This window comes from Lichenostomus cassidix, chromosome 5, assembly GCF_008360975.1.
Source record: "Lichenostomus cassidix isolate B80296 chromosome 5, HeHo_3.0, whole genome shotgun sequence".
NCBI lineage: Eukaryota > Metazoa > Chordata > Aves > Passeriformes > Meliphagidae > Lichenostomus > Lichenostomus cassidix.
The window spans coordinates 53,307,714-53,374,704 of record NC_139486.1 but is presented as its reverse complement, the minus strand read 5'-3'; the positions used below and the strand labels follow the sequence as shown (position 1 = coordinate 53,374,704).

Genomic DNA, 66,991 nt, shown 5'->3' with positions numbered 1-66,991 from the left:
TTTCACATTGCCCTTTGAAAGTAACTAACCAGTTCTCACTACTAAACACTAACTTACAAAGTCTATAAAGTTAAGGTAAAAGTTATAAATTTATGTAGATGAAAGATCAAATTTTATATGTGCTTACACATTATGGTGGTATTCCTACATTTAAATTAAATCAGTGCAAATTTATTCCAGGAACAGAGAGAGACACATGGATCCTGACAGGATTGAGGCCTCTTGCAGGTGAAGCAGAAGAGGAAGAAAGGAAGAAAAAATAATGGCACTTAGAAATGTCACATGTGGCATTTCTGGATGTATGTAAGACTGCTCAGACTTTACAGGAAAAAAGACAGCATGTGTTATCCACCTTCACAGGGAAAATGCACACATCTGAGGCCCCATCCCCTTCACTGATGCCAGCAAGAATTTTGACATTGAGTTTAGTGAGAGTTGCATAGAGTCTGAAGGGACTGATGACATGAACATGACTGTCCCGTTCCCAGCTTTATGCACAATCCACAGTAAAAACAAGATATTTAAAGATACTTTTTTCAAGAAGGAATGCCTGCATGCCCACTAAATATTTTGACACTCATGCTGACGAATTTAGCAAGGAATGTTGCTATTAAATGTATTATTCTCAACAGCAAGATCCCAAGATCAGCATTGTACATTTTGTAATTATTATTAGCTATTGTGAGCAACTTTTATTTATCTCTTTCTCCCCTTGCCTTAGTTATGACTCATTTTCTCCTCATAAAAAAAAAAGTGTAGTTAAACAGTGGATTAAGTTTCTCCCTTTGCTGCTTGAGATGGTTTTTATCTATCAAACTCACTTCCTTTAGGAAAATAGAAGCATATGTGTTCTATTGTATGAATAGATATGCATGTGAGGATAACTAAAACATATGTGTAAAAGTGTGTTTTATCAGCTCCAGCTAAACTGTTCCAAATACCATTTGTCATCACTCTGGGGTTTTGTTACACTTGCTGTAATATGATTGTATTGCCATAAAAAATTCATCCCTGCTAGTTATGACCACTGGAAATATTAGTCTGTTAAACGGCAAGAAAACACAGCTATGATTACCCTCTGGGAAAACAAAACCAACAAAAATATTTATGCAATGACAAAAAAAACCCAAATCAAACAGAAACAAACAAAGCAACCCCTCTTCTTTGTTATAAACGAAAAGTACCTGATTTCTAAAATCCTATTTAATGATAATATTTGCCTGTCTCTACTTGTTTGATACACAGACAAACTCTTACACTGCTGTTTAAGTTTACAAGAGCTCAAGTTTGAATGTGCTACAGAGTTTGCAGTTCAAGCTCAGATTTTAAAAAAAAAAAAAAAAAAAAAAAAAATCAAGCCAAGAAATCCAACCACACAACATGCTCCACTCCACTCAACTCCCTCCCAACTAGTCTGGAAAGAACTGTGTCAGGAAAACTTGAGTGTAGTAGGATTCCTTATGCATCTGATGCTTTGCAGCACGCTTGCCAGACTGTTGAGCTCTTGGGTTCTGTTTCCTCTCTGGGTTCCATCATTGAAACCCAAATGCAGCCAACGGAAGTGTGCCAAGGCAAAGCTCGTTTGGCTCATTCATTAGTGTCCTGCTAAGTGGCACTGTCAGGAAGTCTGCATGGGGTGGGAGGACAGGAGGCAGCAGTGGCAGGGAGAGAGCTAAGCAAGAAATTCAGATGTGTTTATTTATCCCATTATTATAGGCTCCATTTACAAGTGCTTAGTTCACTAAAACTTAGTTTTAACTCTAAACCAGTAAATTCTACATGGAAGCTTTAAAAATTGTCTCTAACAAAAAAGGAAAAAAAAAATTTAATTTTATTGCAGTTTTTCAAAACTTTACCTTGTTTTTCTGAGTGTGTTGTTGGGGTTTTTTGTTTGTTTTGTTTTTGTTTGTTCGTTGAATTGTAAGAATTAAACAACTGCTGAATACCCAGCAAAAGGAAAATGAGAATCAACAACAGTCAGAGGACCAGAGGACCAGCCTTGCTTGACAGTTATGATTTTAAAAGTGACTTTGTTTGAGTATTCCAGTGGCCGTCACACAATGTACACAGAAGGTCACAGGAGCTTCTAAATGGATAAACTGATGTCTTTCATGTGACTTGTGGTACTTGGAAAGCAAAAATCTTCAGAATGTCTCAGCTGTAGTTCTACTTCTCTGCATAATTCAATTATATTGTGAGTTGCTATTGTCACAAATAGCTTATTCTCTGAGCATCTGTTTCTTCACCCACAGCAACTGCCTGCACATATTGTTCTATCTGTGCTGCCAGGTATTTGAGTGTTCTCATCATCTTAAGATCCTTGTCTGACAAATATCATCCTTGAGGGTTGGAACTTTATGATCTTTAAGGTTCCTTTCAACTCAAAACTATTCTATGATTAATGAGAATTCGAGACATTTTTCCCTGCAGAGAGCACAGTCAGCTTTACCAGACCTGCTGGTATTTTGGACTTGTAGTCCATTTCCTATACAGGAGATATTTTATTACACTAAATGGTAAATTAGAGGGACACAGATGAGCCCCCAGTCATGCCAGCACTTCTCTTGGTCTCTGAAAGCCTTCTCTGTTCATACATTTCAGTCTCCTAAGACAGAACTGCTGTAAGCTTCTTTTTGTAAAGTTTGAATAGGCTTGCCTGGCCTTAAGCTTTCATAGAAGCATTACCATTTTTCATTGTGCGCTGTCAGAACTTTTTGATCTTGGAAGTCACACCTCAGTATGTTTGAAAACAATTTCATTTGTATATAAACACCTTGAAAAATGCTTTTTACTGTGATCTACAACAATATATGACTCCCTGGATCATAACAGCTAAAAAGAAAACCTTCAACATGCCAGCTCTTTCTGCACATTCAGTAAAAAGGCACAGGAAAAAAAAAAAAGCCTGCAAAACCCAAAAATCAAAGCCAGACAAACAAAGCTCCCAAACATATTTCCACTGATTTTTAAGAGGTAACATGAGGCAAGACAATCTAAAACTAGCATATATATAACATTTGCTTTCAATTATTTTCATGCAAACATGAAATTTACAAGAACAAAATGAGTATGGCAGATCCCATTATAGAACAGGGCTCAATTTCTAGGCCTAAGACTCTAAAACTCAAGCCTTCAGCTTCCCCAAAACATCTGACCACCATAAAACAAAGCCAAAGGGAGCCAATTTCAGATCAACAACTAAATTGGTTCCACCATCTCTGTGGAGCTTTCATCCTTGGGGAGGCTTTTCCTCACTACCTCCATCACTCACATACATGAGGTTGGATTTCCTGTGTTTTGCCTGCCCACAGCAAACCAGACTCCCCCTCCCACCCTGCTGCTGATTTGCTGTCCCTTTCTTCTAAGCCTTCTGTGTCTGGAACACAAACTCATTTAAAAAGCTGCATTTCTTCAGCCACAATCAGCCTCATTGACTAGGCCTGACCTAATGAGGGGATAAACATGGTCCAGACTCACACTACAAGAGATGCCACCACACTCTGTTCCACACTGCTGGCTCAAATTTCTCACTAGTAGAAGCAGCCACCTGTCACTTCCTACCCTCCAGCACAGGCCTTGGCTCAAAGCCACCCTCATGTAAAGTCTTGCATTTGGAAACAGATTTAACAAACTGCTTAGCAGTTCATAAGCATAACAAGAAGGTGCAACATCTAAACAATCAGCACAGACTTTCATCCATTTCTAGTTTGTTTTCCTCACTTCATCTACTCAGTAGTAGGTCCGTATTTTTCAATGAATACACGGTTTTCTTGCAGCACTGCATATAACATTGTATGCAAGAATTCTACAAAGTTGACGGAAGCTTGTGAATATGGTAGGAAAAATCTTACTATTTTTGCAGTCATAGCAAGACATTGACACTGCTGCTTCTTGTATCCAGCTCAGCTCATGTCTGCATTTAAATTTTTAGGGGCTGCAGTAAGTTGTCATACAGTACACAGCATTCAAATCCCATGTAAGCTCTTTTCTCACTCAGACCATAAAGCATTTTGTATTCCTAATGTTGCCTCCAAAATATTGTCATTTTTCATTACACATAATGTTTTGGTTGCTTTGCTGCCACACAAAGCACACACTGTATAGAGCACAGAATCACAGACATATTTTAAGGTTGGAAAAGCCCCCAGGATTATCAGGTCCAACCTTTTACTGATCGCCACTGTGTCAACTAGACCAGTGCCACATCCAGCCTTTTCTTATACACCTCCAGGGATGGTGACTGTACTACCTCCCCGAGCAGCACATTTCAATACTTAACAACCCCTTTCTGTGAATAAATTCTTCCTGACGTCAAACCTGAGCCTCCCCTGGTGCAGTTTGAGGCCATTTCCTCTTGTCCTGTCACTGATTGCTTGGGAGGAGAGACTGACCCCGACCTGACTACACCCTTCTTTCAGGGAGTTGTGGAGAGTGATAAGATCTCCCCTGAGCCTCCTTTTCTCCAGGATTCACATCCCCAACTCCCTCAGCCATTTCTCATGGGATTCTGCAGACCCTTTGTCAGCTCCACTGCCCTTCTCTGGACTCTTTCCAGCCCCTCAATGTCTTTCTTACAGTGAGGGGCCAAGAGCTTGACACAGCACTTGAGGTGTGGCCTCACCAGTGCCCAGTACAGTGTGACAATCACTGCCATGGTCCTGCTGGCAGTGATTATTGGCCTTCCTTTTGAAAATACAGTCATAAAAGTAATTCATTATTTCTTAAAAATTATTGAATGAATGAAAGAAGCACAAAAGTCTTGCCTCCTTCCTTTATACAGTTGCTCTGTCCACACATCCCTAGTAAAGGAACTGATAGATAATTCACTATAACCATTGCCAATCTTTCCAAAAGAAATGGGAAATTCCTACCGATTTTGTTTCCAGATCAGAGGTAGAGCAACCTTGTAAAGCCCCTCTTATGAGATATACTGATCTTATCTGTTTGCTTTTAGAAAGTTTATTGTAGATAATTAGCTGCAAGAATTTGTGAAGATGCACTACACACAGTTGCTTTCAAATCCAGGAATTCAAGAAACATTGTTTATAAGTGTCCCTACAATTGTTCATAAGAAATTTCCTTCCATTGTGCTTTTTTTTTCTTTAGAGGTTCCAAATAAATTTGAGGAAATGAAGGATTTAAAATTCATTCCAACCTGTTCCACGATGTTTGAAGCATAAAGCAACCTTGACAAATTCCACCTATTTTATTTTAAACAGAATTTTTGGAACTAAATTCAGGTTGCCAAAACAAGAGCAGCACCTTGGATGTCATCCTTTTCTGTGTAATAGTGAACTTAAGTCTTCCTTGAAAACTCCTAAGGAAACATATGGATAATTTCACAGAGAAGTGTCACAAACCAAAGTCCTACAGAGGAAAGTAAAAATAAACAATATCCTCTTCTCTTCACTCATCCCATTAGAATAGCAACAGAACATAAACTAAGCAAGAGAGCAATTGGTCATCCTGACTGAAAAGTCAGCAAAGAATTGCAGCTTTACAATACTAAGGTAACAACACAAAATCACAAGACTCACTCTGATTTGCAGAAGGTAAAGTAAAACCTGCCATGTAAAAGTAGACAATGATGTGCAATTTCTACTTTTTTTTTTTTAAGAGTATACACAATAGAATCTCATTATGCTCGTCCAAAACTGCTTCATAGCCATTTGAGGGCAATGTGCTGAGGTGTGTGGTGGACAGAGGAGGAACAGCAAAGCACAGGATATTACATGAAGGATCTGTAGTGCTATGTGCTTGATTTTAATCAGTCAGGGTAGCATTGATGTCACAAGGTCATGCCTGAAATCATTACTTATTGCTTTGTAGATGTAGTATCTACCTCTGAAAGCGCCAGGAATAGATGCCTTTTGCAGCCTGCCAGGTGTAATTTAGGTCATCCACACGTAATTTCATGCATCTCAACTCCTTTCAGTAAGTGGATGATCCAATGCGTGACTTTGAATTCCTTTTCACCAAGAACACTCCAAACACTCACTGCAACAAGCACTGCCAGCAGGAGTGCTAAATGTGCTGCTGTTTACAGTGGTGTCACCACTGTACCCCAGGAGTCAAGAGCAATTCCTTAAACAAAGGCCATTCAAAACTTCCTTGCTGTTAATGATTAAGGTCAGTCCCTCATCATTCTCCCCTGTATCCCTTCTGGGTTACACTTTCTGCAGGAGAGACACAAGTTTGCATTAGGGGCCCTTTCCACACTGGCACTGCTGGGACAGCCCAGCTGTGAATTTTTTGTTGTTTAAAGCCCAGCCATCTCACAGTCTGAGTCAGCATTCAGAAAAGATGGTGTTGTCATTAGCACTTGGCCTAAACCAATTTTTAACTCTTCTATTCCCCAAGTCTTCCACACCATTCAAAATTTACTACACAAGTGCTTTCTCACTTCCATCGACCATCTTCCAACACACTCAACTATCATATTACCTTCACAGATGTTTATGCCTGTCTCTGACAGCCTGTATCACTCAGCTGCATGTTTAATAGCAATCTTTATTTTGGAAATATAGGAAAAAAAGCTTTGCTGATGTCACCTAAATGAAAAAATAGAGATCTTCAGCATTTTGAAACCAGTAATATTTCAGAATTTTTAAAAATACTGTTGGTTTGTTTGGCTTTTTTAAAATACTATTCTAGTTGGGAGTATACCTTCTGAATTTTTATTATACCTACATGGCAAACATTCCCATTCATCAAAGACAAAAACTGTGTATCAGAGATCAACATATCCTGCCTACTCATTTGGACCTGCCTCCAGCTGTTACACCAACGAGACACTTTAACAGTGGCACAAAGATCGGGCCTGTGCTGCTCCAGGAACTGGAGACATTGGAGAGCACTAAATTCCTGCCCAAATTCTGACCACAATCAAAATACTTACCAAACCCTGGCTCTGCTGGGTGCTGATAACAGAGCAGTTCCACCTCAGCTCCCTGCAGCACTTTCTAACCTCCATGGAATTCCACATCAGCTGGTATTGAATCCTGCAAGGATATGCACTCAGCACCACTCACAACTGCCTGTGGACCATGAGGCCATTTGCCTGAAGTAGTTAAAACTAATTTGTTTGGAGAGCTGCCAGGAATCTAAACTGACATTTCACTAACCCCACTGCTTATGTTAAAGGGGTAGCTCAGCATCTGAGAGGAGCTGAAATTTTAGCTAACCAGCATTCAAATATAGTTGATTTAGTTGAGAGGAGAAAGTATTTTTAAGAGGCCAACAATCTCTTTAGGAGTTGTTCTAGTTTGAAATCCACAGGGGTAGGCAAACATTTGTGTTACTCTAACAATACCTAAAATATTCACTTTTCTAAGAGTGAAAAGAAAATTTAAAGAAAGATGTTATCCTTTTAGCACTCCTGTTTAATATGTAAAATCACAAATATTTTGTTGAAATAAATGTTCTAACTAACAGTTTGTCAGAAAAAAAGGGTGAAAACTAGACAGAGATGTAACAACATTACTTCTCACCCTGAAGACAGTAGAGAAACGTTTGCTTTAAGAAAATTATACAAATTATTAGTGCATCCCAGTGGTTTCAGTAAATATCAGAAGTTCTTTAATGTGATTCGAGTGTCAGTAAGCTCCCTAAAGTAGCATTGTGTTTGATATTAAATAACAGACATTTGTTCCTCAGCTTGGAAGTCTGCAATTTTGTCACAAATGTGCTCTTAAAAAGCACTGCAGAATTGGATAAGCTAAAGGAAAATGCTGTACCCTACAAAATTCAACAGTTTACCATTTGAGCCAATAAAATTTTAGTTAATTTAAGCAACTAGATTGAAAAAAGGAACTGGAATTAATTCAAGTAATGATGACAGGCTACGACTTTGTTTATGTTAAAAAGAGAAAAAATTTCCTTAATAAAACTCACTGATTTGGAGAAGCCTCTGCTTTCTATAAATCTGTCCTCACATTCAATACAGCACCTTTAGAAAAAAAGGTTTAAAAGATGAAAGCAGTATTTGCTTTTGTAAATTCTTCCTGTTGCTACCTACCTCAGCTCTCCAATAAAGTGGTTGGTAATAAATAAAATCATACGACTGAGTAGCAAATACCATAGAAATCTTACTTGATAAAACCCCCACAAATCAACAATATGCTGCTTCAACAGCAGCTACATTGAGATTACTATGCCAGTCAATCTTGCCTTCCAGAAGTAACAGAAAAGACATTCATGGAACTTTTTTTGTGTTTGTGCTTGCATCTTACTATTAAAGCCGACAAGCAATTTTAAAAAACCCCCACCTTTTTAGTGACTTTAGAAACAAAATTTCTAAAGTTTTATAGTCTTACTAATACAAAATAACTATGCTGCAGCTCTGGGCACGCTCTACATCCAGCCTCACAAGTGGATATAAAAGTAGTTTGGAGAAAAAAACCAAATCTGATTGCAGTTTTTTACAGATGATCCAACAATGCAGACACATTACCATGGCCATATTAATTGTGTCTAACTTTGAATTTGGCTCCCTGAGGCAGAGATTGACCCAATGACCCCCAGAGTCCCTTTCATTGTAAACTATGCTGTGATTCTATGAATGGACAACACATGGCAATACCTTTTTTTAACAAATAATTTCAATTTACTATTATTCTATTTATAACTCAATAGTGCCCTCTGCTGATGTCTATCCTGCCTGATTATTTGCACAAAAAATTTTGCGAGGGTACGTTATGGGAATGTGCTAACACTTTCCCTGCAAATGAAGGAAGAAAAATTGCAGAATGTTCTTGTTGTCTCATATTCAATTAATAAAGGGCAGAGAATGTAAGTGATCAAGACCTCGAACACGTCAGTTTGGAAAATGTATATATATTTAAGGTCAAAGCAGGTCTCTTCTCCCTCTGACATTAAAATTTACAATACTTCACAGCAGCCTTCAGAACTACAGAACAATCCTACCTAGAACACATAAAAACCTCCCAAAAGAAATATCAGCCTTCCCTACTACAACAATAGCAGGTGCATGCGGGTTACTTGAAGGAAAACAAAAAGGATGTGATAGAGAAACCTCTCAAACCTGAAAGATCAGAATTAGCAACCATTCATTTTCAGCTGCCTGAGCCATAGTTTTACATACAAAAAACTGGACAAGTGATAAAGAACTTAGTAGACTTATGATAATCTCCAGTATAAAGAGGATTTTGGTGTAAGTTATTGTTACCCTCAGCAGGTTCTGCTTAGGAGGGCAACATCAAAACTGTCTTTATGACAGTTAAACTGAATGTATGTACAAAACAAACATTACAACACACGACAGAAAGGCAGCTTCTCCCAATACTTGTCAGGATTATGACTATTTTAGAAGTTTCCCAGTTGTGTGGGAATTAAATTTTATTAAAACTCCTATAAAGGTTTGCAAAAGGAGGTCAAAATTTACCTTTCAAAATTTTCACTCTACTTAAATTTAATTTCTAAGCAAAATTATTCATTCTTCCAATTCTTATGGTTTGAAGTGTTCTGAAGATGTGTTTTATTTTAGACACATCCTTGCCAAATCTGTTTGGTTTTTTTTTTCTTCTGTATTCCTACAGTCTCAATGGCCAGTAAGAGCTCATATTAAACTGACTGCATTCCCTAGCTAATCAGTAATAATAGCTTATTATCAATCACCATGATTGAAGTTTTCTGAGGGCAAGTTATACCAGTATTTTCATAATAGAGGTAAGATATAAGGAAAAATATTTGCAGAACCTCCACTGCCATTCACACGTGCATGAATTCAAAGGATGTCAGATATCCTTCAGAGTGTTTAAATGTCTTTCATAAACATCTGTTTACAAAGAAATGCTCCATTTACATGCCCATGGAAAATAAAAATTACACTAAAGAAAGGTAAACCCCCATCTTTTTCTATGTACTGCTGAATGAGACAGGAGAACAAGGGAAATTCAGGTTACGCTTTCTGAAAATTCCAACAGCAAAGTTAAGCAATGAAACTGATAACCCCAAAGCTTGAAAGGTTCCCATCACAACAGTTTCAGACAGACTATTATCAGCATTGTATTCCTTAGGTACAGCTTCTGCACAAAATGGCACCACTAAATTAAGAAAGAAATCTGTATTTTTAAGATTACATTAGAAAACACAACAATCGTTGACATTATTAAAAAATGACTCAATATTAGAAATACATCTTACTAAAAATGTGAGAATCTGGTTTGTTGCTTGAGTTGCGCTATATTTGATTAACACAAAGGAATTATGCCTAAACAATAATTAGTTATTAACTAGTTAAAGGTGTTTCTCTTAAAAGTTCTGTGTTTCCAGCACATTATGAATTACCATACATGGGCCCTGAAATTGCAAAATAATCTGCTCCCATGCAAATGAGAGCCCAGTGAGATAAGAAACAGAAGGAGCCACTTGTGGAAGTTGCACCTTCCTTCATTTGAATGGTCTGATCTGTATGCATGCATAGTCACTTGACTGATATAAATAAACTTTTACTCATACTTGCAGAGGCAACATATCCTGAGAGTTTCTTTACTGGATACAGAATCAACAGAATTCTTGACTGAGTTCCAGCAGTAGCTCTCTTAGTGGTAATGTAAGCCGGAAAAAACACAGCTTGACTTTATATTGGAGGCTGAGCTTGCAGATAGAAATGGTTTTATTTATAAACACACTGCAGCATGGATGGCAACTCCAGCAGCAAGGACTACAAGGAACTAACAGCACCTGACTCCTTCAGCAAATGAAATCAGCTCAGAGCTCCAGGAACACATCCATATGCATCTTGATGATTTAATTCCTCCCACTATTCAGTCTTACTCACTTTGAGGATGGTAGATATTGTTAGTGCAATCCCCAAAACTTCCAGACAGTTCACAATACAGCACTTCTAGTGTAGTAGCTTGCTACTGCTGTACCTAGATTCCCTTAACAACATGGGTTGAAAATACTAAATCCAGTATCATCCAGCATAACCACCCTGATTTATCAAGGAATACCAGTTTTATAAGATACTTTGAGAAGGAGGAAGGAATCCCTGAAAACTTAAAAATGTACTGTTTCTTTTTCTCTAAGTGTTAAATGCAACTTCCCAGAAGCAGGTAACACATACTCAGTAAAATTACTTATTTAAATGAATACTTCTTGCTGCTCACACACCATCATTATCCACTTGCCACATGGCTTAAGAAGTTGTGCAAGAGAATAGCTACTCAGAGGAATATGTGGAAATAGGTTCCAAATGATCTAGTGAACCATTCCTTAGAGTACCTCCTTGCATCTTAAAATAACTTTGCTTCTGCCTGACAACATTTATTGGTTCTCTTCCAGTCTGAGGCCTTAATTAAGAAGACAGCCAGGCTTGTGCTTAGTCAAGAATCAATGGCTCTACTTGCATGGATCAAGTTAATTGTAAACTTACGTGTTGATGGCAGATATGAAAACAGGCTTCAAGTATGGCATCCATCCACATCACTTCTCAAATCACTGAACAAACTGTCCCAGGCCTTCCAAGAAGAACGTGGATATAAACACATCAAGTGCTAGGCAGAAACACAGAACAGACATTTCTTAAATAAATTAATAGCTAGATACACATTGTGCTATTACACTGGAGTTTTAAAATAATCTGATTAATGTTTTTCATCTACAATGTAAGATGATAAAAAATAAAGTGGTTTGCATTATTAATAGGAAGATGTGTATTAAGAATTATATGGAAACAATGGCATTAAAGGCCAAGCTTTAAAAACGCACATTTTCTTCCTAAGATGAAATAAATTACAGATATTACAACTAGTAATTAGATCCAGTAGAATAATAGTTTCCATTTTGAGTGGTGAAGAAATTAAAATTATTATTTTTCTCTCCCATATAAAGAATTATTGTCTTTTCCCCCAGACCAAAAGTTATTAAAGTATCCAAGAAAAATTAATGACTTCTGTCTGAAAAGTAAGAAATTTTAATGAAACATTGTAGAGGAGCACAATTATAAGTAAATACACTGATGAGCACATAAAGTAAACCTTAATAAAGTCCCAGCACCTCTGATAATTAACACTGTGGTTATGAGTAAACAATAGTCAACCTATTGCTATGTATTCTAGCATTGCTTCTAATAAGGGCAAAGAAAACACGAAAACATCCATGAAATCCACGTTCACAAGTATAAAAACAGACAGAAGAGTTAGGTACTTCCAGTTTATTATTTCAAATGTAAACAAAATACATTGGCCAATTAAAAAAAAAAAAGATCTTAAAAGGTTGGGAAATAAGCATCTAATCACTCTAAGGGCTTACTCAGAAAACTGTTAAAAAGACAGATTATAATTCAACACATGATGCAAACTTCCAAGGCTGGGTCTCCTGTTTACACCTGAAATTTACCTATTCAGAACATCTACACAGGCAGGAAATCCAAAGACTTAATGAATTAAAACATAAATCATACCCAGGTTCTGCAATGACATTCATCCTTGTGCTCATGCAGACAGGCAATTTTGCTCTCCATGTTTTCAGGCACATTAAAAACAGGCTTCACATTTCCAGAAGATTTCTCTGCGATCCAAAACAGATCCATATCAACATTATTTGGTTTTAACTAGATCAGCAGGTATTTGCATTCACAGGCTATTAAACAGATCTTTCAGATCTCATTTGGCAGGATAGAACTCTGCCCGCAAAAAGTAAGGATGTTGATCTGTTTAAACATTGTGACTTTTAGTGCTTAAACAAAAGTATAAAGGGTTCTGTAAGAGAAAAAAAATAAAGGAGACATAGAGAACAAGTAAATTGAAGAGAAAGGATTTTGGATGTTAGATACATGAAAATCTATTTTTTTTTTCTATTTAATTCTTATGTATAGAAGTCAGTATATAGTTTATATTATAAATCACATTAATGAAAAGGATGTTAGAACAACCAGTCACCTCCAGGAAACAGAGAAAGATTTGTTGACATATTCCCAAAAGCTTTCTTCATCTTCTGATTCTCATGCTTCATCCTTCCTGAGAATTTCAGCACAAGTGTTTACTGTTATTTTTGGAACTGACTTCTGCACTCAAGTCCTTTCTTCTTTAACATGTTTTCCCTTCCTTAAGCATTCTGTTAAAAACCTGGGGTTTAGAGAGCATGCACAGATTTCAGAATGCAAAGAATTGTTTTATCAGGGATATAACACAAAGAGTATTTTAAAGAAGATATAAACATTTTCAGAAGTACCATTACAGTGCCAGGAGACACTGATTTCTGTATCTGTTCTGTAGTTTTTCTTCCAATTTTCACTACACAAGTAACATTCTATTGAACATAGAAAGTATTTTATTCTGAGCATTTTATGAAAAACAACAGTCATCATCAAATGCCAAATTTTATGGCCAAGTACCTGTCAAAAAACCCCAAAATATTTCATGTATACTACTTTTAACAAAAAGACTAGACGATGATGGAGATGCTAGATCTCAATATTCTTGGGTTAGCTACTAATATTTCTATTAAAACATTAATATGATTTAATGTGTTAGAAATGTACTGTTCATTTCAAAAACATGGTATCAGAACTCAGGAGTCCCCCTGGAAGAAAGCTTTGGCAAGGATAATCAGGGTAGTCTCCCTCCACCTCAAAGTTTTGTTTCTTTTTAAAAGTTTTGCTCTGATCAAGTGCAAGCTTTTGTTAACTAAGTGTTCCTAAAAGAGAGAGGATATAGAATGGCAAAATTCCTGGAGTTCATCATAAGTAATTTAAGAAAAAGATGTAACTCTGTTTAGAGTCCTAAAGATAGTAATTTTTCGTAGCAAACATTCTATACTAAACATCAGTGATACTTTCATTCTTTACATTTCAGCACGGCAATGTCATCTGATACCTCTACAGCCTTTTGTGTAATCCCCACTTGTCCTATTAATTGCTGACATGCATTTTAAACCTGTAATGCTGATGCATAATCCCTAAAAACAGCCTTCACCAGGAAGAGAAAGGGGAGGGGGGGAATAATCAGCCTTTGCCCAGTAACTCTGTATACGAGATAATCATTGAAATAAAATTGATCTTTGAGCAATTCAGTATTTATCAATCTCATCTTCCTGGAACAAGTAACATGTCTGACATGCTGGAAAACACAAGGCCAAAGATAAAAAGATGACTCAATAGGAAAATGCAAAGCTATAACAAGAGAAAATACTGAATTCCAGAGTGTAAATCCAAATCCTCTGCCAACAGAATGCTGGATAGTGACTGTGAATAAGAATCATCCTTGTGCTTGCCAGAAGGTGGCATTAATGATACTGTACTTGAAAGGACAGTTTTATATTTAGAAACTTGGGCAGGTTTTAAGCATTTAAAAAAATAACTTCATAGAATTGCACTTGTACTGCTAACTTTTTATGGCATTATTCATTTCCCACTAGCTCCACAGAGGACAGAGCAAAAGTCTCTTGCATCTTACAGCTGCCTCTCTAGAGTTTTCTAAGAGAAAGTCTATGAAGCAAAGCAAACCCAAGACTGGACTGTTTCTCTGATTAATTTTTTTAAACTATGCTTTTACACCGACTAAATGCAGGGCACAGGAGGTAGATGGCTATCTATGCAAAAGCCAACAAAAACCAACCAAATAATTCTGCAGATTTAGGTGACAATCTGACACAGTAGGACATAATTATGTTTATCAAATAAATAAGGCAAATGTAATCATGGGAAGAAGTACAAAGGAAAAGTAGTAACAAAAAGTTACTAATCCTGCCAGCATAAAATAGCACAACTTTTAGTACCTCTTTCTTGGTCTGCAAAAACACTACACCTTCCAGAGAAACATTAACATAACCCAGTTAGAACCATCCCTTTTTACAGCTCTACAGGTTTTGTTACATTTCATATAGTTTTGTAGGAAAAGCATACCTATAACATTGCTCAAAATCCATTCAACATGGTCTACTTCAGCATTCCTTACTAGCAGGACAGAAAATCCTAACTCCCTAAAGTACCAAGTTTGAAATGCATGGCTAATTCAGCAGCCTTTGGAACCAGCACAATATTAAACTATCTATCAATTAAAAAATTACACCCATTAAACCCCTTTTTAGCATTTTTTTAACCAACCAGCCCAGCATGTTACTAAACCTCCTCACTACCTTTTCAAGAGATATGTATTGTGTTGTGTTTAAACTACATTAATAAGCTCTGATGGCCTTGACCAGCCCTCCCAGGTGCATCCTGCCACTCCCCTGCCCAGAGCCCAGGTTTCTATCCTAAAAAATCACCTGTAAAGATGCTTCGCTGCTAAATTATCCTGCTCTGACCACCCAGCTGTTCCCAATTGGGGCTTGCTCATTTAAGGACATGAACCTCAACTAGAAATGGTAATTTGCTTGCAAAGAGTAGTGGCCAGATAGGTAGAGGTCATTTTTAATCATGTGATTATAGTAGCTTCATTAAGCTCAATTTTCATCCCTGAAAAAAGCTTATAATTACATGTGGTAATGAAGTTTTCAGGATTGTTTTTTTACTGTGTATATAATATACCACAAGTGAAAGTTCAATTTGGTATATCTTACTTTATATAAATAAATTTTTCTTGTTTAACAAGATCTCCTTAACGATCCAAGTTTAAAAGTAATAATTTAAATTTCCACAATAATAAAATCCAGTGAAATAAAAACAAAAGACAGCAGGATAAAACAAGCCTCATTTCTTGAAATGTCCCTAAGCACTCACAACGTGAAGAAAAGCAGCTCTTTTCACTAGAACAATAATTTACACACTAAAGAGATTCTGTGTATATGGAAAGAAATCTTCCTGATTTAAACAGTATAAAGTCAATAGTTTACATAGTATAGTAATAAAATTTTAAACTATTTAAAACTTTAAAGTTTCAGCATGGACTAAAATATCTAAAAAGTAGTTCATTTCTGAAAATCAGCCTATAAATCAGAAAAGCAGGTTTAGGAACTCTATTAATTAGCATCTGGCTCTGCATAACATTGGTTTTGGCATGTTTTTAGCACAAAAAATGCACACTGCCTCCAATAAATTTCAACATCACTTTGCTTTCCAGCCGTGTTTCTCAACAAATTGTATTTATGGAACAAATCTACTCAAAGAGTAGGAGAAATGTTTGTTACACTGCTTTGGAGCAGACAATTCTGTTCAGAATAATTAGTGCATAAAGAAAAATCTGAAGTTCACATTCAAAAAGTAATTAAAAATGCTACTTACTTCAGAGAACAGGTGACACTTCAAGTCAGCTAGTCATTACTACTATAATATTTAGTGACACAGTACTTCACAGTTTTAAAATAAAATTTGCTAATGAAATGCCTTATAGTTGTGACTAACAATTCATTCAAATTTTGTATTCTGTGGAGGATTTGCTATAGGACAAAATCAAGTTTGCTCTAGGGTTTAATAGGCTGTGTAAACAATGTCACATTTTTTTTTTTTTTCATGATCTCAGTAGAAACGTGCCAGAGGATCTTTCAGTTCTTACTACCCCTTTTTTGCCTTGGTACAGCTGCAAAAATGACCGAGATGGGCCATAGATTACTGTGCTTGCTGTGTTTAATCCAAATATTTGATGTGTCTGCCATCATGACTGGAAAAACAGAATTTAGGAGCCCATTTGTGTAATTCCTTCTTTCCTTCGCACCTCCGTGTGGCTCAATCCCTCACACAGACCATTCCAATGTTATCATTCAGTATTTGTCATTAAAAACACTCGCCTGGCTTGAAAACAGTCGGCCCAGTTGTCGCTGCAGAGCTGTAAATATACATTAAATACACAAGTATTACACCCGCTGAGCTAGCCGGATAATATCTATTTGGATTTACACATCGATTTCCCACAAAGACGCGGAAAATCCGCCCGCTTTAACGCGTTTATTCGGAAACGCTTTGACCATTTTGAGCTGTGGTGAGGGGAGGCGCCGCCTGAGGGAGCCCAGAGAGCACCCAGGTAGAGCTGCTGGCTTTGCCGGCGGGTGCGCGACACACAACACTCAGCTTCGCCTTCCAGTGCTTTATAGATGTATATATACACACTATGTATTTGCATGCAGGCATTCGCACGGACAGGTGAACGATGTGTGCTGAAAGGAGCGAGCACCGCCCTCAGCCCGCCCTCAGACGCCCTGAGGCGGGCCCGGCCCAGCCCGCCCCGTCCCGCCCCGCTGCCGAGCACGTCCGGGTCGGCGCTGCTGTGAGGGGAAGTGCGCGCGGCGGCCCCGGCCCGGCCAGCGGCTACGGCAGCGCTGTCGCCAACATGTCGCGGGGCTCCATCGAGATCCCGCTGCGGGACACGGACGAGGCGAGTGCGGAGGGCAGGGAGGGCGATCCGTGCCGGGGAGCGGGCGGGCGGCGCTGGTCGTGCCCCGGGCTCGGGGCGAGTGTCGCTGGCTGCCCTGAGCCAGGGGCACAGTGTGTGCCCAGCCGCATTCTCACCTCCCTTTACTGTGTCAGGCTTTTGTGGTGTTCCTCAGGCGGCATGGACACGGGCAGGGCAGCGGACCCGCTCCGTAAAGTTATTTCACCGTGGGTCTAGCAACTTAGGTAACTTTATTTAAGGTGTACTGTCACAGGCCGAGGTTAGAAAGATTCAGGAGAAGTATCTGGAAATGTGCAGGGTATAACAAAGTTCGGCGTTAAGTCATTCCGTGGCAGATACTAAATTAATGGTAAGGTATTGAAACATACTGCTTACAGGTTGAAGAATATTCTCATTCATACTCATATATGCACACATACACACATATATACATACATGTACACACAGACGTTCATATATGCACGTATATCTATGGAAACAAATTTCTGTATGGCTGCCATTGAGTTTTTAACTCACACAATTACTTTATTCTGTGGAGTTTACGTGTTGAAGGGCTTTTTCTTCTGTGACACAAATTTCTGTCGGAGGTGTCAACATGAATAGTGATCTTTGTTCTGCTGCTCAAGCTAGAAGTACTTGGATCCCGAGGTTCTGAATTAATCACTAGGGAATGCTATAAAATATCCCTCCACTCCTCTCTGCCCCTTTTTTACTTTCATGTTTATTTGCTGTGTTGGTCATATCTATTTCTCATCAATAACTCTTGTAGTTTGTGGATGAGGGCCATTACCTGTTAAACTTCCACAGGATGCACTGTGGAAGACAAACTCAAAACTAAAACGAACGACAGTAGCAGAAATGCTTTTGCTGGTACTCTAAAGTCTTGCATAGTCAAAACTATAAGCCTTTATAAACTGGATTGCTCTAATTCAGCCTACAGAGGAGTCCCAGCACTGGTAATCAGGGTACAACAACTGCACCTCTTCCTTGCTGTAAAATTAACTTGAAATGCAGATGACTAATTATTAGAGGCAGCATGACTGAGTAGAGTGAACTAGCAGTTAAATCGTGTTCCCAAATATCCCACCTGAGCAGTATCTATTCCTTTTTCCTTATATACTGTCAGAAGAGTAGATCAACATGGGAGAAGAGTACTCACAAAACAATGCTTGAACGATGAAAAGTAGTTGATGTCATTTACTGGTCATGACTACAATTGTGAAGATTCAGAAGTTTAGCTGTTTCAATAGTTTCATAATTTCCAAGGGCATAAAGATGACTTTACAAAATTTCAGGACTCTAAGTCTTAGGTATTGATTTTCTGATGATGTGGAAGATTTTGACTCTGAGCTAGGTCTCTGTATTATCTGTAGGAAAGGTTTTAGAAATTCACCAGTGTGCAGTGAAGTTGATTATTAGCTGATTCTGAGCCTGAGGTCTATAGTGAAAAAAACTGAATTAGGATCTCTCCCTCACTGGAATCCCAAACATTGGGTTGTCTTTTCTCTAAGGAGAGGCTGTTGGTTTTGTCTTGTACAGAATACAATACATGATCTCTTCTTTCTTTGTCCATAACCTGTTTAAACACAAATAATTATTTATGTTTTGTGCTCTGACATGTTCAGCTTCCTTTGAGCTCGATGACAATGTTTTTAATGCTCTGTGAAAAGATGATCTGTGTTGTTTGGTCCTAGGTTATTGAGCTTGACTTCGATCAGTTGCCTGAGGGTGATGAAGTTATAAGTATCCTGAAACAGGAACACACCCAGCTGCACATATGGATTGCCCTAGCGGTCAGTATAGATACAAACTGTATATTTAAATACTGTATTCACATAAATCAGAATTTACACTTTCTTACTTTTATGACCAGTGATAACTGAATTCCGAACAGGAACTTTATGGGGCCATTCAGTCATTGATGGTTCTGATTGACATATGCATATTAGGATTTTAATTTCATCTCTTTTTCCTGCCTGTTGAGACTTGCTTTCTACGTTTTTTTTCCCCTCAATCTGTAGTTTTCCTGGTTTGTGTCCTTTGACTACATGTTTCATAAAAAAGGAGGGGGCAGTATCTATACTGTGGAAAGTATGGTTTAATGTCACAAAGTCAAAGAAGTTCAGAGGAAGACCAGTGGACTACTCACTCATAAATAGATCAAAACTTGTGTTTTGAGGTGGTTAGGCACTGGCACAGGTTCCCCTTAGAAATTGTGGATACTCCATCCCTGGAAGTGTTCAAGGGCCTGTTGGATGGGCCTCTTGAGCAACCTGGCCTGGTGTAAGATGTCCCTGTCCATGGCCGAGGGTTTGGAATGAAATGATCTTCAAGGTCCGTTCCAACCCAGGCCATTCAGTGATTCTAGAAGGGAAGAATATTTGACATTACCAGAATACCTTTCTCTGATTATGCCTCCATTTATTTCTGATTTATCCCTATATCCTGGAAAAAGAATCTGTGTGACACCTAAAGCATCAACTTCATATGTTATGTACTGACTGCAGTGGCACTGTCTGTTCAAACTGTGTTTTATAGCTGGAATACTACAAGCAAGGCAAAACAGAAGACTTTGTGAAGCTGCTGGAAGCTGCACGCATCGATGGCAACCTGGACTACAGAGACCACGAGAAAGATCAGATGACATGTCTGGACACTCTGGCAGCCTACTATGTGCAGCAGGCTCGGAAGGAGAAGAACAAAGACAACAAGAAGGAGCTCATTACCCAGGCCACTCTGCTGTACACTATGGCTGACAAGATAATCATGTATGATCAGGTAAAACCAAAATCTGATCAGAAATCCATTTTTGTAAATTAGATATTATAGAGAAAATAAGTATTGATTCACTAAAGAGAAGATAGAAAATGCTCAGGCTTTAAAGTCTGTTAGTGTTGTACATGTGAATAAAACTTGTATCTGAAATGTGTGTGGTTCCACCAGGAATAATTGTTTCTAGCGTGGCACCCTGGGTAGAGCTACTTCAGTCAAATTTTTGGGCTTGGGAAGGAAGGAAGGATTGGTTGTTGCTCTCTTGCTTGATAATATGTGAGAGAAATTAATTTATTGTAAAAAGCATTATAAGGCATTTAATCTTTCATGTGTTCCAAACTTTATATTTACAGAGATAAATGTGTTGCAAATCCTTTTCCTTGTCTAGAATCACTTGTTGGGAAGAGCCTGCTTTTGTCTGCTTGAAGGTGATAAGATGGACCAAGCTGATGCACAATTCCACTTCGTGCTCAACCAGTCTCCAAATAATATTCCTGCCCTTCTTGGTATGAATTTATGGATATTTGTAAAAACCTGGTGGTTTTTACTCTCTGTGGTTGGGTTTTGGAATTAATTGTGTGCTTCAGAGGGTGCATAGAATGTGATGTGGTGACCTGAAACATATGACAGAGACTACTTTAAACTTTATAAGTATGTGGAAGAGCTAGGAAAAGTGCAGTGCTACTTAGATTCTTCTGAGACCCATGGGCATACATCCCAAATCCAGCTATTTATGCTGCCCTGATGATGGCAATGAAGCTGGACACTGTCAAAGGTGAAGTTACCACTGCTGAGGGCTCTAATTTCAGTTATTCACTGGTCTGAGTAAGTGTCTGTCCTCTGGACCAATAAAGAAGTAAGTTTCTGCAGAAAAATAGGAAAATACGAATTTAATGTGTTTTCATGTTTGCTTTTTTCATATACTTGACATCATCAAATGTAATAAAAAGTTGTCATTGTCTGAATTTTCTGTTAGTTTTTAACTGCAGCTTTTGAAAATGGACACAGCACAAGTTTACCAAATAATACTTGAGCTTGTGGTTTGTAACTGTTTTGGTTTTATTCCTGGTATGTTCTAACAGGTAAGGCGTGCATTTCTTTCAACAAGAAAGATTACAGAGGAGCCCTTGCTTACTACAAGAAAGCACTGCGTACCAATCCAGGCTGCCCAGGTAAGACACAAAGTATTTGCTACTGGAAGTATTTGCTCTGCTTGCAAACTAACTCAGGTCTTCCTAATTGAAATTCAAAGGGCACTTTTGTGGTATATATCTGTCAAAAGAAGCCATGCCCTCATTACAGAGGGATTTAGGCATTCATTGACTTTGAAGTATTTCTTAATTGTTAGAGAAGGAAATTGTATTTAGGAAAGTACTATCCTTTTTTTTTCTAAGTATTACCTTTTAAATAGGTATTAGAAAATGAGATTTTGCATGTAAGAGAAATTAAAGTTGTGTGGGGAAGGAGGGAACTGTTCAAGACTCTTGTAGAATTTCTCTGTGAGGTCTAGGAATAAGGCTTCAGAAATGGTGAATCAATAATGAAACAAGACCTAAAAAATAAAATTCTACCTATAGTGCACAATGTGAGCTTTTCTTGGTGTTGCATTATTTTCTTTGTGCCAAAATCTGGGAAAGTGATTGTTAATGGCTGAAAAATACGTGGGATTTAGATACATTAATTCAAGATATTTAAATTGGGGTCACAAATACTTAGAAGTCTCTTGAGAGATGTGACAGACTTTGCTATAACCTTTCTGAAAAAAGGTTTATTGCAAACCTTTTTTGTTTGACATGTGTTCTGTGGTCTGCTTTACCATAAGACTGATTGCTTACAAAAACCTTGCTTTTCAACAAACATCTTTCCTTTGCTCCCCTTTTTCTTACAGACACAGATTTGAAATAACTGTTCATAAATATCTCTGTACTAGATCCCAAGCACTCTGAAAGGGCAGTATGATGTGAATTTTCTGTTAGTAGTCCATCTGTACATGGTCATGGAAGCTGGAGGTTGATAAACAGCATGTGAATCAGTTGATCATTTGAGGAGAAATGCCAGCTAACTTATTTATTCATCTGTGTTTTCGGAAGGCCTGCTAGTTTTGGGTGAACTTAACCCACCTAAGAAATTTCCAGCCCTTCCATCTGGCAATTTTTTAATGCTGTTCTCTATTATTTTTTAATACATTCCCATAAAAGTAATTTTTATTTGTTTAGTATTGGAGTCTGTGGGAGATAGATCAATGTTCTGGGGTTTACGAAGAAATAAAGCCTTACGAATATATTCAAGTTATTTTTGTGGCCAAGCGTGGGCTGCTGCCTTGAAAAACAGCAAATTGTTAGTTGGCTTTACAGGCTTTAAGGAGCTATTAAAAATTCTGCTGTCACTCCAGGTTGTGAAAAAAAGGCATAAAGTTGAAACTTTGGGAATTCTGAATGGTGTCATGTTTTTCTCTAGCCGAGGTTCGATTAGGAATGGGGCACTGCTTCGTGAAACTGAACAAGCTGGAAAAAGCTCGCCTGGCCTTCAGCAGGGCTCTGGAGCTGAATTCCAAATGTGTTGGGGCCTTGGTTGGACTGGCTGTTCTGGAACTCAATAATAAGGAGGTGGGTCTGACTTAGCAAGAATCCATGCTCAGTTTACTTTCTTTTAGCTAAAAAAGCAAAATTTTTGTCTGTTAAAAGGTAGTCTAGTTTTGAAATGGGTAATAACTTTTATGGTTAAATGATTTTAAGTCTGTTCCAATGTTGGATGATATTATATGCATGTGCTTGTGATGTTAGCAGCACATTCTGAATAGCTTTCTTCTGTTGATAGATATCTTCAACTCAGTTGTTTATAGAGGTGTTAGGTACAGAAAAACAGTGCTAGGTTACCTATTTTAATTAAAATAATAAAAATCCATGATGAGATATGTGAAAGAAGGTCAAGGTAAAAGACGTATTCCCAGGAGATTAGTCCTAAGCTTAAGGAGCATAAGCTTTCAAATAAGTTTTAAAGTTCCATTCAGTCATGCATGCTGCATGGTAAACCAAAGAGAAGGCAAGAAATTTTAGCTGGGCTGCTAAAACTATGATAAAGTGGTGATCCTACCTTTCTACATGATGTATTGCTGGAAAAATATAGCTTAGTTGGGATCATAACTTCCTTAGCATCAGTTAACCATCTCAGATATTATCCGTGGAGGATGAGACTTTTGAGTGTTTAAAAAAAATTGTTACATAACTCTATGTTGCTAAACTTTCGTGTGTTGCTTTCTGTAGTTCCCTGGAAAGATTTTTTGTTAGCACAGAATGTCTGAAAATTTCTTGGTTTTCTATTTCTTGGGGAAAAAACCCATCTGTTAAGACTTCCATGAAGAATACAAAAAGAGTGGGCACAAGAGGTTTTTTTTGTAAAACTACAGAGAGAACCAAAAATACTCTAAAGCAAAATTTTAATGAATTCCATAGATGAGAAATTGATGAAATCTGGTATCTTTTTTTTTCTTTTCCTGACGATATTTTGACTAAGTCAAGGGATGAACCCACTCACCTGGAGCTTCAAAAACTTGTGATTAAAAGCTGAGCCACTCAAAGATGTTTTGTGTTCTTTCTAAGAAATGCATCATCTGTGCTTTACTTCAAACTGTTTTCCCAACTTTTACTGCAAGATGAGGATAACATTGAAGAGTTGACACAGGAAGGGGGAACACCCTGGGGAAAAGATTCTCTCTGATTATCAAACTAATTGGCATCTTTTCTGTGCTTAGATATTTCTAATATTTCTTCCTCCTAGAAGATGTTATGATGTCGAATCAGGGTTGAGATCACACTGTGTCTTTGTTGAGGTCTGTCTGATCTCTGGTTTTTGTAAAGGAAAGCACTTAGGAGCTTTGGGACCTCTCCCCATCTGTTGGATTTGATTGAAATTGGACATGAGACTCAAATTATTGGAGAACTTGGACAAATGTACAGTGTGATTATAATACACATTTACCTTTGAAAATTAAAGCAGGAATGATTCAGTATCACCTAATCCCGGTATATTGTTATGCTAGGTTTGGAAAGGTAGTACCTGTTCAAACTGGAATTGGGTTTTTAGGTGCCTTCACATTAGGTCTTAACCTGTTAAAACCTAGTGTCTTCAGTAAGATAGCTTTCTGTTCATCATAATTACAAAGTAAATCACAGATATTAGATGATTTCTAGATACCATTTTTTATTGTTTCTGTTCAGAAATAAGTACAGATTTAAGCTGATAGACTTGTGATACAGATCTCATGGGTGTCCTAAATAAAGAGCAATTACTTTATTAGTTGTGGATTTGAACTTGTAGGTAAGTCACATTTTTACCCATGGGAAGCTTTCTTTAAGGTGTAAAGTTTTTTTTAGAAAAGAGTAAGTTGATACAATTATATTCCTGTGTAAACATCTCAAACTTGTACTGTTTTTTAAAATAAGATCTAAAGTTGTTGTTTAGAATTTGAATATGAAAATACCTTCATTCCACTGTTGAATGAATTGGGTAAAACACTGTAACTTAAACAGACACTGGGGACACTGAACAGTAGAAGGAACAGAAGGAAAGATACTAGTCTGTGAGTGTGACATGTCAAAGGACATCAAGACTGAGTCTTTTGGGTTTTTTTGCTTTTTCTTTCCTAGAGAGTCCTGCTCTGCTCTTTTCCATCCCTGTGTGGTAGCTTCATTTCCTGTTTTCTGTCTGTATACTGCAGGAAAAAAAAGCTGATAGCTGAATTTGCTTTACTTCTGAGAGCTCAGTAGGGTGTTGTCAGAAATCCTGCAGCAGCCAAGACTGAAGAATAGTTTTGAAGATGGTAGTAAAATACAGTTATTGAGGTGTTGCTGATACCTTTCAATGTTTCATTCAGGCTGATTCCATCAAGAATGGTGTTCAACTCCTCTCTAGGGCTTACACAATTGATCCCAGTAATCCAATGGTGTTGAATCACTTGGCTAATCACTTCTTTTTCAAGAAGGTAAGACATCTGTGAAATTTTACCATTAAATACTTGATAGTCTCTGAAGAGGAAGAATGCCAGTGTTAGATTCAAACTCATTTCATCAGTTGCCTAATACCTGTTGATCTAGATGGACAAGTGTGAGGTTTTTGATCTGAATTTTGTATAAACCTTTCTTAAGAAAACCAGGAAAAGGTGCACGTATTTCTTAAGTCAAGGTCACCTTTGTGTCCTGAAGGGGTTTTGGGTTTTTGGTGTTTGGGATTTTTTTTTTTTTTTGGTTGGTTGGTTGGTTAGTTGTGTTTGGGGTTTCTGTTGGTTTTTTTTTCCCCTCCTCACTCTTCTATGCTTTAAAATATAAAACAGAGAAAAGAGTAGTAATGGCTAAAACTTAATCTGTTTTAACTTAGTCAGTGCTGTGATAGAAGCTTTGTTATATTTTCTAGCTCTCCATGTTAAAATCATAAATCACTTGACTGTAAATAAAGTGAAGAGTTTCAAATTTTATTTAACTTCCTTTTTTATTTTCAGGACTATGGTAAAGTACAACACTTGGCTCTTCATGCTTTCCATAACACAGAAGTGGAAGCAATGCAGGCAGAGAGCTGCTATCAGCTGGCGAGGTCTTTTCATGTCCAGGTAGGGCAGTTTTGCAAAGTCCCCTTTGAGGTCACACTTAAATCTGTGTTATAAAAGTTCGTGCAAAGGTTGCCTTTAAAAACACTGACTGTTCTTCATTTAATTCCTTTTAATTAGGAAGATTATGATCAAGCTTTCCAGTATTATTACCAGGCCACTCAGTTTGCCTCATCTTCTTTTGTACTTCCGTTTTTTGGATTGGGTCAAATGTACATTTATCGAGGGGACAAAGAGAATGCTTCACAATGCTTTGAAAAAGTTTTGAAAGCCTATCCTAACAATTATGAGACTATGAAAATCCTTGGATCTCTTTATGCAGCTTCAGAAGACCAGGAGAAACGGGATATTGCAAAGGTGAGTTTTCCTTCTGCCAGCATCATATGTTTCCATGCAAGAGTAGAACTCAAAAATCAACTTGAAATCAGACTGTTTCTTAAATTGAGTAAAACTTGGGATTAGTTGGCTGTAAATACAGAATATTTCATATGGGCTGTCATGAGATATCCTCCTGTGTGTGAAGAGTCACAAATTCTGGATTGAACTGAGACTATACTGAGCTCTAACTAAAGCATTTCCAGGAATTTAGAGAAGCCCCAGCCTCATGTTTGTATTTGGTACTAAGAAAAGGGCAGAATTCTTCCCATACATGTTAAAATTCTCTGAAGATGATAAGTTAGCTTGTGATTTCCTGAAGACAGCAAATCAGCTGCTGATTCCGAGAAAACACTTGTCTTGGCTTATCTGGAAGGACAGTTATGCTTTTCTTAAATGAAAGGTGCTTTAAATCTAATGTTGGGTAAAAAAATGCAAAAAATACTTCACATCACTTCTCTAGTTTCTCATATTGGTGTAATAGTTTTTATTTCTGAGACTTGAAGCAGGTGTTCTTTTCTATAGAAAAACAGAATAATGAAGGAGGGAAACTAATGCAGATTTATTACTGGGCAGATGTTTAGGATGTTTGCTTCTGCAGTATGGTATATCTTTTTAGTGTTAAGGTTAATGCCTTCACTCTTGATTTTATTTCCATTTTTTTGAACAGGCTGCGTGTCTTCAAAATGCCATAATTATTTTCTGCTGTTTTTCAGGGGCATTTAAAGAAAGTCACAGAACAATATCCTGATGATGTAGAGGCGTGGATTGAGCTAGCCCAAATTCTAGAACAGACTGATATACAGGTATTATTGATACACATTTGGTGAATTATATATGTGCCTTTCATAAGAGCATGTAGAGCTCATTCTTGTTTTCCTTTCCTTCCTTTCCTTCCTTTTCTTCATCCACTTTCTGTTTCTTTTCAAAGGGTGCTCTGTCAGCCTATGGAACAGCCACACGCATCCTGCAGGAGAAAGTGCAGGCTGATGTCCCTCCAGAGATACTGAATAATGTGGGTGCTCTGCACTTCAGGCTGGGAAACCTAGGAGAAGCAAAGGTATGCAGTTACTCAGTTTGAATGGAGTTCTTTGATCACACAGAAGTTTTTCTTTGAGGATATTCTGGAGTGCTTCATTCCTCTTTTCTTTCTACACTTCAGAAATACTTCTTGGCGTCGCTGGATCGTGCGAAAGCAGAGGCTGAGCACGATGAGCATTACTACAATGCCATCTCTGTGACAACATCCTACAACCTTGCCAGGCTCTATGAGGCCATGTGTGAATTTCACGAAGCGGAAAAGCTCTATAAAAACATTTTGAGAGAACATCCAAATTATGTTGATTGTAAGAAATGTTTGGTATTCCACAGTCATCCTTATAATACCAAAAATCTTCTGTTTGACAGTGTCTTCTGCTCTCCTTATGTCTGTGTTCCCTTGTTTTCGCAGTAGTTTTGGGGCTGACCTGTGGTATTTGCCCAAGCTCCTGCACACATCATGCCCCAGCCTCATCTGTAGCCTTCTCTCTGCTTGTTTTCCATTGTCACCTGCTGATACCCTTCCCAAAGCTTGTGGAGGTAGAAGAGCTACTTAAAGTGGAGGGAGGAGAATTAGGCTCCTTATTTATTTGAGGATCCTTATTTCTTTGAGGTTTTTCGGTTGTCTTTAACTTATAAAGCCAATTTAATACATGTACAATACTTTAACTATTAGAAACCTGCAGTTTCTGTATGACCATTGTGGATGGAATTTCCTCTTCATATTGTATTTCTCATTGTGAATAGAATATGAAAGGTGTCTTAATGTTTGCTGCCCTTAGCTGGTCAAGGAAAAAAATAGCTTTTGAAATTCATTCAGGGACAAAATTTTCTTTGTTCAAGATGATTGATTTTTATTTTTTTTTCTATTTTTATTTCCAGGCTACTTGCGTTTGGGAGCTATGGCCAGGGATAAAGGGAATTTTTATGAGGCTTCTGATTGGTTTAAAGAAGCACTTCAAATAAATCAGGTTTGTAACCCTGTAAGACTTTAACATTAAAACACTTGAAATAATAAGTTAAAATTTAATTTTCTTTTTTTTGTGTTTTTATTTTGTTTGTTCACATAAACTAGGGCAAGAAGAGAGAATTGCCAGATCTGCTTCTGTGTGTTTTGTTTGTTTGGGGTTCTTTTTAATATGGGATTATATTTAAGAAGAGTAATACTCTATACTTGGAAAAGTAACCTTGCAAAGAAAAAGAAAGCTTTTGTAACTTACAGTGAATTTTTATTTAGGACCATCCAGATGCTTGGTCTCTGATTGGCAATCTTCATTTGGCTAAACAAGAGTGGGGTCCAGGACAGAAGAAATTTGAAAGAATATTGAAGCAGCCCTCCACACAAAATGATACTTATTCCATGCTGGCTCTTGGAAACGTCTGGTTGCAGACTCTCCATCAACCCACAAGAGACAGAGAAAAGGTAATGGGCACCTCTCTGCCCTGTGTGGGGGTTTGTTTAGTTATTTTCTGTATGTTGTTAGCTATTCAGAGCCTCTTCTTGATGTCTGTTTGGCATCTTCCAGTTCGTAATACCTCTGGGTAGATCTTTTAATACCCAACTGTAGAAGTGAGTGATGAATTGAGGCATTTGTTTCTGCAGGAGAAACGTCACCAAGACCGTGCATTAGCCATCTACAAGCAAGTCCTCAGAAATGACCCAAAGAATTTGTATGCAGCTAATGGCATAGGTGAATATTAGACTCTAGTTTTCCTTCAGAGGTGATTGTGTTCTTAAATTTCATATTTTAATATAGAATTCTTTTTTCAGAGCCTAAACACTGTAGAGTGGAGCTCAGGAAATGGCAGCTATGTCAGTTTTGGCTGGGGCACTTGATTGAGGCAGTATTTGATGCTCTGTGGTAGGAGTGCACAGTGCATGAACCTGGAAGCTCACACTGTACATGTTCCTCTCCCCTCAGGAGCTGTGCTGGCGCATAAAGGATATTTCCGTGAAGCTCGTGATGTTTTTGCCCAAGTGAGAGAGGCAACAGCAGATATCAGTGATGTGTGGCTGAATTTGGCACATATCTACGTAGAGCAGAAACAGTACATCAGTGCTGTGCAGATGGTAACATCTCCACATTGAACTACATCATGATGACTTCTAGATGTTTCTCTGTTGTCAGGGCAGCTGGGAAAGTTTCTGAGCAGTGCTTTAACAAGTTCTAGGCCTATTTCTAACGAGCTGTTGGCTGTCAAGTCTAGATTTAAAAACAAGCTGCCAAATGTGGATGAGGAGTTACAAATACCTACCAACTTTTACACTTTTTTTGGTAGCAGGGTTAGAATTTTGGTTGTGGAAAAAATTATTAGAGGGATCTCAGTCAGCGTAATTGCTGTATGTGGTTTACATTCTGATGTTTCCAAAGTAAGTAAATACAATTTCCTGGTGGTTTTTGTTGGGATTTTTTTTTTGTTTTTAATAGCAACAATTCCTATTTTTGTTCTTGTAAATGATCACATGAATAACCACCAGAGTTGTCCTAAAAGCTGACTGTGCCATAATTTCACTCACCACAGTTAAAATCACAAGGTAATTCATGTTGGAAGAAATCTTTGGAGGTCAGCTAGTTTGACCTGCTCGAGCAAGTAAACTTTCAAGTGTTAACCTATTCTGACTAAATTGACCCAATTAGTTGACTAAAAGCGTACAAGTAAGCTTAAAAAACCAGCACATGTTGAGCAGGACAGAAGCTAAGGACAAACTTGCATCATTTAAGACTGAGTCCTTGTTGAGGCTCAAAAAATACTTAATTCAGAGCTATTCTGAAGCTTTTTGTGATGCTTAATGAAGTGTTCCTGGGCCTTTCTTACATGATCAGGAGCTCAGTAGTCACTGTCCTCCAGTGAACTATTGTTAGCAAGCTTTGGCAATACAATCACATTCACTCTGTTGTGCTTGCATGGGGTCTTTTGGTTTTTTACCATTTTGTCTATTTTTATTGACAAAAAACCTAATGAAAATCTAATTTTAGCAATTGTTTATGCAGTGAATTACTGTGGAAAAGTGGGTGTCACTTTCACCTATCGATTTGGGAGAAAAATATTTTCCTCATTTGCTAATTGATTTAAGAAAAGGTGTTATTAGAAATATGTTTATTTACTGAAGTGTTTTATTATTCCCTGGATTCTGCTATGCAGTCACAGTGTGAAATACATGATATTGAACTCAAAGGGAGACAAATTGAATTTACTAGCCCAGCTTACTGCAGCCACAATAATTATCCGACTGAGTTCTCTACCCTAAAGCATACAAATCTGAGGCAGGCTTGAGCTAAACACAAAATCTGTGATGCTAAAGGTGAGTGAAAACTGGGTGCTCACAACACAGTGAGTTCCAAGAGTAACAACCTCAGGTGTTACAGTTCAGGGCAGTTTTTCTGTACTTGAGCTGGAAAAAAACTTAGTTTGCTATTTTGGAGGCTTAGAGAGGGTGAATGATTCCTTGACACAAGAGTATGCCAAACAGAAGGTGCTTGTTACTGAACATGCTAAGTTTGTTAACTGTTTAAACCTTTAATTCTAGACCCACAAAACTTAGAGTAATGAGTCATCTTTCACACTTTAGAGAAACTAATATCCCTTGGCATGCCAAGTTCCTCTGTTGAGTGGACAGAACAAATTTGATGTTATCTGGAAAGCCTGGATTTTTTTTTTTTTAACAAATTACATCAGGTATATGGAATTACTGTATTAGATGTACTTCAATTGGTAAAATTTCTTGTATGAATGAAGAAAATAGATCTTTTATTCCCTTCATACTGTGGGGAATATTTTAGTGGTCTTAAAATGAGTAATGTTGGTTGGACTTTGTTCCAGTAGATGGTACTTAAAAGGTATTCTTTTGTATTTAGGACCTGCAGAGCCTTCTGGGCTGCTGCCAGTTTCTAGGAAAAACAGGTACTTGCTATGGAATAGGAGAGAGAATGTTCTGATCAGTGAAAAGGAGGCATCCATGTAGCATAACAAACTTCTTTGAAAAACAAAAGGCATAGTAGCAGTCGTGCTTTTTAGGAAAAGAAACATTTACTGGAGTTCGCTAACCAAAATAACAAACCACTGTGACTTCTGACTTTGATTTTTTTTTTTTCATTTCAGTATGAAAACTGCCTCAGAAAGTTCTATAAGCATCAAAATACTGAAGTGTTGTTGTATTTGGCCCGGGCACTGTTCAAATGTGGCAAATTACAGGAATGCAAACAAACTTTGTTAAAGGTATGGATATAGGACATCATGTATCTCAACATAAAATTACTATTAGTTGATGTGTGTTTGTGTTTCTTTAAATTTGGTGGTCTGGGGTTGAAATTATGGTGCTTATATCGCTGTATGTCATTTCTGTATCATCTTGTAGCTTATCTTAAAAACATGCTTTTTTCCAGGCCAGGCATGTGGCTCCAAGTGATACAGTCCTCATGTTTAATGTGGCTTTAGTGCTACAAAGACTTGCTACCTCTGTCTTGAAAGATGAAAAAAGCAATCTGAAGGAAGTGCTTAATGCTGTGAAAGAACTGGAGCTTGCCCACAGGTGAAGATCATTTATTTCAATTCATTATAATCTATTTTGTTGTCACCTTACAGTATATTTGCAGTATTAGGCACAAATCTGGTTAGAAGAGCAATCATCTGCTACAAAACACTGTGTAGTTCTAGGGTTTATAGCAGAAAAACAAAAGACTGGGCCTGACAAAACTATGTGTTCAGACTTTGCTCCAGAGCCAGTTTTGATTGACCAGGTGCCAATATGTGTTTCTCAGAGGGTTTTGTTATTGCTGTGACCAAGATGCTTTTCTTCCCAGAAATGCACAGTTGAAAAAATGTTGACAATTATTCTACAACTTAAATACCATTTTATTACTTCTTTCAAAGCAAACTGTAAGGCTTAAAAGCAAATCTGTTTATCTTACGTAAGCATAATTAATGACTGGCAGTCCCTCACAACTAATTTCGCCCTCCTTTAGCAAGTAAAGCCTAAGTACTGTCACAGCGTAAGAACAGAAGCATTTTCTTAAATGTGTGTTTGAGATTTTTTAGTCCTCTTAAAAAAAAATAGTATAACATTTTGTGCAGACTCCACTGTTATTAATCTGATCCAGTCATCACCGTCCTTGAACAGAGCTTTCAGCCAGTTATTCTGCTCTTAGGTATTGCTGGTGCAGCTGGTGCATGCTTTGGGCATTCCTAGCTCTGCTGTTATGTTGAGGGTACAAGTTCTAATTTAAATTTAATAAGAAGCTTGTTATTTATTGTCATGAAGAAGTTGCATGAATTTATTTTTGCCTGTTGACTAAAATTCTTGGAAAATACTCTCCCATAGTCTAGAACTTGAGCAAGGAACTATTTTATTCATACACACAAGAATTTGAGTCTAGCACAAAACCACTTCATTTAAAATATCTCTGAGGGTATATGGGAAGAAACTGTGGCAACCTTGAAAGTTAGAAAGTAATTTTCTTTTAAATTGGAGAAACTTTTCAAAGCACTGATCGTCATAGCTTACTGATCTGCTTGGAAGTTAGTTGTATTCACAAGGGCCTGTGCACTAGGTCAAGGAGGCTGTTCTGAAAGGATTTTTGAAAAACAAGTTTTCCTTCCTTATGCTGAATTCAAGCATGTAATCTGTGACAGATAAGGAATCAATTTGTTGGGGTTAGCAATGTACTTATTGGTAGAAGCCAGAAAATGAAATCTCAGAACTCTTTAGAATTTTTCCTCTCCAGAGTGGTTTTAGAATGTTTTAAATTTGGAGAACTCTGAATGCACTTTTACTAAAAGATGCTGCCACAGAAGAAATTGGTGAGATTTCCTCATCTGTTGAGTTTTAGAGGTTTGTAATTCAGGAGTAAATTCTTTTGTTTTAAGGCAAAATTGCAATAAATACATAAGTAATGCCGTATTTGCTTACTGTAGTTTCATGTTATTTCTTCCAGGTACTTCAGTTACTTGAGTAAAGTAGGTGATAAGATGAGATTTGACTTGGCACTTGCTGCTACAGAAGCCAGGTAAAAAAAATAAATAAACCCAAAACCAAATCCTTCATTCAGATACTAAGTGGAATATTTTTGTCCTGGTTTTTTTCCTATTAAAACTAGATTCCAAAATTTCAACTGTCAGTTTGTTAGAGCAGTAGAAACACAAGTGCAGGGTCATTCCTTACTACTGTTTCATTCTTGTGTTTCACTTGTGCACATTTGTGTAAGATTTCCATAGCCCTATACAAATACCATGTGTTGGCCATCCTGCACTGTACACCTGAAATGGGTATCACTAAAGCACTTTGTGCAGAGGAGAAAATTTTAATATTAAAAGAAATGTCATTTTGACATCGGCTAAGAGGGTGTTGAAAGCACCTTGCTCTAATGTTTCATGTGATGCGAACATTTTTCTTTAACCTTAACTCTTACACTATTGGGTTTTGTATGCTAGAATTTTGCCATACCTTTCTGATTAGGTTTGCTAGGGTGTTGTGATTAAATACAAATTCTTATTAACCATACTTCTGAAACTGTCCAGATTAGTTGGTACGATTCCTTTTATGTTCGTGTGTGGGTTTTCTATATATGAATTGGCTAAATTTGAAGTGTGAAGCAATGTGTTCTGAAATGATAAATGGCAAGATAAATTAGCTTACTAGAAGTGCTTTAATTTACTCAAAAATCTGCACTACATTTTGCAGGCAATGCTCTGACTTACTGAGCCAGGCCCAGTACCACGTGGCTCGAGCACGCAAGCAGGATGAGGAAGAGAGGGAGCTGCGTGCGAAGCAGGAGCAGGAAAAGGAGCTGCTTCGCCAGAAACTGCTGAAAGAACAGGTTTCATTCTTCTAAATTCTGTGTATTGCATTTTATAAATGGGCACCCTGACAATATATATGCTCCTTTTGTTCTGAGGTGGTACCTGGTAGCTGTTTTTCTTAGTCATAGTAAGCGCTAGCAGAAAATATTACAGCCAACAGGTGATACTCTGTCTTCCTTATAGCCTCAGAAAGAGATTTTTTTAGTTGTATAGTAAAATAAAATAGATGTGCCAGAAGTTGTGCCATCAGACTTTCACCTGTTCTGGCATGGGCTCATAGAAATACAATATTTTTTGCCATGTGCACCTTCTGTTGTGACACAGACCATCAAAAAGCAATTTTCCAGTCTCCTGACAGCAAATAATTTCTGTGCCTGCTATTGTAATCACCGTGATGCTGCAAATACAATGGTAATGGTTGGCTTCCTTGATGTTTCAGGAAGAGAAGCGCCTGAGAGAAAAAGAAGAGCAGAAGAAACTTCTGGAACAAAGAGCTCAATATGTGGAGAAGACCAAGAATATTCTGATGTTCACTGGTGAAGTAGAAGGATCAAAGGAGAAAAAGCGTGGTGGCGGTGGAGGCAGGGTAGAAGATAATTTTTTTTTTTTTTTTCTTTTAAACCTCCTAAATTTTCCCCCTTTGATATATGGTCTCTTGCAGGAGTACAGGTTTTTAATTTCAAGCTCCTAGGCTCCACTGAGTAAAATTGCACAGGTTTGATGCTAAAATGGCAGAACTGGGAGCTAATGCGTAAAAATTCTGAACCTGGTGGCATCACTAAAATCTGTTCAATTGTTAAAAACAACAGAAGATTATGTTATTATCTGCCAATTTGGAATCAGTTTCTTAATGATATCCATCTTCTCCCAACTTTTCCATGGTGTCTAGAAGGCCTGTATTTTCTTATCTTCCAAAACACGTTAAGATAAATTTCTGTTCTGAAGTGTTTCCTGGTGGCTAAGTGGAAGGTGAATAATACGCTGGGTTATCTGTGTTTCTTACAGCGTTCCAAAAAGGGAGCAGGGGAGTTTGATGAGTTTGTCAATGATGACAGTGATGAAGATCTGCCCATCTCTAGAAAGAAAAAGAAAAGGAAGGGCAGTGGCAGTGAACAAGATGGGGAAGAAGAGGAGGGTGAGAGAAAGAAGAAGAAGAGGAGGAGGTAGCTGATACTTTAATTAATTATTAATTAATGTTAATTTAATATTAGCCTCCCCTGAGAAATAGTAGGACTTTTAAGTAAATTCTCTGCAGTCTTTTGGAACAGTTTTAAAATGTACTCTTATCAAGAGGTCACATGATTATTTTCTACTTAAACACACACACTGTAAGACTTAAACAACCTCTCTGCAGAAGTAGGAGTAACCACTTGATGAAGGGGACATTTCTTGAGACTGGTATTTTTGAATGTTTTAAGGTTTTTTTGCAATGTTTTGCTTTGTGCCTTATAAAATGTGTTTCTGTTCAAGACCCCAGAAGGCAGAAGAGGGGAGTGATGATGAAGAACACGAAAATGGCCCACGACCTAAAAAACGACGTCCGCCCAAAGCAGAGAAGAAGAAGGCTGTAAGTTAAACCCTGAAAGACTCCATCACTTTCTAAATATGTGTTTGGAGTTCAGCATTACCCTGGTCAAGAGAGATTTATTAGTGTTGAAAATTGCTGCAAAACCTCTTGAAGCCAACTGGCCCTAGAGCTTATTTTTATCCTCCTCCCCTATTGCTCCTATTGCTATTGCTGCTTTAGGGGTGAAAAGGATATTTCCAAAGCCATCTAGAATTAAGTGATAGTAAATGGAAAAATTTTTAAAAGTGTATTTGGTTTTCTGAATGTGTTTCTACATTTGGGCCCTGTGCCACATGAACAAGCAGCCCTTTGTTTTCCCCCTGTACAGCCCAAACCAGAACGTCTGCCTCCTTCAATGAAAGGAAAGATCAAATCAAAAGCCATCATTTCATCAAGTGATGATTCTTCTGATGAGGACAAACTCAAAATTGCCGATGATGGGTAAGAACCTTAATTAACTTTGTATGAACTTAAAAGTTTCAATGCGTGCCTTCAAGAGAAAATGCTGTGTTAATGAGATTATGCAAAGATAATGAAAAGTCTTTCATTGTACTCACAACATCCCTTCCCAGTGCAAATTAATTCCACTCATTCTTCTAACGCTGGCATCACTCAAATCCTGGGTGTCCTGCTTTATTTAAAAGCTAAGGGGAGCACCTTTTAATACCTTTTTTCCCCCTGCTGTTCCCTACAGACACGCTAGAAACAGCAACAGCGATTCCGATGAAGGGGAGCAGCAGCACAGCAAACGCATCGTTTCCGACAGCGATTCTGATACCAGGAACAAGTCTGGCAGCGAGGCAGGCAGTCCCAGGAGGTCCAGTGCCCGTGCCTCCGAGGAGGAGTCCGACAGCGACAGGTCCCCGAGGAAGAGGCGGCGCTCGGAGTCGGAGCAGTCCGACAACGAGTCCGTGCAGTCGGGGAGGAGTCGCGGCTCCGGCGGCTCCGAGAACGAGTCGCGCCCAGCCTCGCGCAGCGCCGAGTCCGACAGAGACTCCGAGAGAGCCTCTGAGCACGGGGGCTCTGCCAGAGCCTCTGGGAACGAGTCTGAGCCAGAGGCATCCAATGATGAGGGCTCCGAAGGGGGCTCGGATGACAGTGATTAGAGCAGAGTTACAGACCGGCTTTTAAAAGCGTTCATGTAAATATATTTCACTTCTAGGGGGAAATAGAATTTTTATATTTGCAAACTGTGATTTAAAGAACCTTAATGTTTTAGTAAACTGTTGTGAGACCTTCTTGTGATTCTTTCTATTAGTTACTAATGGATGTTTCTCTAAGTTGGCTTATGGTGTATTTTTAATTTCAAACCACTGTAGGTGCACAGAATCTCTGTCCTGCAGTCAGCACACCGAGGACGGAATGCATGTAAAAACTATGGAACATAAAATCTCCTTAGGTGGTTCAGTGTGGCTGAAACTCTGCTCTGTGATTATACATGCATAGATGGATCTTAAAATCCTAGCAGAAGGGACAAAGAGCTGTGGATATTTATCTTTTTCCTCACTCAGAGTAAAGGTCAGTAGGGAGGTTTGTCTTACTTTTTATTAAAGAACAAATGTGCCACGATGCAACTCTTATGTTTTCAAGAGTTTGTTCTTTTGCTTCTGTTTTTGTGTTAAATCAGTTGAAAAGATGCAGATCTTAGAGAAATTTTATAAACTAGTGATGCCGATGTAGATGAAATATTTAAATTGGCTGGTAAAGACATTGAGAGAATTCTGTATTACTTGAGAAACTTAAAGCTGCAAGTGTCACAATAAAATGTTCTTGCTTATTTGCTTGAAGTGATTTATTTTGTCCCTTAGAAGGTATAAGCAGAAAACCTGAAAATGTTAAATTTAACATTGGAATCTGTTTTGGGGACGTGGTCCTAGCTGTATTGTAAGTACATGGCTTTTTGGAACTAAGTCCTTTTACATAATGGGGTCAGGAGTAACAAGGAAAAATTGCTGTGCTGTAGACTACATCTGATATCTCTCTGTGGTTCTGAAAAAAATCAGTATTTTGTACCAGTCCAAGGAAACCCTTTTCTTTTTTCACTGGTCATCAAGGCCTATGTCAAGCCATTATGTAGGTCTGGATAGTGTGTTACTACCAGTTTTAATAGACTGTACAGCCTAAACTGTCTTGCTTTGTTTTTTAGGCGGTCCAGATTGTCACTACTGATAGTTCACTCAAAGCACTAACTGAAAGTGAAGTTTCCCATGCTGCTATTTCTGGTTTGCTGTGAGCATGAGCTGTTCTCATTGTGGATGGGTGTTTTCATGTGTTTATGGGCTGTTGGTAGCCATAGCAGACAGCAGAATGTACAACACTCACAATGTCTCTGTGGCTCAGTTTGGTACCAAGTTTTTATCTGTGCTCTTACCTAAAACTTGCATGTTTGGTAGCATCAGAACAGCTCTCATGTTTGTTGGGTCAGAACAAAGCTGAATCATGACCCAGAACCACAAAGAAGTAGTGCACAGGTGAGCTGGGAATGCTTGATATCACACAGCTTCATTTATGAGGGTATGGAGAAGTGTGAGGAAATTGGTGCAATTAAGGAAAACTAAGCCATGCAAAGCTAATCAAATGGAGCATGGACAGCCATGGCAGGTGTGAGAGTAGCCAGCTCTTAACAATGGGAAGGAAAAGGATGTACAGCATTTACTATGGGATTTTAGAAACTTTTTTCTGCCTCAGATACATCTCTGCTGTCACAGCTTTCTCCATCATGTTACTAATTCTGTCTTCCTTGTGAAAAGTGTGGAGGTCTTGTTTGATGTTGTATGTACAGGAAATATACTTTATGTAGGCTCAAGTTAGCTCTAGATGAAGTGCTGAGCAGATCTCCAGACCTAACATCCAGTTGGAGAGAAATGCTTTAATTAAGTGTAAAATAATAGGGGTTTTCATAAATCCCTTGTGTGAGGTATTTTTTGTGCTTCCCATCCCACAGAAGGGAGCTGTGTAAGGAGAGGTTATGACTTAATACAGCTTGAACTGTGTGATGTACAAGAGGCCAATCAACAGGGACAGAAAGGGGACAAGGGATGCTTTTACTTCACTATTTCTCTGCTTTTATGGAGCAAAAGAGGAATCAAAAACCAGAAGTCAGATGTTCTTTTTTCTTCTCTTTGAGGAGGAGAGTTAATGGGAGGATTAAGGTTATATAAAAAGTCATGTGTTGTGTAATTGGAGAGAAAGCTGTGTTTTAGCTTAATTCATATTTTCTGATGCTTGTTTTTTGAAAGTGCCATGGTGGAATAACATTGCCGTAATTCTCTCTTGGCAGCATTCCTTGCCTTCTGAAGTAGGTGGTTGGCTGCAGCTATTAAATTCCTTTATTTTTAGCAATAATCTATTCCTGGATAAAATACAGCAAGTTAGCAGTGTAACACTGCCTTGCTAGAGAAGTGGTTTATTCCTGGTTTCTGTTTTGCATCCACAGTTGCATGATGTGGATTGCATCCATTCAATCCACAGTTCCATGGCTGTAGGAGGTGTTTCCTGTTGAGCTCTGTTGCAGCTTTAGCACTTTGCTCTCCTCACATGTGAGCAGCACATCTTCTCCAGAATACAACAGGAAAGGGTCATGTAGAATTTGCTGTTAGCAAGCAGTCAATTTTTATAAAAATAAAATTACCTCATTCTTGAAAGTTACAGATTTGGTCTTTCACAGAACATTACAAATGTAACTTGACAAAAAACTAAAGCTCCTGGGTTGGTTTTTTTTTTTTTTTTTTTTTTTGGCAGAGGTGAGAGAGGGAAGTTGGTTGGGGTGTGTGTTTTTTAGTTTTTTGGGTTTTTATTTTAATCCACCTACTCAATTTTCTCTTTCAGAAGCTTTTCCAGGTGACTACTTGGTGGGAAGGAGTAGCTGTTACTGCTGAATAACAAAGCATCTGTGTGTAAATCGATCATTTTTGTAAATGTACACTTCTGCTAATTTAACTCTGAAAAGCACAGTACTCTATCCACATAGAAGCAAGGAATATATCTGAGAATGTGCTGCCAAGGAAGGATTTGGATGAGGCTAGGCAAGACCTATGGTAGGACCAAGACAGCTGAAATTGTATCAGTTCTTTATACAAGGATGTGCCATTTCCTAGGAATAAGTTGCTTTCCACATTAAATATTTCACTGCTTAGAGCAGTGTTTGCTGTAGCAGAGTTTTGAACTTACATTGGGGGTTAATTAATGCTGTTGACAGCTTCTATTAAGACTTGCAGGCTTTCTGGAACAAGTTTCCTCCCTACTTTTTTCCTACCTACTTTGTTTTGCAGTTTTTTTACCCCTGTGATGTAGTGCTGTGATGACACTCTTGTTTAGTGTAGTTACTTTACAGACAATAAATCAGGACTTCAGAGATTACATGGGAAAATTCCTGCAGCTGGAGCAGCAGTCAGCAAGGACAAATTCAGTATTAATAGGAGTAACAAAACAAGTTGGCAAAATGGATGTGAGAAAGGGTATGTAACTGAGTGCTCATTAGTCTCAGAGCTAATAGTACTTACTCCTAATAATAGTATCTTGTTATTTATCTAAACACTAATTGCTCTAGAGAAGAGGATTTGGAGATAGAATCTAAGGGAATACCAAATATGGGAAAACTTAGGACAGAAATTCGAAGTATACTGAAAATGTGTAGTCTTTCCATCTTGGGTGTGAATTTAGACCCACATCTGCTCAAGCTTTGTACTTTTATGCTAGAAATACTTGGAACTTCAGAATATTTTAGTCTTGGCTGCACCTATAGAAGGTACAATTGTGTGGTCATGCAGTTTGTAATGTCTTTTTTCCCTTTGGTTGATAACTATTGGAGAGATTAACAATGCTCATCATAGCTATGTTGTTAAGTGCCTCTGGGTTGGTTTCCTCCTCTTTAATTCTTCCTTTGCCCTGAGGCAAAAACTTCTTTCTCTGCAGCCTCCAGAGCTTGGGACTGGCAAAATATTTGGCCTGCAAACTGTGTCCTATTGGCACCCTTGATTGAGTTTACCTGTCTCTTACAGCTCCATTTGCAATGAGAAATGCTAAAGAGTCCCAATTGCTGCTGCTAAAGATGCGTCATCCTTATCCTGCATGTGTCCCTGTGTCTTTCTTTTTGGAGATGCTCCTCACATTGCTGTGCTGTTGCCTGAGCTCCAGAAATGCTGTTTGGCTCAACAGCATACAAGAGTTTCATGCCTTCTCACCCAGTCTTTGCAGATTAAAATACAAATACCCAGCTGTAGCTGAAGAAAGAGGTTTTTTTGGCACCTGAGAGTGAGTGTTAGTGGCAGTGACTTCATGGGTGTTTCCTGTTGCCTTGGAAGCCTCCAAGCAATGCTCTGGCTCTTCAAATGTTTTTGAACGCTTTAGAGTTAGCACATGAATCTGCTCTCTTGCCTCTCTGATATGCAAATCCCATATCCCCTAACAGCTAGAGCATTCTTGGACATATTCAGGAATATCTAAAACATTTTGGACACTTTGAGGAATATTGTGGGCCCACTCTGTGTTTTAGGGCCTCCTGTCAAAGGTGCAGTTGAGTTGGTTGCACAATCTATCTTCAGTGATGGATAGGTCTCAGCAGAATGTTCCAGACTGTATTTGCTAATTCAGAAGTGACTTGCTGGTTTAGGACACAGAGGTAGTAGTAGAGAGCTCATCTTTTCTGGCTGCTCATTCTGGAGGACGGAGGAGGTTGTAATTTAGAAAGAATCTCATGCAGTTCTGTTTTCCCTCTGTCTGGTTCCACAAATCTATTAGAGAAAACTGATTTTGGAGTCTTCTCACCTTTGCACCTGAAGGTTCTTCCTGTACAGACACTGCTGAACCAACAGACTCCTTTAAGCAGAGCTAATACTGATAAATGCTAATAAATACCACTCTTGCTTTGAGCTGGTGAATGCTGACTACCAATTTTGAAGATACCTCAGAGAACATGAAACATCTCTTCATCCATCTCTGTTCTTTAGAGACAGGTAATGGCTTTGTTCCAACTTTCAGTAGAGTTTGAACTGCTCTAAACTGTCTGTATGTGTTATGCTGTGCTAAATTATTCTAGTAAATGCTCCATTCTCATGGGAATCTGTCTAACCAAAAGGTAACATTCTTTTTTCTTGTGGGAAGCTGTCCCAGACCAGCTGGAGAGGAAGAATTATTGTCAGCAGCTATTTACAAGTACTAAAAAGGAGAAAGGATTTAGGTTTCATTTGGGTTTGCAGGAACAAAACGTGTTCATGCACAAATTCAAGTTAGTGATGTTAGTCAAAGTGTTCATGCAGATCATTTCATCTTCATGCAGCTGTTTTGTGGCCATTGCATCAGGGGAATTGGCATGGACTGCAGGAGCCTGAACCTGTAACTCTTGCAGTGTTCCTCATTTCCTTCTGCAGTCTGGGCTGCTCGAGGTTTGTCCAGGCATTAGCCAAGTTATGGCTAATTAGGTGTAGCCATATAAACAGAATGGCATTACTGGGAGGGGGAAGGAGGGAAAGAAAATGCAATGATGTGTCAGATCAGTGCTTAAATAGATACTATTTATAGTCTTGATCCTTAATTAACTTGGGTCTCTTTCTATATTTCCATCTTCTGTGTTGGTATGCTTTTGCTCTGCACTTGCTTATCTGTAATTAGTGCCCCAAGAGACACTTGCCTTGCCCATGAGTGTTTCAATTTCTGTTGCCTTTAAACAGGGCAGGGAAAGCATGTTTTTTTCAGTGCATATGCAAGAACTATTGATTTATCCAACTGTAAAACCAGAGAGTGGAAATTGTAACAGTAAAATCAAGTGAAGTATACATTAAAAATAGAAAAATGTAACATAGAAAACACAAGGATCTAAATGGATTTGTCCAGTCCAATCAGACTGTGCTGTGATCCTAGAAGAACCCAAGACTCTCCTCAGCTGGCTGCAGTGCAAGCTCTACATAAGTGAGAGGTTGGTGGTATCTCTAATATTTACATAGAAATGATTCTCAGTAAGAAACAATTGCAAGTTTTAAATTGTTCTCCATCCTGGCCTAAATTGCCTCCAAACAGCAGCAGTTACCTTCACTTGTACTTTTGCAGAATGCCCTGTTGCTGTATTCCAGCTGAAGTGATGTTGTATTTCTTACGATTTTCCTACATTTTATCTTTGATGTTGCTTTTTAGAAATGTGTAAGAAAACACAGTAGGCAAGGGAGTGGGTGAAGATACGGGATCCAGACTGTATATCAGGACTGAATTTCATGTAGCACATTCTGACACTGATGTGTTGAGGAGCAATCAGTCTTTTTACCCCTTTCAGTTTGTGGGACTTAAATAGAATTGAAGCTGCTTTGAGGCAGGATGTTTTCTTACTGAGCTGTACCGAATTTTTGCCTGATCTGCAAGGTCTTTGGAGCATCAATTGCACCTTGATTTAAAAAATTACAGACATTGTTGCTTGATTAGAAATAGAACCACAGGCTCTTTCTCCTCCTTCATAATATGAAGTCTAGTGAAAAAGATCTGGGTTTGTTTTTGAATGGTTTAATTTAAATAAAGAAGACTATAAACACATAATTTTGTTATTAGACAGGTTGAAGTGCTGGCCAAGAGTATGACTTGCAAACAAATTAGGGCCAGAATTGTCTTACAGAGCTAAACCTTTATTGCTAAAAGCTGACTGACTGTCCTTGTTGATCCCCACACTGAAGAGCTGGGGTTTGGCCAGGCATGCCTTGATTCAATTCCTGTCCAAATTAAACTGCTATGAAGCTGCTTTGCTTTTACAGAGTGCTTTCTGTAGGCAATTAATCAATATCTCCTGGAGAGCTTCAGCAGAGGCTGTGGTTGTAGTTGCTCAATCACTAAGGTTGCCAAATAATCACATGCATTTGTTTTGTTTGGGAAAACTTCATGTGATGATTTGTTTAAAAAAGACAAACCCAAAACAGCCACAGACCAATCACTGGGGGTGGGAGTTGGGGTTGAGTGTGGGATGTAGAACCAAAAAGCCATGAAGAGCTCTCTCAAAATCTACATGGTTTGTGGATTATGGGGAAATGCTTCACTAGACAAACCTGCAGGCTCACAGATGACACAGTCAGAGAATCAGAACTGCTTTAGGTGCAGTCCAGTGATTGTATCTCCCTAGACATGGTCCTAGCCTAATATTTAGCATGCTTCCTCCTGCCTTCCACTTTGGTTTAATTTAACACCCAGTTGTGATGGTGTTTGTTGCTGTGAACTCCCTGCTCAGTTGTCTCAACTGTTAATTGCTACAGATGCAGACATTGCTTCTATTAATAGTTAAAGGGATGCATTTCTCTTTTTGAGCATTAGGAAATCTGCCATGGCTAAAATGAGCCAGTGTTACAACTTTGGGGTATATGAGAAAAGCTACAGCAAGGCTGGTTATTCCATAGCCAATAATAGCTTTTCCTGAAGCAGAAATCCTTCTGATTTGCATCTCTCTGATGGAGATGGCCATTTTGATCGACACATGGAATATAATTTCTTGTGGATGCTCTAAGTAGCTCGTGGAACCAGAAAACAAAGTCAATTTAAAAATCAACAGTGTGGGCAGAATTCAGCTGAGGGTATGGGCAGAGAAGGGCAGTGGAAACCAACCATGTTGTGCTTTTTCCCTTCCTGTGAACTGCTCTGCCTCAAGAGGCAACAAGTGCTGCTTTAGCCCCTGGTAGTAAATATGCTAAATCCACACCTAATCTTGGGAATAATGTTTAGAAACTTGTTATTTGGTGATTAAAAAAAAAATAAATTGTTTTTTAACAAAAGCGATCCGTAACAGTAATCTGACAACTGAAATGCTACTCCATAACTTCAGATTGACCTATGAAGCTGAGAGATGTAAAAAGGAATGCTCTTGTCACTTTAGTTAAAGGAATTACAGCCATGATTAGTGTCAAGTGGAAAAGGATTATTTTGAAAGCAAGCTGGGACTGCACAGAATAAGGGAGAGTTATCTTGGAGGACAGTCATGTAGAACATGAAAAGGATCAGCTAAAAATCCAGCTGAGAGAATCAGGGGAGGACAAATCTAAATTTAAAGCAAAGCAAGATTCTTAAATATAAAGGTATACTGATAAATCTAGTGAATTTTGTCAGATTACAGGACCTCTTTACCTACTGTCTGCTTCACAGGGGTTACTTCTGGTTAATGCTGTTATCCCTGAGCAGCAGAGTATCAAGTTCTGTATTGAGTATTGCCACCTTGTCTGATCCTGATTCTTGTTTTACCTGCTGCTTTCTCTAAACTTCACGTGCAAGAACGATGAAAACTAACATTCCTCAGTGTTTTGGGGTTTTGTTTTGTTTTATGATCTTTGGGGGTTTTTTTGTTTGTTTGTTTGGCTGTTTGTTGTTTTAAGTGTTCAGCCTTTGTGGCTGCAGTGAAAAGACTGGATGTCTGAAGGGAAGTGCCCCAGGGATACAAAACAGGAAAAGCAAGGAAAAACAAACCAGAATTTACTATGTGTCAAGATTTCTAATTCAAACATTCTGGATTTAGGTTTTGGTGGACTCATCTCACATCCTTGAATGGTTAGGGTGGAAAATGAGGAGGGAGCTAGCACATGTCCATGGTGATGTGTGGAGCAGCAAGTGTGTATTTATTTTCCTTTGTGGTGGTTCTAAATTTCATAACAGTTGTCTCCCTTGGGCTCAGAGAGAGCTGCTTCAGCAGTTCTGGGCTGCAGTCGCTGAAGAGGCTGTAGGGAAGTGAGGAACTGACACTCTTGAAGGGCAAAGAGAATGGGAAGAAATGTGGGTTAGAGATGCAGTGTTTTGGACAAACTCCTGAAGTCTCCAGAAGCAGAAAAACCAAGAGGGGAAAAAGCAAAAAGACAAAATAAATCTGTATATAATGATTACCAATTTGATAAAATGAGCATTTGAATGGTAGTATTAAAAAAATAATTATTTCAGAGAGCTTGAGGAACATTATGCTCAAGATTTTCCTTATGTGTATTGCTGGTTTTGTTTTTTTCCCATACAGCTCTATTTCCTGCATTAGATCCTATAGGTCACATATCTAAATTTGAAATTCTAGTTAAATGGGTTACTGTAAGTGCTGTGTGGAAAAAATTCCCATGTTGATTTCCAAATATCTTTCCCAAAGATGAATCAATCTAATACTGTCATCAGAGGGAAAAAAAAAAAAAAAGAAGGAAAGGAAATTTCAGACTGGATCAATCCCATTCTTAAATTTTCCTCTGGCAACATTGGCATGTGTAATTTCAGTACAATAGGGCCAGGTGGATTAGGTGAATTTTATTTATCTTCAGACATCTAAAAATTAGCAGTCTAGACACCTCGTAGAGAGAGACCATGGCCTGGCATCCCCAGAGGGCAAATCACCCCATCCCCAGGTAATTATGTAAGGTGGGTGGAATGAGTCACTCTGAGGAGGAACCTGTTCTGTCTGTTGCCCGAGGAGTGTATGAATGCCTAGACACCCAGCATTTGGATAGGTAAGTAAGAAGAATCCCACCCAGCACCACAGGAGCTCAGATGTTTTTTTTGTTAGTCACTGGAATTAGTTTCTAATTTAGATGTAATATTCCCCTCTCCCTAGACCAATCCAGTAGGATCAAGTTTACATGAACCTTTATCACACTGAGGAACTGAAAAGGAGATTTTCAAGAACAGGCATGAATACTGCTGGCATCCATCTACCATCCCTTCTTATTTGTGCTTTTATGACATTTTTTGGTTACATTTAGGATTTTTTTTTTTTTGCCCAAATAGTACTTTAGGTCTGCTATTCCATAAATGCCAACAGCAGGCTTTATTCAGAGTGTCAGCTAAACTAAGGATTACTTCTTGTGGAGCTGTGGAAGTGCCCAGCAAACAGCATGTGGGAACTGGGAGCTCCTGGAGGTGCTGGGGTGAGTACAGACAGACAGCACTGGGTTTATGGTGTTGTAGTGCAGGGTGATTCTTCCCCTGTGGTTCACATGCTGGGATTCACAGGTCTCAGGCTGAGCTGTTCCAGGGCCTGCTCCAGGTTCTGTGGGAAGCCCATCTTCCTAGGATTTAGTGTCTCACTTTTCAACTGCAGGTTGTGGGTTTTACTGTATAGGTAACAGGTGTAGTACCAGGTGTAGTACCAGGTGTAGATTCAACTCAGTCTATAGTGTCTTTTATGTTCCTTATTTAAAGGTGAAATCCAAATCTTAAATGATGTCAGAAATAACAGGATTACCTGCATTTATATTGTTTGATCCAAGGAGCAGCCTGTTTCTAAAGAGGGGAAGGAAGTGTTTGAATCAATGACATTTCCCCTTACAAACCAGTTTAAGTGTATAGAGTCTTTGAGGAGATTATGTAAAATATGAAATTATTCCTGAATTGAGTTTTCCTTCCATCCTTCGTGACGGTTACTACGGAATTTGGCAAGAATTCCACAAGGATTGCTGATAGCATATTCTGTATTTATAACTGATGTCTTTTATCAGAGCCATTCCAGCCCCTGGACTGCTACAATCAGTGCACTGCCACTGACTCCAGCAGGCTCTGCAGGTTTCACCTGTTGCAGGTACGTGCTGGGGTTTTACTGCATTATGGTCCCTACCTGCATTGTAAATCTACTGAGGTATTTATCTAATTGAATTTATGAAGGGCCTTTCATCATAGCTAAATACTTCATGGTCTTGAAAATTAAATTTCATCAATTCTATAGATGGAAAACTATGGGAAATTGGAGGTCACCATGGAAACATTCACTGGAGCAGGAAATGAAAACTGCTGTGTTGATCAAGTGAGTAATCAGTTATGTACAGCCTTAAAGAAGTGCAGTGCACCTACCCTGCCTCTCCTTGCTGTGTCGTGCTGGTCCTCTTCCCAGCACCCTGGCTGGGGCTCTCTTGACTTTAAAAATGTTCTTTGTATGAACTGAGAGAGCCCTGCCCTTCTCAGCTCGGCTCACAGGGCTGTTTGAGGTTAACACGGCAGCTGAACCCCAGGCCAGTTCCTGTTTTGTTGTCAATATTGGGAAGGGGGATTAGGACTAATGCTTCTACTGTTACTCAGAAATATTAACTCATCAAGCAACCTAAGCTTAAAATAATTGAGTAACTGAATGGCACTTCTCCAAGAGGAACAAAAGGAATAAAAATAAGTGGGGATATACATAACATGTATGTGTGTATACATGTACATACAAAAAACCCCAAGGCTTTAATCCTTCCCCTGCTTCACGCCTCTGGGACGGAACTGGGAAGTAACAGAACTGGGCTGGTGCACTGCCTGGTGCCTTGTTTGTTACTCTGCTGTGGAGGCAGCTGTCTCTGAAATCTGAAAGAGCATGTAATCATTTATTAAAGGGTTACACAAAATCCCTAAAGAAATGCAGATCAAGCCTTCACCTGTCTTTCAGTTTTAAGTCTATGTACTTCTCAAATTCCACTTTGCCCTACCAAAAAGAGAAGCATCCATTTTCTAACAGACCAAACTCTATAAACTCTTCCACACACTTTATCAAACCAGTTAAAGCTCCCTTTTCCTTTCACAAACTAAAGTGTTTTTGCATAGCTTCTTAGATAATAAAATTCTGAGAATACTTCACACAGCAGATCCTTCAGGCACTTCTACTGCTAACATAAACAAAAACTAAATGCAAGATTGATGTTGTTCTAAACTGCAAAATATTTGAAGATAAAAATCCCCCTCAGCTGGCTGCTTTCCTCACTCTAGCCATGTATCTATGCCAAGTGTAACTGTTGCCATGGCTGCTTCGTCAACTCATTAAAAATAACAGTTCGCTGGTCTCCAGCTACCCTCCCTTAAAGGGAAGGGATGTGGGCTCCCTAAATCAAATCCAGACAACCTTGTGTCCCTGCACAGTACCACTTTAAAGATACATTATTCAAGGAACTCCTACCTAAAGTCTGAGTCTGTCCCTGACCCTCAGAGGGAAAGGCCTGAATCTGTTTGAGAGAATTCTTGGTCTTTTAGAAGTGAAGCTTATTCTGGAATGCCAGGATATGAGTAGAAGCAGGGAGATGCTGTAACTGGCTTGTATCTTGCTGAACAACAAATGAAGCTTTCTCTGAAGTAATGGCAAGCTTTTTTGGGGTATCTTGTGCTCAGTGTAGAACTAGCCTGCCGTAAAAACCCTCAAAGCCATATTGATACAGTCCCTTTTAAATTCCTGTTACACTCTCATGTCTGCAACTGTAGCTGTGCAGCTTTTCCCTCTCCTGTTAGAGCACACAGCTCAGCTGCTGTTTGTTTTGCAGATACAACGTATCGATATGTAATTGTTCCAGGCTTTAGCTGTGCTGTAGGATCTTGCCCCCTGAACTGATCCTGTATCTGCCTGACGGGCAAGAGGACTTGCCATGTGCTCTGGTTCTGTGGCCAACAGCACTCGAGATAAAAAGAAGCAATGAGTAAGTTACAAGACGCAGCAATTCTTGCAAGGTGAGAGAAAAAGCTTCACACCAGTGCAGCTGATGACTGAGCCCACTGTCTTTGTGTGACACTTTGACCCATTCTGCCACTGGTCTCACACTCTGGTCATTGCCCATATTCATTCAAATAATTTTATGCAGGGCATGCACTCTAGTTATTTATCAGCTTCAAAGTATCAACCTCCTCCCAAACTTACTCCAGGTTTGGGGAATGCTTGTGACATCAGTGGTGCCAGGTACCCCAAGCCCCTGCACACACAGCACACCAGGGCAAGGGATGGACCTGAGCAGCATTTGAAGCAAACACTGCAGCAACCACTTAGTTAAGTGGAGGTTTCTCAGGTACCTGTAAGCACAAACTTCCCCCACCTTCACAGTGTTGCACCGGCTCCCTGGGAATTAATTTTTGAGAACAGCATGAATTAGCAAGAGTTTCTTTTTTTAAATAAGTCTCTGCAGCTGCTTGCCTGGATTGCAACATAAGCTGTGATAATTCATGGTTCAGATGTGTTCTAAAAATTTGTACCAACTGCTCAGGAGTGTGCTGAAATGATGAAATTGGATTCACTCCCTGCTCTGGGGAAAAACCCTCCAAGTCCAAAAAGCATTCACATGGATGCTTCCATCTGCTAAAAAAGCAGGTCAGATAAGTCACTCTCAAAAATTTTGCTCCTTTTCCTACACACCATAAGGTTTCTTTCTGCACTTACCGTAACTGCACAGACCTTATGAAGATGTTTTGACTTTCAGGAACTTTCAGGTGGTTCAGAACACCCCTCCTGGGGGAGAGGCTGAAGTTGGGGTTATTGAGCCTGTGTAAGGTTCTCTTACAAGAGAGCTGGAAGGAGGACTTCTGTCAAGGATAGGTATTGACAGGAGAAGGGGGAATGGCTTCAAACTGAGTTTAGGTGAGATAAAAGGAAGAAATTCTTTACCATGAAGGTGCTGTATGCTCAACAGGTTACCCAGACAACCTGTGGATGCCTCATCCCTAGAAATGTTCAAGGCCAGGCTCATTGTAATTTTGAACAAGCTGGTCTCATGGGAGGTGTCCCTGCCTATCACAGGGGGCTTAGAACCAGATGACCTTCCCAGCATTCCATGATCAGAACACATTCCTGGAACTCTCACATTTCATTCCTAAGCACCACTGAAGCTTGGACACGAGATGGTGTGACAAGGCAGCAGCTGTTCAACTGTGACACAAGGAGCAGGTAAGAATGCACAAGGACAGATCCTTTTCAAAAACCAACCCACACCTGACAGGGTGAGGGCTCCTGAATGGTAAGTGCACTCTAATTCAGGATTTTAAACAGTCAACCAAGATGCTCTAGTTCAGGTAGGGAATGTATGTAATAGGCAGTTTCTTCCAATGCTCCTCACAGTAGTTACACCTAACATTTAACAAAATCAATATTAATAAAAGCCATTATCATTTATCAGTTAAAGTGGTTTAATTTTGACTGACTTTACTAAGTAGAATTGAGCACTGTTTACATTTTCAGTACAATGCCACTCACAGTCAACAGAAACAGAAGTGAGATAAACCCAACAGGCATCCCCTGCACCAATTAGCCACAAGCACTGCACTTGAGCACTTAAAAACTTCAGCAGCAGTTAAAGATCATGAATATGCTACCACCTCTCCTCATCTATGGAGAGACCACTTTGATGTGCACACTGCAGTAAGCACCATTTTTACACCAGTTTGAAGAACCCAGACCTGTTTATACTGCAGGTGATTTTTCCATGTCATGTGGTGGTAAATCCACATTTTAGTGGCATTTTCTACTGTTTATTTATGCTATGTTCTATTCTGCATTTTCAGTTGTTCTTTCTATAGTTTTCTCTACCAGAGTTTCTAATGCAGTGATTAGTTAGAAACAAGCCAGGCAGCAAAGCCTCCATGCACAGGTACATAAGGTTGTAGTAACGATGTGTTAGACTGGGCAAAAATACAAGGCTTAGTTACTCTGTTCAAGCAGCCCACAGCTGCCAGCTCAGCCTTCTCCAAAACCTGGCAGAAAATCTTGATGGCACATTCTGGATCTGTTCTCATTTTGACTGGCTATTCTTTTACTTGCACATCCTTCTACCTTTTTCTTTCAGCTCTGGTATAAATTGAGCTGAACACCACTGTCATTCAGAACCTGTAGTTGTTCCTCATCTTCCCTCTGCAGTGCTTGGGAGCAAAGTGCATAATGTGCTTCATGTGTAGGTTGCCAGACAGACAAAAAGCACTATCATAGCACCACATACCACTGAACCAACCACCAGTACCAGCAAACTTAAAAGAGAAACTAACAAGCTTGGAGAAACACACTACTATTAATGCAACAATGGTAAATGTCACTTCACAGCACCTTGTTACATTCAAACTAAAACCACAATTTCTGAACAGAATTTTGAATTAATTAGGATTAAATGAACCCTATTACTGTACTTGTATTCCTCGATCCTGTTAAATGAGTACTGCACTGCAGAACCTTAGTGACTACAACACATGCACCTGGAGTGAGGAGTGAACTCTACACCCCTGCAGTTCTAGCAGTGAATTACTGTACAGAGAGGAAAGTCATGAATTTCAGAGTAAAAACATACCATTAAAGGTTTTGGGAAGCCTCAGGATGTCACTACTCATCACTGTCATCCAGGAGTTGCAGCTACATCACACAGAGGCAGTTCTCAACCCTGAGCCACTGAACCACAGTTGGTGTATTCCTTTCTGACTCCACACCAGTATCCTGCTCTCCCTGGAACTGCTGAACACAGCACGTCTCTGAAATGCAGAGATGGCGCCCTGGAATTCTGCCAGCAATTCAAGTTAAATACCCTTTGTCATTTGGCTTGTGGAAGCACAGTACCTGGGATTTCCTGGGCTCCACACTGCTCAGAAGCTCCCAAGGCATTAGCAGAACTCCCAGACCACAGCTCACACACACTCAGAAGGCCAGGACTTGTGACTGCAGTTAGGGAGCTCTTTAAAGCTAACCATGACCTGCTTTTCCAGCTGCAGCATTACAAGATGCTCCATGCAAACTCCAACCCTCCCTTTCCCCAAAGGAAACCTAGATATCAGCTCCAGTCCTTTTCCTGGGCTCCACTTCAACTCCTGTGATGTTGAACAGCTGATAGGCTAAAGCACTCACATCACTGGCAAACAAAGCTCCAGTCCAGGAGACACTACCCTTTTGCCACTGCAAATACATCACCTTTCTACAGGTTAGGTCTTAAGAGTATCAACAAGAACAAAAAACTCACTGGGGACAAGGTTCTAGGAAGTAAGGTATTTTGAGTATTTAATAGATGACATTTCAAGCCTGTACAATGCAACATCATTAAACTCTTTTGTAGGGATTTTTTTCTTTGCCAATTTGATTTGATAAACAGGCAGCTAATACAGTGCCACTTGATTCAAAAACATGCATGTGGCCTGGGGGAAGCTCAAAGCATTAATTACCAAGTCAAAAGCACATACTCACTGATAAAGCATACATTGGACCACAAGGCAAACCCCTACCATTCCTTCAGCAGAATTTCATCATTTTCCTCCTGTCACAACATATCTGTAGTGTTTAATCTTGTCTGTGACCTTATTCAGGATTCATCAGCATATTCAGACAATGAGTGTAAAAATAATTTCAAGATGGTTGCAACCTAAGGCAACTCCCACTGATGTTTCCTTTCTTAAGTGAACAAGTCATCAGGCAAAGCTTTTCTACTGGGAGACATTCAGAAACAAGTCAAGTATCACAATGTTTATTGATAGATACAAGTATATAAAATCAGGGCATGAACATGTCTTGATAAATTAAGTAGACTTAATTTCAGTACTATAAGAGGGACCAATTCAAATTTCTCACCATGTCATGTTTCACACCCACAAAAACCTCTTCCAAAGGGCATTAAACCATCTCTTCAGCCGATCAGTTTTTGTGCAAGTAAACTGCTCCTTTTAAAAAAGACTTGTGCACTTGCCCAGGCTCAAGGATATTAAAACCTAGCACATAAAGCCCATTACTAGAGGTAGAAATACAGGCAAATATACTATTACGGCAACAACCATCGATTACAGTTAAGGATTCTCTGTAACAACCAAATGGATAATCAAATATTGCAACAACTCAAGTATTACACTGAGCAAAGTGCATTTCTACAGTATTCAGTGTTGCTATTCAGTTTTCTAACTTAAAAACAGCCTATGATAACTGGCAGCAAAGAAGACCCTTGCAACAGACTGCTTCTGCTCGAGAACTTATGATGTAATTATTGCATGCTGCTAATACACTGTTATCTAAACATTAAAGATACTCTAAAATATTTTTATTGTAGACTATTAAGACATACTACAAAAACCTTTTGCAGAGAATATCCTACTGACATACTTCTGCTTTAAATATTGTGAAACATTACAGCGGAATGAATTTTCGCAGTGGTTAGGTCAAATGCAGTTACATCATAGCAACAGTATGTTTGCACAATTTAAGGCTTTGGCTGGTTCTTTAGTCAGCTTCTTCTTCAGATTCTTCTTCTTCAGCAGTTTCCAGCCAGGTTAACCACTGGTTTACCTGCAGTTACACAAAACTGGTTTAAGGGAGCAGGAATTGTTTCCCCATTAGGTGCTTCTGCAGAACACTCATTTCCCCCCCCCAACTGATTTTGAAAAACCTTTCAGCCATGCTTGCACTACACATAAGCCTCTGGTAAATGAGAGAGATATAGTTCATCTTGCATTTAACTCCTTCCAACTGAAATACTCCTTAAAGTTTCTAGATATCTAGAGGTCTAAGACACTTTGGCAGTCTTCTCAACCACTCCAGTGCAAGAGAAATAACAAAAAACAAGTCTCTATGCCAGTGTTAGCAAACTTACCTGGAATAAAGCTTTGCCTTTCCCTGGAAACTCTTGAGTAATATCTTCTTTCCATGCCAAGAAGGCTTCTTCTTCAATGATCTCCATGTCATAGAAATGAACAAAGAAGCGCAGTAACATGCCTACCAAAGTAAATTTAAGCTTTGTTAGCTTTATAACCTTCCCAACAACTTAAACTCCACAAAATGTAGTGAGCAAGCCAATTCAGCTAAGACCTTGATGCACTTACCTTTTGGAAAATTATTGTTGTAGCAGTGCACCTGGAGTGCATACAAAGCACTCACTTGCAGATCAACATGGTCATGGAGGAACTTCTGCATCACCGGCTTGAAGGAAAGCAGCAGCTGTTTCTCCTGCTCGAGCTGCTCTTTAGATGGAGCAGATGAAGAATCCGATTCGTCACTGGGTGGGTTTACTTCACTAGAAATATACTGCAAGAAACTGAACAAAAAGAAGCAAGGCTAAGTTCTGTGAACTAAGAGATCAAGCAGTTTACATTTCAAGGCCAGCTAGCTATCACTACAGTTTGCACCTGCAGTCAGGAGCATGCAGAGGGATTTGTATTGTGGTTGACAGTGCACCACAAAAATCCTTGTGGTGTTCTAAAATGTAGAGCTGTAACAGGCAAAACATGGATCTAGACTTCCTCACGAAGAAAACACTACACACTGATGCAAGCCTGACTTGCTTTTCAAATACAATGGGATTTTACTAGAGCAGATTCACTCAAAATCTGTATCCCTCTGCACTGCATCTTGGACTTCTACAGAGCTACATGTCAGTCTTTACAGAGTTAGTATCTTACTGGTAGCTTAACCAAACAAGTACCTAAAATACATCAAAACCATCTTACCTGGTCATCAAAATATTCACAAATCCCTTATCTACATGAAGCTTGGGTGAAATGTTATCTTTAATCCACTTATAGATGGCTTGAGGGGATGGATCCGATTTTATTTGCTTTAGCAGTTCCTTCTCCAGTTTCAGAAGTGGGAACAAGAAGCTAAGCCCCTTCCCTTCCAAGATCTCCAGCATGCGGTCCTTGTTCTGGTCAATTTCTGACAAAGAAATAAAGACACATGTAAGTGCCTGTGCTCCTCATGAACAGTAAATGATAGTTCATGGTCCCAGCCATCCCTTAAACACCATTCCTAACAATAATGACAAGCTGATTCCACCAAGGTAACTCTGTATGTTATTTTACTCTGGCATAAACTAGAGCAACATCTCGCTTACTCTAGCATCAGGTGACAGAAGAGCTCTGTGGCAACTCTTACCTGGTAACATTTTCTGCATATTCACTTTGCTTTGTTGGAACAATTCCGTTAGCCATTCACGGTCTTGTAACTTAGCTAACTGCTGAAGACAGAGCAGGAAGAGAGGGAAATGGGTGCCACTTTCCAGTGGTTGAGCCAGTTCGGAAATGCTCACCAGGTCTGAAATAATGGCACGGGCTGCAAACTGTGCTAAGTAGGATTTCACCAATGGGATGTCCGCCTCCAGTTTGGGGCACTGGTCCAATACATTCAGGAATGCCTATGAAACAGTACACACACAGGCTGAAGTTCTCAAGTAATTTTGTTCTTGTGCAAATAATACTCATAGTACATAGAAGCCGGAAGGTTTTTTCTGTGATTACTTGCAGAGGTTCCTAGTTTCTAATTGCCCAAATACATTTCGTCCTTTCATTGCTTCTTATGCCCTCACAGGCTCATATACTATTTTTACCTCCTCAGATCAACAGGACTTAAAACATATTTGCAGACTGCCTTTACAGTAGCTACACCCCGAGAATAGACAAGAAACAAGGACTCTTAAGATTATCAGACCACAATACCTGCATGAAGTTGTCACTGGTGGCTATTCCCTCCTGCTTGAGCAAGCTGATCAAAGTACTTGCTTTCTCTTTGTCCTCATCTGATCGATCAAGGGATTGAAGGATTACTTTGCTCAGCATCTCAGGAATGAAGTGTTTTGGAGCTCTCATTTCTCTCACAGTATTGACAGCATCATTAGCATTTCCATTGTTCAGATACTCAGTCACAACAGCCTCCTAGAGAGGAAAAAAGAGTCAAGTACACTTTTTGAAGAGCACATCCAAGGCTTTGATTTAAAACTCACTACCACATACTAACTTACAGTTTGTTTAAGCAGCTCTTCCTTGGAAGGAGGTGGTTTCTTGGTGGTCTTTGCAGGCTTCTCTTGTATAAGTGGTGGATTTGTTTTAAGACCAAGTTGAGGCGGCTGAAAAAGAGACCAGAATTTGTTTCTTTGCAGCACATCTACCTATGCTTGTATCAAGTTTAACAATACTAAACACATACAAAACCAGATTGAACTCAAATTTGTTTTCATACGTTCTTTTCCCAAGTCCTGCTCTGTGCAAAGACTTGTCTCTCCCTTCCCATATTAAAAATTAAGTTTTCCAAGCACAAACAGGTCCAACATACAGGAATTTTTTGTATTTACCTGTCCCAAAGGCGGTGTCTGAGTGCGTGGTGGTTGAGCACTGGGAGGAATCATAGTTATCTGGGGCTGAAGCTTTGGCACTTGGTTTTTATTCATTAGAAAAGACTGAGCAGGTCTCAGGCTAATCTGTAAACAGTAAGTCAGAAAAAACTCAAACTGTTTCAAGTATTATGACCAACAATACACAGACATGGACCCACTCCAACTGATCTCACTGAAGCATGACTTCATTTCTACAACATTAATACTCAAACACAGATTAAGCCACATGTGTTCTGAAATTCTCCCAAAAGCAAGTTACTGGCATTTAGTTCAATTGGTACAAAGCCCTGGAAATGATCCTTTTAGATGCAGTATGTTAGAGACCCAAGAAGATAACCAGCATGTTTGCTGATGTATTTTACAGCCAAGATAACTCTTGTCAAATTGCTCAGAAATTGGGATACAAGTCTGGTTAACACTCAAAATCACAATGCAGCTTGCTCTGCATTTGAAATTTTGCCTATTAGCCAGTTCTAAACAAAAGAAAAAAAAAATTAACCTGGTCCAGCACTTCAGGGTTTCTAAAGTTCAGGATTTTCTGATGTTTTATTAAATGTATATTTATCAATAGGATGCATGGGAACTGATGTCAGAGTAGTGTTCTTGGAAGTGTGTGGGAAGGAAGGGACACCCCAAAAAATTGCCCTCATATCTCAGTCTTGCTCATAGGACGCTGGATACCCTAAGGAAAGTGAGGGGGGTAAAAGGTGAAAGAGGAAGGGACAAAGAAGGAGAAGATGGAGGAGGAGGAGAAAGAGTTCCAGCATTAGTCCTCATAATAACGCGTCTTGCTATAATCATTGGGCAATATTTAGAATAGGCTGTAAGTAATGTAGGCATGTCATGTACCTCATCTGCATTAAGCTGTCCTTTCTTAGAAAACCGAGGTGGCATATCCTTCGACTGTCCTTGTTGCTGGGATAAGAGTCCCTGATTCTGGGTATGGTAGAGTTGGCTTTGCCCCTATTTCAGAAAGGGAGATATAGAGAAAGAAGTGCAGATGATGGAGTGGCGTACATCATATGGTAAGTAGTACCAGAGGGACCAGAGGAACAAAGATTCTATTTGCCAGAAAGGGAGAAAGAAGGAGCCGGGGTGGTGGGAGGGTAGCATCTATCCCTAAAAACAGGGCTATCTTTTAAATAAAACACACCATTCTGACCCACCAAAGCCACATGCACCTTTTCTTGCAATTAAAAAAAAAACCAAAACCAAAAAGTGTACTTCTTGAATCTTTTGCACAATTTAAAAAGTAGTTTAGAATTTTTGTATCAGCTGAGCATCAGTTATCAGAATCAAATCCGAATAGGTCTTTCGACATAAGCAGACTACAATCCATAACATACGCATCTCAGGAAGAGCTTCTAAACAAGCCGAAGTCACCATGTTAACATCTTCCTTACCTGACTTTTCAGAAAAGATTTGCCTAGGTCTCCAAACTGGGATTGAGCAGAAGGCATGAGGTGACCCCCATGGCCATTGAAGAGTTGGTTTGAACGATGGCGTCCCATGGTGGGTGAAAATCTATCCTGAATAACCCCTGGACCAGTACCAATTCCGCTACCTGCATTAGCAAGGACACAGATAAGGTTTTAGTTCTTGTTCAGTACAGCAGAGCCACACTCCCATCACTCCTGCAGTGTCAGCATACCTGGCATTTGTCCAAACATATCAGCAAGCCCTCCGAGTGGGTCCCTGTCAAGTTTCATCCTGGGTGGCATAAAGGGTCCCTCCAGAAAGAAGTCGCTTCTCATCCCTTGAGACATAGGAGCAGGAATAAAAACTCCCAGATCCTTTAAAACAGGAATTGTCATTTTGGTCAGTTTCAAGTAACAGTTCTGAGAAAACTAAGTTTTTAGCCCCCAGCTATAGAAGACCTTTTAATTTTAACTCTAAACCCAAGTGTCACACCGTATGAGAACTACTCTGAAGTACACAGTATAAAGCCAGGCTTGGGACCTTCCACACAACACTTACTTTTACTGCATCTTGACGGATTTGATTGATAGTCTTTGGTCCATTGTCAAGAAAAGCTTTGCGAGGAACCCAGTTGTGTTCTCTCAACTCCACAGTATCCTTGGAACAGAACAGGCTATTAGGAAAGGATTCAAGACAATTTTGCAAGAAAAAAGCAACAGGAAGCCAGTTTATCATCTTACCTGCAGCAGGAAACGAATCCTTGCTGGCAATTCCTTACTTGACATCAAGGAGCGCATACGGGCAAAGTACTGATCCATTAAGGACTGCAGAAACAGGAGGTACAAGTTGGGGTAACTATGAGTGCCTTGAGTGTTTTCACAGAAGACATCCAAGATGAAATGATATAACAAGCTGCCCTATCCTGCCATCTTTATCTCCTTGATGACAGAGTTTAAGGGCCTAATACATCAAGACACCCTGAGTCAGAGACCAGCAACACAGCCAAAACTCTCATTCATTTTAAGCTTACATTCAAAACTCTCATCTCTCGTATCATTTAGATGTGCTAAGGATAGTTACTCAGCCTATCTTTTCAAGCAGCTTATAGAAAAACAGCAGTCTGGCTTTTATGATTTCCTGACAACACTAACTATGATGAGGGAAAAGTGTTACACTGTTTCAAAGACTGGCTCCTTTAACTATCAAGAGAATTTATATAGGAGCCATAGTTAGCACTTTTTTCCCTGAAAAATCAAATGTGTTTCACACTTTTGAATACTGAAGGTTCAGGCAATCAAAGTCTCAGTCACATAATTAGGTTAATGACTGCACTGGACAAGCACATACCTTGGCTTTCGCATGATCTAATCTAGGTCCCACTGTCCTCATTATCTGACAGAGGCACTCCAAATCCTCCCCCATATCTTTGAGTTGAACTCTCTTCTTCTTTTCCAAAAGCTGAAATATTAAAGGGGAAATTTGGGATTTGAAACATAAACAATTCATAATAAGCAACAAACTTGGTGCACTGACACACGCAAAACCATTGCTTTGTTCTGAAGGCAAAAGGATTTACAAATTGAATTTTAAGAATTGCCCAATTGCTAAGTGTGTGTACTTTGAAGCATGTATGGTACAACTTGTGTCTAGGCCAAACGGTATCTTCCCTTAGAGACAATTCCTATGGCTTTGAACAAAGCTAATTTTGCTTCTTAATGCCAAAAAATAACAGTGGGGGGTAGGTAATAGTCAGGAAACATTTCTGTGGCATTTTATGCACCAAGACTCCCAAAGCAGCATAAACATTTGCACATTTTTCTGTTTTAGTTTTTAAGTTCTGTTTTGCTCGTAGCCCCCACCTAATCTGAATACTCACTGTTTTGATGCACTTATGAAGGATAGATTCATGAATAAGATCAAGCTTGCCAAGTTCTCCAATGAATTTGATGTTCCCCAGCATCTTGATCTTGGCAATGGCTCTCTGTTCCTCCTCCTCAGGGAGGAGGGGACCATCATGCTTATCATAGACTGGAAAACAAAGAAGTCTGTTTTACGCAGCTGTGAGAAAAGATGACAAATAGATTCTGTATAAAAGTCGTTTTAAAACTTACTATCAACATTTCTGGTTCGGTTTTCAAATTCATCTTGAAGTTTAGATATTAGGAGGCGTCTGAATGTCTAAGGAAAGAGAACAAACAAAACAATTAAGCTAAGCAGGGCAGCTATGCATGCAAACAAAATTTCCCATTTCAGATTGAGAGATACACTCACTGTGCTTTGCTTCTGTCCTGGATGACTCTCTGCTGATGGGCCATCAAAGTTGGGTGCATCTTCTGCCAGTCGCAGACATAGTTGAGCGTACAGCGAGCTATACTTGGGCTCTTCAAGGGCTTTGTCTACGATCTACAGATACAGTTTGAGTAAAGCAGCAGGATACAAATGTTATTAGGAAACTGAGTTGCAAGACACAGAATGAATTATTACCACTCTTATCTAGAACATCCTATTTTCTGCTGTATCAAATACAGAAACAGTATAGTCCAACACCAGTCTTAATGCTGAAGCAAAGGACAAAAGCTATTGCATGCTAGTGAAGAGCCTCTATAATCCTTGGCCAACAAAGCCCAAGTGTATCATCACAACACTTAAGTTAGTATCACCAATCTGATCTCAGATTAAAAAAAGTGTTGTAACAGTTACATCAGTGTCCCACGAGGTCACCAGTGGTAACCTTTCCGAAATCAAGGGGCTTGCTCCTCAGGAAAGCAGTAAGAGGAGGAGACCAAGGAAATAAGACTGGTAACTCGCATCTTAGGATTAAAAAAAACCCCAAAAATTAAGAGTCCCAACCACATTTAGTGATTGTGGAGACATCCAAATGAGAAAGTTACAGCATTAAACCTACTTCCTCTCCAGTATCCTTTTTCCCCACAGGAAATGAGGGGAGGTGGTATTTGATAATCCAAATACACAAAAGTGTTGGCCATGCTGCTTCTGTATTCCATCAAACCAATCCAACCCCCTGACTTTTAGCATGCAAGGAAACTAGTTAAAAGAAATGCAGCCAGCTTACCAGCAGTATGACCCCTTTTAGGATGAGCTTAGATTCTACACCCACATTGAGGAGCTCAAGGCATAGCTTGTCAAACTTTTCAGGAGTAAGCTTATTTAGTATGCTAAAGAGGAACAAAATCCAAAAACACAGAATACAGATATTGTAAGCATGCTGCAAGTCACTTTAGAATCAATATATCTTTATTTTTCAAGTCTATTAAAAATTGAAAAGCGCAATTTTCTATTTAACTATTTTTTGAGATCTTCAGAAGGTGAAATACCATTGAAAACACTGATCTGCTTCAAAAATTACTTTAGTGTTTGCTGCTGCTGGAGTATCAGATTGGCTCCTTGATAAAGGACCCACCTCACCCTTTCCTCCAGCCCCTTTATTAGGCACACATTGCTAATAAGAAGAATAAGGAAAGAAGTAAGCAATTTTGTGAAGAACTTACCCTCTTACTTTCCTGAAGATTGCATCATGTCGTTCTTTGTCGTTTGCGGAGTCGTCATCTCGTCTAGTGCTTCGTGAAGGAATCCATTTCTGAGCGTTTTGCCCTGGGGTTTTCCCCAGGAACTCGCTGCAAAATTTTGAATATGGTTGTTAAAACAGAAACAAGTGATTTAAAGAACTGACCTTTTAACCTTTCAGCGCTGCCTTAATCAGACCAATTCTATTACTCGCTTTGTCCAGAGCACACAATTGCTCCTACCAACACTGCAACATCTGTTGCACAGTCAAGTACTCAACAGTAACAATCCCAGGCATCCGAAGAAACTCTACGCTTTTAAAGTTAATTACATGAACAAGCCCATGCACCTCCTACCGCCCATGATATACACTTTAAAGGGCACAGACTGGCTTTTAACTCAGAAGGCAACGAGTAGGTATTCCTCGTACAACTTTGAAGTTACACTATTTTCAGTTCTTTATTCACCATCAAGCATGCTCTGCCTTTGAAATCATGCAAACTAAGAGCAAGATGACATACCTGTTGCTGGCAGTCTTGGGATAGTGCTGAGGTGCACCCCTACCACCTCCTCCGCCTGAAGAAGCACTGTCAAAAACAGTCACAGAATCCTGGGTAAGTTCAAACACTCACTGCCTTCAAAGAACTCAGTTTTGGTATAAACATAACACTAATTTAAGTTCTCCTCAAAGGAGATATTTTCCACTGCTAACTGCTCATCAAACAAACAAAAGGCACTGGTACCTGAAACGAGAAGCACCCCCTTCTGCAATCGCACTCTCCACTTTGGCGGCTTGACAACAAAGAATCTTCAAAAGAATAAAATTAAATTGACGGGGTAGGGAAAAACAAAACCTAGAAAGACAAACCAAGCATTCATATTATAGTTGTTTTACTATCAGGCAGTCTTTACTCAAAAAAGTACAAACGTTTGCTCAAAAACGACAGTTCTCTAACACTGAACTTCACAAAAGGTAAGAAAACTCTTATTCATGCAATACTTGGGACAGACACAGAAAGGCCAATTTCATCATAGCAGCCATGTTTTCCAACCGGGGTGAGGGCAAAGAGATAAGGGAATCATGGACTGAGCAAGAGCCTCAAATTTACCCGAAAGCAAGAGTATTTGTGGAAAAGAACGAAACTACCTTGTACAGCACAGTGAGTCCTTTACTGACGTAATTTAGAAGCTATGATTTATTATGGCACGACAAAGCAGCCAAGTTGTAGTGAAAGGCATCAGACAACAAAACACGCACTTAACGTAGTAAAAGGTGTGTATTTTGCGTCCAAACGGCGTACTAAGCCACCAAATAATGAAAAAGGGTACCGGCCACCCACCACCTCAACTTTTAGCTTGCGGAAAGAATGTCACAGCACTGCTCCCGCAGCAGAAAGGCGATCCCGGGGACAGAAGGCCTGGGGCGGGGAGGGAAGCCGCAAGCGCCCCGGCTGCGCCCGGAGCCCTCAGAGAGCGGAGCGCGGCGAGTGCCCCCCGCCCGCACGAGGAGCCGCGACAACATGGCGGCGGCGGCGAACAAAAGGCTCGGCCGCGGACAGCGCCCCCCGCAGGCACCGCGCGGCGCCGCCGCCCCCCGCCCCGCCCGACGGGCGCCGCCCGCTGCCCGCGGCCGCCCGGCTCTTTGTTCTCCGCCAGGGCGCCGGGCGGGACCCGCTCCCCTGCACCGCGCCGGAGCCCGGGGAGACACGAGGGGGAAGCTGGCGGTAGCGCCCCGCACCGCCCGAGCCCCGACAGGAAACGTGGGCGAGGCTGCTGCCGGCTGACGCGGCGCCTCGACAGCCCGCTCTTCCTCCCCCAAGAGGAAGGCAACGAGCAGTAATAACTAAAAAATAACCATAAAATCCTCTCGTCGTTTTCCCACCAGCAATGCGGCTCCTCAGGCCGCAGCCCGCTATGTGTACCGCGGCTGCTCACTCCAAGGGAAACCCGTGAGCAGCGCGGGCGCCCGCAGACCGCAGCCGAAGCGCCATGCTGCAGCCGACCCGCTGTCCCTAAAGGTATCGCCCGTCCGGACCGGCACTGCCCGTGCTCGTCTCCCTCGCTCTAACCTGTAACGCTGCCGCTCAGCCTCCGCACCGCGCCTGGCGGGGGCTGCCGAGCTCCTCCAGCCCTTCGCTCAGCAGCGGCGAGGCTCGCAAAGCCGGCAGCGAGCGCGGCCGCGGGCCCGGGCCGCCATTTTGTGCGGGACCGACAGACAAGCAACCGACAAGAAAATGGCGGCCGCGCCGGGCAGCCGCCATTTTAGGCTGCAGCTGCAGCACTACCCGCTCACTCCCGGCTCCAGACCCGCGCTTTTCCCGCCGCTCCCGCATTTCTCACCTTCCCTAAGGCCTTGTCAGCTTCCCCGGGTCCCGGCGGCTACCAAGGGCAGGGGAAAAGGCAAGAGAAGGGGGGGGAGGGGAAGGGAGCTGGGGACCGGGGCTGGGGAGGGGAAGGGGGGAGCGCGCGGGACAGGGCGAGTCTCCGAGTCACCACAGCAGCAGCAGCACCGGCCCGACACCTCCCCCCGCCACCTCCATAGAGCGCCGACCGTCGCCGCCGCGTCTCGGGCGCTCTCTAGCAGCCCCACTAACTTTATCACCCTTCACGCAACCTACCCCACCTCCCGCCGGCACCCGCCAATCGCCGCCGAGCGCTCCGCCCGCCCTGCCAATCACAGCCGAGGAAGGGGGTGGTGCCAGGGCCGGGGTGGGCGGCGGGGGGAGGAGGTTAGGTTGCGCCGCGCCGCCGCCGCAGTGCAGCACCGGTATTCACGAAGGGCGCTACGCTGAGGGCCGCCGGCGCCGCCGGGCAAGGCAGCGGGGCCTGCGCAAGTGGCGCAGCCGCCTCATGGCGGCCGCTCGGCCCGCCGCGTCCGATCGCTGCCGAGCTGCAGCCCTCACGGAGAGCCAGTGCCAGGGCCTGCCGTGCGAGCTGCAGGCGCGTTTACAGAAGGGTAATTTAATACGTACACGCTAAGATGTATGTTAGTAAGATTTTTGTTTGTTTGGGGGTTTAAAAAAAATTATTTATTACATTTAATTAAGCCCCTTCGTTCAGACCACATTTGGGATTTGGCTGAGGTAAAAGAATTAGCGGAGAGCAGACTTGAGCCCTGAGCTTGCAATCAGAGCCGGAGGAGGAGGTGTGCTATCCGAGCTCACGGAGCTGTGTGTACAGATCCAGTTTCAGGTTTGCTTTTGGGCTTTGGAAACTCTTGCCCTGCATGTTCTTCTGGCCGTGGAGCGGCCTGCCCGGGGCTGCAGGCACCCCTCACAGGAGCAGGGCTCGGCAGAGACATTGGTGTTTCCCGGGGAAAGCACTCAGCCTGTGGGTGTTCTGCTCCTGCTGAGAGAAACAAAACAAAGATGGCCAGGCTTCCAGCTGGAGGTGGGAGTTTGAATCATGGAGACTTCAGAGGCTCACCCTGAGGGGTTTTATCCTTTAACAGCGCAGTTTCCGCCCCAGGCGGTGGCTGAGGTGGTTGATATCCCTGGCTTCCCAAAGGTGCAAACAGTGTTGCCCTGGATGGGGCAGGGCAGCAAACAAGGGCTCTGGAGAGATGAGAAGTCCCACCAACACCCACAGCTGCTTTGTTCACACATCCGCCTTCCACTTTCGGTTTGTGTGACTCACGGTTCAGATGACTGCGAGAAAGTGATCCATTTGGTAACTCCTGAGCCCTACAGATGGCAAGTCCAAACACATGATCCTGTAGAACCTCCAGTTTGCCAAAGCCAGCCTCATTCCTAATGCTTTCAACACAGCGTGCCACCACGTCCCAAGGGTTATGTAAGGCCAAAAGGGGGCTGTCATGTGGGAACTATTGCGTTGCATCTTATCTGGGATGAGGTTTGTTCAAGGTAGATTTCTCCATCTCATACCTATAAGCATTAAGCACAATTTACTCACTGGAGTGTGTTGTGGAAAATCTCAAACAAACCACCTGAAAGTAAGTTTTGAGCACATATGTGTTGAATAAAGGTGAACATAACTGTGGCAGGTACTTGTGAAACCTGCCACACTTTCCCACATGTAGCAATAACCACACTACTGCAAGAGCTTGGACCTCATGAGTAAATCTGCAAGAACAGAACTGTGCAGAACTCTATTGAAATCCATGGAATCCAGCTTGAAGGGAGGTGACAATGGGCACAGGGGAAACAGCAAAGTCAACAAGATTTAAACCGATGTTAAAACCAATTAATGCTATTGAAATGAACATTTTCAGAGTAAAAAGTAGTGAAAAAATTACTTGCAAATCTTAAAAACTGAAATGAAAGCAAGGATTTTGTTTTGCATTGCATGGCAGAATATTCTCATTAAGTGTTTTCAGCATAAACATTTCAATACTATTAAAGTGTAAATGAAAGCTAAGAATTTATATATGTTTTGGGGTGGAGGGGCAGGAAGGGAAGAGGACAGATTGGGAAACTTGCAAAACATAGTAGGTACATAGTGACAAAGTGTCACCTTTTATTGTTTATTTTAAAGTATACTGAAAAATACTTATTACCATAACAACAGAAAATCCCCCAACATTTGGTCAGTAAAAGAATAGCAGTGAAATGATCGCTGTTTTCTTGAAGTTGTTGTTTTTTTTTTAGGATTGTATGCAGAATTACATTAACACCAGCAGGATATGTGGTGTTCCCTAGCTCACACGGACTTTGGCAGGTGGGAACCAGAGAAGTTTCTGTGCTTGGCTGCTCATAGCATCCCTTCACATGTGCCACACTTTGTCAGCCTCAGAGACCTGCTGCACAAGTACAATTGATGAGGGCAGTGAACCATAATGCAGAGGACAAAAAAAGATTGTGAAATGCCTTCTATTTTATACATCTCACCTTCTCGTTAAATTCCTTTGCTTCTTGGCGTGGAAGACACCATTATTCATGTCCAAGAACATAGCAGCCCAATTGTTTATTTGATTATTCAGTAACAAATGTACCTGAAGAACCCTTTTTTTCAGTCTGTCCCCTTGACTTTACAAAAAAAAAAAAAAAAGGAATTTAATGGCTACCAGTGCCAGTACCACTTTGCCTCCATCAGTCCCCTTTAGTGATTTGTCCAAATTCTACCTCCCCTTTTATTTTCCCCCTTTCTCTATTCCACTTGCACTGGACACCGGTGATGCTTTAATTCAAGGTGATGCTTTAATTCAAATCAGGTGGTTTCCAAATAGTAGTAGTTCTGGATTTGTTTCTGCGAGTCTGAACTTGCAGAATCGATGCCTAATTCCATCTTGAGTGCACTGCCACTGGTTATTTGAAGAAGGCATGTCTGTCAAGTGTCCTGAGGAGCCCTGTGCGTTGCAGGCTGTGTGGCACGGTAGCAGGAGTTGCTGCACAGATGCAGCATCTGGCTGAGAGGAAGAGGAGATGCCTCTTGCTGCACATATGGGAGAGCTCAGAACCCGGGCAGGCTCCAGTGAAAACAGCCCACAAAATGTGGGAAAGGAGCTTCCAGGGCTGGGAGTTTTCCCTCCCCGTTGCCAAGCTGGAGTCACCATGAGTTACCCAGCGTAGCCGGTTGCCTTGCAGTGATTCCCAAGTGGCCCTGCAGGGTGGGGGCTGCAGACAGCGCTGATGGCAGGGTGGCTGGGGCAGTGTGGCACTGCACACCCCCCGGGGCATCCATCCGCACCGCTGCTGGCTGTGGGGCTGCCTGGGCTGGTCTTTGTGCGGAGTGCCCCATTAATGCCGTGTGGACATGCCGATAATGTGAGCCATAGCATCCGCGTAGAGAGTAATTACCGCAGAGTAATTCACTGGCGATTCACACCCTAGTTTATTCCATGTTAATTTCTCCAACGTGATCACCTCCCGCACCTTCTTATTTTCCAAAC

The 66,991-nt window shown here is 40.2% G+C and overlaps 2 protein-coding genes, 1 long non-coding RNA gene and 1 other non-coding gene across 5 annotated transcripts in view; 2 read left to right on the top strand and 2 right to left on the bottom strand.

Annotated features, from left to right (window-relative positions):
- The window catches only part of LOC146436666 (uncharacterized), a 6,062-nt gene extending 4,101 nt beyond the window's left edge, over window positions 1-1,961 (top strand). The window contains exon 2 of one of the 2 annotated variants that reach the window (XR_014852746.1): window positions 1-1,961. This exon is cut by the window's left edge and continues 2,633 nt beyond it. This is a non-coding gene — a long non-coding RNA (uncharacterized LOC146436666). The other variant, XR_014852747.1, reaches the window with a different exon arrangement.
- A 16,985-nt stretch (window positions 1,962-18,946) lies between these two features.
- Window positions 18,947-37,217, top strand: CTR9 (CTR9 component of Paf1/RNA polymerase II complex). The gene is made up of 24 exons (XM_085063109.1): window positions 18,947-19,084; window positions 19,830-20,069; window positions 20,452-20,569; window positions 21,146-21,235; window positions 22,521-22,669; window positions 24,937-25,044; window positions 25,558-25,665; window positions 25,783-26,019; window positions 26,754-26,843; window positions 26,969-27,097; window positions 27,200-27,383; window positions 27,958-28,046; window positions 28,313-28,498; window positions 28,679-28,766; window positions 28,998-29,146; window positions 31,177-31,293; window positions 31,461-31,606; window positions 33,009-33,080; window positions 33,755-33,890; window positions 34,313-34,459; window positions 34,879-35,036; window positions 35,344-35,440; window positions 35,769-35,881; window positions 36,135-37,217. Exons 2-24 carry the CDS (start codon window positions 19,932-19,934, stop codon window positions 36,544-36,546), a joined length of 3,261 nt encoding a protein of 1,086 aa, XP_084919235.1. The 5' UTR covers window positions 18,947-19,084; window positions 19,830-19,931; the 3' UTR covers window positions 36,547-37,217.
- A 15,342-nt stretch (window positions 37,218-52,559) lies between these two features.
- Window positions 52,560-63,280, bottom strand: EIF4G2 (eukaryotic translation initiation factor 4 gamma 2; the record flags this gene model as incomplete). The annotated part of the gene is made up of 22 exons (XM_085063810.1): window positions 52,560-53,384; window positions 53,689-53,810; window positions 53,918-54,129; window positions 54,542-54,746; window positions 54,966-55,224; window positions 55,526-55,741; window positions 55,828-55,932; window positions 56,158-56,283; window positions 57,049-57,162; window positions 57,603-57,763; window positions 57,851-57,992; window positions 58,177-58,275; window positions 58,359-58,442; window positions 58,966-59,076; window positions 59,495-59,646; window positions 59,730-59,796; window positions 59,890-60,021; window positions 60,692-60,794; window positions 61,128-61,253; window positions 61,665-61,730; window positions 61,887-61,997; window positions 63,213-63,280. Coding segments are annotated over 22 exons (2,847 nt in total), but the record flags the coding sequence as incomplete, so codon positions are not given.
- Window positions 56,840-57,007, bottom strand: LOC146436664 (small nucleolar RNA SNORD97). Its single transcript, XR_014852955.1, has one exon. It is a non-coding gene; the product is annotated as a small nucleolar RNA SNORD97 (small nucleolar RNA).
- Window positions 63,281-66,991: the final 3,711 nt, after the last annotated feature.

What these genes read in the sequence shown, in the direction of transcription:
- CTR9 (XM_085063109.1), top strand. Translation starts at nt 19,932, where the DNA reads ATGACATGTCTGGACACTCTGGCAGCCTACTATGTGCAGCAGGCTCGG. An exon ending in AGATAATCATGTATGATCAG is followed by an intron (nt 20,070 to 20,451) that starts GTAAAACCAAAA and finishes TTCCTTGTCTAG; the next exon opens with AATCACTTGTTGGGAAGAGC. An exon ending in AAGAAGAAGAAGAGGAGGAG is followed by an intron (nt 35,037 to 35,343) that starts GTAGCTGATACT and finishes TTTCTGTTCAAG; the next exon opens with ACCCCAGAAGGCAGAAGAGG.